Source organism: Cannabis sativa, chromosome 8, assembly GCF_029168945.1.
Source record: "Cannabis sativa cultivar Pink pepper isolate KNU-18-1 chromosome 8, ASM2916894v1, whole genome shotgun sequence".
Lineage (NCBI taxonomy): Eukaryota > Viridiplantae > Streptophyta > Magnoliopsida > Rosales > Cannabaceae > Cannabis > Cannabis sativa.
The window spans coordinates 12,732,593-12,804,681 of record NC_083608.1 but is presented as its reverse complement, the minus strand read 5'-3'; the positions used below and the strand labels follow the sequence as shown (position 1 = coordinate 12,804,681).

At 33.6% G+C, this 72,089-nt stretch overlaps 3 protein-coding genes across 3 annotated transcripts; all 3 read right to left on the bottom strand.

The window, feature by feature from the left end:
* Positions 1 to 27,850: 27,850 nt before the first annotated feature.
* Positions 27,851 to 29,101, bottom strand: LOC133030403 (protein FAR1-RELATED SEQUENCE 5-like). Its single transcript, XM_061103140.1, has one exon. It carries the CDS (start codon positions 29,099 to 29,101, stop codon positions 27,851 to 27,853), a length of 1,251 nt encoding a protein of 416 aa, XP_060959123.1.
* Positions 29,102 to 48,399: 19,298 nt separating this feature from the next.
* On the bottom strand, positions 48,400 to 50,133 carry LOC133030150 (uncharacterized). Its single transcript, XM_061102392.1, has 6 exons — positions 49,631 to 50,133; positions 49,462 to 49,546; positions 49,251 to 49,346; positions 49,038 to 49,136; positions 48,805 to 48,948; positions 48,400 to 48,722 (listed from the first exon to the last, which is right to left on the bottom strand). Exons 1-6 carry the CDS (start codon positions 50,107 to 50,109, stop codon positions 48,537 to 48,539), a joined length of 1,089 nt encoding a protein of 362 aa, XP_060958375.1. The 5' UTR covers positions 50,110 to 50,133; the 3' UTR covers positions 48,400 to 48,536.
* Positions 50,134 to 50,225: 92 nt separating this feature from the next.
* LOC133030402 (uncharacterized) lies at positions 50,226 to 52,624 on the bottom strand. The gene is made up of 3 exons (XM_061103139.1): positions 50,608 to 52,624; positions 50,381 to 50,518; positions 50,226 to 50,297 (listed from the first exon to the last, which is right to left on the bottom strand). The coding sequence occupies exons 1-3, from the start codon at positions 51,133 to 51,135 to the stop codon at positions 50,226 to 50,228; spliced, it is 738 nt and encodes a 245-aa protein (XP_060959122.1). The 5' UTR covers positions 51,136 to 52,624.
* Between the last annotated feature and the right edge of the window lie 19,465 nt (positions 52,625 to 72,089).

Below are 72,089 nucleotides of genomic sequence, written 5' to 3'. Positions count from 1 at the left end.
AGTGCAGAGATGTTACATTTCAGGCAGGGGAACATGTTTTCCTGCGGGTTTCACCCATGAAGGGTATTAGGCGCTTCGGGAAGAAGGGTAAGTTAAGCCCTAGGTTCATTGGGCCATTTCAGATACTCGAGAAGGTCGGGCAGGTAGCGTATCGGCTAGCCTTACCACTGGCATTATCTGCTGTTCATGACGTATTTCACATTTCCATGTTAAGGAAATACGTATCAGACCCGACTCATGTCTTGAGTTATGAAGCCCTTGAACTGCAACCAGACTTAACCTATGAAGAACAACCTGTACAGATTTTGGATAGAAAGGAAAAAGTTCTTCGGAACAAGACTATTGCACTAGTTAAGGTGCTCTGGAGGAACAGTAAGGTGGAATAAGCCACCTGGGAATTGGAGTCGGACATGAGGACTCAACATCCAAAGTTATTCAGCTTAGATTTCGAGGACGAAATCCTATTAACGGGGGGATAATTGTAATGACCGCTTTAGTAATTTGGATTAGTAAGGGCAATTAGCACTAATTTTTATTATTTTATTATTATATGTGACTTTATTTAATTTTGGACCCCAATATTTAGAAATAAATATTAGAGTTATAATTTCTCAATTCCAGAGATTTTATTAAACTCTAGGGGTATTATTCAGCTTATATGTGAAATATGTTATTTTTGTAATTTTTGCTCGGCGACAACGGAAAATGCGATGGATGGCTAGTTTGATCACATGGGTAAGTTTAGAACCTTATTTCTTAGCGGGAAATATTTTAGAGAAAATAAATTATCGGGATTGAGCGGGGTTATGGAATTGACCATTTTACCCCTAGCTTTTGAAAATACCTAAGTTTGATGTAAAGGGCATTTTAGTCTTTTATGGGGGGATGAGGTGGCTGATTGTATGGATGACACCTAGTCATTTTGGGCAGCAAAGGATTTAAGTAAATCCTTTTTCCAAGTTAGGAAAATCAAAAGAAAAGAAATTAGAAGAAAATAACAAATCCTCTTGAACTCTCTCTCTCTTGCTGTCGGCTGGGACAAACCAAGGGCTAAGACCAGATTTTCCTTCTCTTTTCTTTGGGATTAAGCAAGGATTCAAGGCTATTACAAGTGAGGTAAAACCCTAGACCATTGATTATTTGTTTTTAAGCTTTTTATTTAGGTTGAATATGTGATTCTTGGTGTTGGGGGCTGTTAGGTTTTGAAATGATTAGGGTTCCAATTTTATAGTTTATTTGATTTAAATTAAGTTCCTAGCAGCTGGTTTTGATGCTTGGTGTTAGTTCTAAGCAAGTTTGAGTTTTGAAACTCAAGCTTTGAGCTTTAATGGCAAGTTGAGATTTGTTGGTTTGTTCTGTGAAATACTACCTGGATTTTGTTGCTTATGTATTGTATAGGTGCTCTGGAAAGTTTCATGGTAATTGGTGGAAGATTGAGAAATAAATGAGAGGTTTTGGGAAACCTGGTGCAAACCGGCTAGCCGGTTTGCAGTGCCACAAAAACTGGCTAGCCGGTTTTGGCAGGGTTCCCCAAGCCTTTCATTTTCTCAATTTTTGCCATTTCGATGCGTCGGTTGGGTGTTTCCCCATTTCCAGAGTTAGAAGAACCCATTAAGAGCATAGCAGAACCTAGGGTTTTGGTTTTGGGTTTCCCGGGATTAGGTTTTCAATCGTGTGACTTACTCGGTTTCAATATGTGATTAGGGCATCCATCTAGCACGAGAATTCCGTTTAGGTCGGCCAACACACTTGAATTCGGAAAACAGGTAAGAACTGTGTATAATGTATGATGTGATTATCTGAATGTGTGTATATGTGTTTGTATATGCATGCTTAAATTATGTTATGTACTACCAACACTTGTATGAATAAGTTACAGAGTGCATTGGTATAGTGATTATTGTCGTTGTGAGTACGATACAGTGATACCAACACGGGCACGGGAAAATGCTAAGGTGTGTGGTACATCAGTCAGTGTTACTCAGTGTTCGGGGTAAACCCTACCAACACTCGTATAGTGAGGTACGATGTGTATGTGGTATAGTGGTTGTACCCTAATGTTGAACGTTCATACTCATCTGTTAAGCTCTGTAAATAGGTGTATGGGCGCCTATTTACAAGTCAGAAATTATATGATATGTTATATGCATTTCTTACTGAGTCTGTTGACTCACAGTTTCTGCTTCCATGTGTAGGTAAAGGAAAGGCTAAGGCTGAATAGGAGTGAATCTGAGCTCGGGTGAGATTGTACATGTCAAGCAGCGCGACCTGGAGTGTTCGGTCTCGGGACATCTGGGAGTTGTATTTTGAAAGTCGCTGTGCGACCTGTAATTTTGTGTATTTTGGAATGTATATTTTGAAAAGTAAATTTTACAAAGTTTGAAAACGGGATCCCGGAATTTGTAAATATTCTATTATATTACAAAGTTTAATATTTAATGTAAAAGTTTTAATTTGACACGTTTTTCGAGAAACTTCTTTGATTAGCAAAGATTGCACAATAATTGAAAAAGCACTGTAGCGTGCCTTAGCATTAGGGCGTTACATATTTTTTTTCTTTATTTTATTAATCAAATTTCGAAATTGCATTTCTTAAATGCTGGAATTTCGAATTTTATTTGAAAAATAGATTAAAGTTGTAAATTATTTATTTTAATTTTGGACCAACTTAAATCATTGATTTTTTCATTTAATGATTAATTAAAATAAATGAAGTAAAATATATTTCATTAGAAATTTAATTAATTAGTCAAAGGAAAATCTAGATAGGTGATATTTTTGTTTGAAGTATTTTTCTAGTGTATTTAATTAAATAGAAAATTAATATTTAAGTTGATTTTCATCATCATACTTAAATATTTGAAATTTTTCTTATATATATTTAATTAAATAGGAAAATTATATTTTTTTTGTTGTAAATTAATTTTATTAATTTATTTTGGGCCAACATTAAATTAGAATAATTTTTCCAGGATTTATTTTTTCTTTTAACATGCATTTTCGAAAATTGTATCCTTGAATACTTTAATTTTTCGAAATGCAATATATATTTATAGAAAATTAAATTTGAGTTGTAAATTAATTTAAATTAATTTTGTAACAAATTAAATTGAATATTTTTCTAAATATTTATTGGAAATAATTACTAAGATGGAAATAATTCATGTTATTTTCATATTCATCTAAGTAAAATTTATAAATATTAAATTAAAATTTATATTTAGAATTTTTCATTCTAAATTGGAAATTTTAATTAAATAAATATATATTTAAAATAAATAGATTAAATAAAGAGAATGAAAGAAAATACAACTCTCTTTAAATAATGAGCTTTATTATTAAGATATTCGATCTCCATTGTTAATTTTACATCGCGTTTGTTTTAGTGAGTAATCTTCCCTAATGGAGGAACGTTCATTAGCAATTTCACACCGTTTAATTTCGAAAGATAAGTAGTTTGTAAGTATTTTATATGGTATGGATCACCCGAATGGTGGCGACCATATTTGACTTGCAAATTATGAAACAATGGTGGAAGCTCATAAGATAGAATTGCCTTGACTCTCGCCTAAACAGGACAATGCTGAATTCCCATCTTAATCGAATAAAAGGTTGCTAGAATGTGTAACATTTTAGATGAGCTGACAACTCTATACAATGGATGGTAGCTTTGACTCTCGCCTAAACGGGACACTGATATCAGTTTGTTGAAAACCTTTGAAATTATTTAGGATTGTATGTTTTAGTATTTTCACTTGTCATTCCTACTTGCTATATGTTTAATAATTTTTGAATTGTGTATGAATTTATATTGAACCATGTTATTTTCTGTTATTAAATTGTAGTTTAATTTCGAATCTTCATTGTTGGTCTAACTTGGTTTGTTTATCTAATGAGATAAATCCCTAGTGGATTTTCACCATTAGACATACATAATAGTGTTAGATCTCGAAAGATAAATATTGTATATGCAACATCTAGCTGTTCATCAATTGATGACACCTTAGACTAGTATTTTTACGATATGAAACAAGAAGATTATATAAATAAGATTACTTGACTTTCGCTAATCGAAGCATCGTTGGATTCTTATTTAAACAACGAAATTATCCTAATTCCTCTTAGCTTATTCATTTCAAATTAGCTCAATAACATATGATTGGATGAATGGTCTATATATCATTTAATGTCATTATATTTTCTCTTAAGAAATTAAATGACGCATATGATTATAATCCCGAAATTCTATTCCCAATTGATATAAATCCTCAATCTTAGAAATCTCCTACTTGAATGGGCAAATCTGACTTAGAGTTTATATTAGTAGTGGTGGTCCAAGATAGAATTACTCATTATATTTGGTTGAATTTAAGTCTTTGACTTTAATTTTAGAATCCAAACAGAAATTTTCTTATATTTCTATTTCCAGGAAGCAATACAATTACACTTTCCAAGTGTTCAATATCCATCTTCTATTAATGGATTCAAACTGTATGGAATATTAGTTTGGTATTCTGTGACCAGGATCCACTTGCACTATTCTAAGAACTATTTGATGTAACTAAACCTAAGTCATCAAAACAACACAACCACATTTTTATTAATCTATGGCATTTGTATCTTGTTCATAGTGGATTTGACAAGATCAATCTCTGCAAAGAGTTAATATGCCTATATCCACTGAAAGTAGTTCATCTCATTCGCAGATGGATGTACATTCAGGGGTGGATATGAGTTTTTCGTTGTATTCTTAAAATGATCACTCTAGATTATACCTTATGCAAAGAAATTTAAAATTTCATTAATTTCTAGCAATGGTTAAAACCATTAAGGTAAGTGGTTAAAGATCTTGTGAACTGATAGGGGTGGAGAAATAGTTAGTAGATATGCAGTTCAAAGATTATTAAATTGATTTTTGAATTATATCCAAACCTACCTCCCCAGAAATTTTGAGTTGCATATTGATGATTAGTTACTAGTTGTTGCCTAAATCCTTCTATGGTAATACAATTTCAGAATGATGTAATGGTTGTATACTTAATGTAAATCATTACTAGATTCATGGATGACCTAATCAAAATCTTAAGAAAAGCTAGAGCATTAACCATGGTTTGTTAGCTATTCTAAGTGATTAGGGGTGGACCATCCCATAGTCAATAGATAAGAAAGTGTTTATTTAAACAAATACTACTTTTCTAAGATAATGACTAAGTCTGAAAATAAAGTAGCAAATAAAGGAGATATTTATTTCTTGACTCCAAAAGTGTTCTATCATCTTATTTGACATATGATGATCCCACTGGCTCTGTTGTCTTGCCACAACTGAAGAGATCAATACCATTTAGTTTTCTTAGACATAATTCACGGTACCTTGTTGTAGTGGGAGAGTTTCTAGGAACTCACCTTCTTATGACTTGGGAGACACTAGTGATTAAAATCCATTGTGAGTTTAAACAAGTAATGGATTGTCAAGATAAGAAACTAAGAAGAAAAGCCAATAGAACTATGGTTTAATCCATTCACATGGAGTAACCTAAATTTTTCTATTACAAGGACATAAAAGGAAATTTTCGTTTATAAGTCTATTCAATGGACTTAACAAAACTTCCTGTTCCTAGTATTATAGGTTTGAGTTTATCTAAACCTATGGCTTGTCGTATACCTGGTAATTACTTACTCTAATGCAAAAACCTTACTTTAGTAAGATGCTGAAGCATTTTCTTTCTAATGGCAATCTATAGAAGCTTATCGACTTGTAGGCATAGATTTTATTTCTCTAAGGAAAAGTCTCAACTATTCCTGAAAAGATAAAGCCATGAAAGAATTTCTTATATCAACAGTGAGAGGTCTTAGATATGCTGTTGTATGCCTTAGACTAGACACTTGGTGTTGAGTGGGAGTAATGAGTAGGTATCAGTTTAATCCAGGAGAAGAACATTGGAAGACAATCAAGTAAATCTTAAGATTAAGAAGAGGAACTATATGTTAGTCTATAAGGGTGTGTTTAAAACTCTTAGACTACACCACATCAGATTTCGAAATTTGCCTTTGTGCTAGAAAATCTTTCTGATAAGATGGTGATTACTCTGAGGGTAGAATAGTGATTTTGGAGAAGTGTAAAAACCCATCTGAAGTCTCTAGGTCTACCAGAAAGGGACTGAATGTTAAAGTTGCAGGAAAGGTACTTATTCAGTCTAAGGAAAGTTCTATACATTTTTGGCACCATTCCAAATTGCCTTAACTACTAGTGTTAATTTCCTGATTAACCAAAAGTAGTTGCCAAAGCTATAGAATCCAGTATCCCAAGAGAGTAGACATATAGAGAGGAATTTCACATTATCAATGATTTTGTGATTAAGGAAGAGTAATAGTGGAGAAAAGGTTATGGTTAAATCAACCTGTCAGATCCTATTACGAGGAGTTTACTACTACTACACTTGATTTGTATATCAAGGTGTTGAGGTTATTTGAAATGCACATTTTGTTTTATATTAGTGCAAGTGGGAGTTTGTTGGGTTTTATGCCCTAAATAAAACTCATTTCAATATAATAAGATTTACATATTAATATACATCAGAAATAACATTTAATGTTGCATGGTTCACATGATTTATTTCATGATTATATGTACATAATGTATAAATTCATCTGAAACCCTTTTCACATACTTGATCCTGTTTATTGTGTCGTCAACACATTGGAAAGTAAACATGACTATGTGAATAAAGTTTCCTAGATTTATCACACATAGGGTTTTACCGATATGATAATCTACAACAGAGTTTACTTGCATTTGGAGAAGTGTTATGTTCTTTCAAGAGCATTGGTTAAAGTAAAGCTCAGGTTGGATGCATGGAGTATGCATCGGAAGGGACCGATATTGAACGTTGACTTAGATTTATTAAACTTACCGTAATATCTATTCAAGTCAATATCGCCTAGTTGATCCTAGATCAAATGATCTTAATCCTGTTATGATTAGGCTCGATTTCAAGAGGCTATTCGTGTTCTTTGATTTGTTAGTTAAGCCTACTTTTAGGTCAGGGTGATACGTACATTTTGGGAACACGATAGTGCAATTTAGTGGGAGAGCTAACATAAACATGGAATCAATAGCTTCTATCTGGCGAATAGTAAGTAAAGGATGATCTCCTTCGAGCTTGACCAAACGAAAATAAATGGTGGAGATCTCATTTCACATAAGCTGAAATATCATTTATACGGGGTTAAGTGTTTTAAGGATTAAATACATTGTAGGGTGTAACGGTAATCTAATCCCTTTACAGTGTAGATCATTCATATAGAGGATAATTGATCAAATTAGGATTATAACACTGGATAACTAATGATGTGTCTATATGGTGGAACATATAGAGCATTCTATATACTGAGAGTGCAATTCTAAGTTCTATGCGTGGATTTAACGAAGAATTAATAAGTCAGTGAATTTTAGTAATAAATTCTTGATCTACTTATTGGAAGCTCGGTTATATAGACCCATGGTCCCCGCACTAGTTGAGATAATATTGCTTGTAAGACTCATATAATTAGTTTTGATTAATCAATTATAATTCTTAATTTAGACTATGTCTATCTGTGAAATTTTCACTAAATAAGGGCGAAATTGTAAAGAAAGAGTTTTAGGGGCATATTTGTTAATTATGATACTTTGTATGGTTCAATTAATAAATATGATAAATGACAATATTATTGAATAATTATTTATAGTTATTAAATAGTTAGAATTGGCATTTAAATGGTTGAATTTGAAAATTGGCGTTTTTGGGAAAATCAGATGCAGAAAAGATAAAACTGCAAAATTACAAAAAGTGAGGCCCAAATCCACTTGTATAGGGCCGGCCACTTTTGTAGGGAATTTAAACTGATATTTTTATTATTTTAATGCCAAATAATTCAAACCTAACCCTAGTGGAATGTTATAAATAGATAGTGAAGGCTTCAGGAAAAATACAGTTTTCCTTCTGTCTTTTCATTCAGACAAACTGAGCCTATTGCTCTCCCTATCTTTAGCCGCCACCTTGCTCTCTTCCTTCCCTCTTCAATTTCGAAATTCTTAGTGTTAGAGTAGTGCCCACACACAGCAAGTGATACCTCAATCATAGTGAGGAAGATCGTGAAGAAAGACTTTCAGGAAGAAGGAGTTTCAGCACTAAAGATTTAGAGAAAGAGATCCAGGTTTAGATATTGATAATGCTCTGCTACAGAAAGGAATCAAGGGCTAGATATCTGAATGGAAGGAGTCATATTATTCCGCTGCACCCAAAGTAAGGTTTACTAAACTTTATATGTGTTTATTTCATCGTTTTAGAAAGTTCATATTTAGGGTGTTAATCAACATACTTGTGAGTAGATCTAAGATCTTGGTAAAATAATTTCCAACATCAGCATCAAAGGAAGGAGAGAAAGAGATCCCGGTTCAGATCATGATAATGCTCTTCTAAAGAAAGGAATCAAGGGCTAGAGATCTGAATGGAAGGAGTCATTATATTTCGCTGCACCCAATGTAAGGTTGCTTGAACTTTATATGTGTTTATTTCATTGTTTTAGAATTCATATTAGGATGTTAATGAAACATACTTGGTAGTAAATCTAGATCCTGGTACAATATTTCCAACACCAAAACCTACAGCAACACAAGTATCAAAATCTATGCATAAAACCTAATTTTAGCTAGAGAAAATCAAGGAAAAGAGGATTGAAATGATATACCTTGAATTGGAGTCCTCTATTCTGATAGAATTACACAAGATTAAGCTGAAAACTACAAATTTTAGCTTGGTTCCTTAGAGAATTCGAGAGAGAGAGAGAGAGAGAGAGAGAGAGAGAGAGAGAGAGAGAGAGAGAGTGTGTGTAGGTTTCTTTCTAGGTTTTTCTATAATATTTCTCTAATAAATAAAACTTATTTTATTTAATTAAATCAGATCCTAATGTTCAGCCTATAATGCCCATAAAAGACAAAAGAAAGGGTTTCTAACAAAATGACCATTTTACCCTTAAGTATAATTCAAATATTTAAAACCTTTTAAGGGTAGTTTAGTCATTTACCACTCCCAACAAATCCCTGATATTTTCAATGCCTAACAATGGTACCCCACTATTGATATTCTAAATCATACAAAACGTGACTCTCTAATGGCCCACGTCGCTTTCCACTACTACTGAACATAATCATTATAATACAAGAAATTTACATATATAGCATAATTATGGTAAAATTAAATAAATTTTTACAAATATGCAAATCATAATTAATAATTAAATCTTATAAATAAACCTTAATTATTTGATAATCTAACATATCAACATAGGTGATCTTTACAATTATCCCCTCATTAAAAGGATTTCGTCCTCGAAATCTACATGAATAGCTTTGGATATTGAGTTCTCATGTCAGACTCAAGTTCCCAAGTGGCCTCTTCCACTTTACTGTTCCTCCAGAGTACTTTAACCAACACTATGGTTTTGCTTCAAAGGAGTTTTTCCTTTCTATTCATAATTTTCCTTGGCTACTCATCATAAGACAAATCCGGTTGTAACTCCAACGCTTCATAACCCAAGACATGCATTGTATCTGACATGTATTTCCTCAATATTGAGACATGAAATACGTTATGCACAGCTGACAATGCTGGAGGCAAGGCTAACTGATAAGAAACTTGTCCAACCTTTTTCAAGTATTTCAAATTGTCAAATAAACCTTGGACTTAACTTGCCTTTCTTTCCAAAGCACCTAATACCTTTCATTGGTGACACACGCAGGAAAGCATGATCTCTTGGCTGAAATGTAATGTCGCGACGCTTGGGATCCGCATAACTTTTCTATCTACTCTGCGAAGCAAGCATTCGAGCTTTAATTTTATCTATTGCCTCATTTGTCTTCTAGACTAACTCAGGGCTTAGATACTTTCGTTCTCCTGTTTCATCCCAATAAAATGATGAGCGACATTTTCTGCTATAGAGCAGCTCGTAGGGAGCCACTCCTATTGTCCTTTGATAACTATTATTGTAGGAGAATTCAATCAGAGGAAAATATTTACTCCATGAACCCCCAAAGTCCATGACACAAGCTCCTAACAAATCCTCAAGTGTTTGAATAGTTCATTTGGACTGCCCGTCAATTTGAGGATGAAAGGCCGTGTTGAACTTCAAACTAATACCCATGGCCTTCTGTAGACTTACCCAAAATTTCGATGTAAATTTAGGGTCTCTATTTGAAATAATAGATTTTGGTACCCCATGAAGGCGAACAATCTCTTTCACATATAAGTCAGTGCACTGATCCACCATATATGATATTTTTACAGGCAAGAAATGAGCTAACATTGTAAGGCAATCCACTACCACCCAAACTGAGTCATACATCCCTGTGGTCTTGGGCAAACTGACCAAAAAATCCATTGCAATGTCCTCCCACTTCTATTCATTATGTACCATCAATAATAAGGCTTGAAATCTTGATACATCTTGGTGGTACCTGAATGCAATGAATAAGGGGTGGTGTGTGCCTCATCTACTATTTCCTTTTTAAGTTCAATATTACTTGGTACGCATATGCGAGTCTTAAATAACAACATTCCATTACTCGAAATTGAGAAATCCTTAGCTTTGCCCACTAAGACATCTCCTCGAACCTTAACCAATTCAGGGTCTTCTAATTGTACTATTCTGATCCTTTCCAAGAGTCTGATTGAAGTGTCAGGTTATGCATTTCTCCAATTACAAATTCAATGTTTTCCCTAGACATATCAAAGGCTAACTGGGGAGAAATTATTACCATATTAAACATTTGATCAGGCCCTTTTTGACTCAGAGCCTCTGCAACAACATTTGCTTTCCCGGGATGATACAAAATTTCATAATCATAGTCTTTCACTAACTCCAACCACCGCCTTTGTCTCATGTTTAGATCTTTCTGAGTGAAGAAGTACTTGAGACTTTTGTGATAGTTGTAAATTTCACACCGTTCACCATACAAGTAGTGTCGCCAAATCTTTAAAGCGAACACAACTGCTGCAAGCTCCAAATCATGAGTAAAATAACGTTGCTCATAATCCTTCAGTTTCCGTGAGGCATAAGCTATTACCTTGTCCGTTTGCATGAACACACAGCCCAAACCCTGTCTGGATGCATCACAATACACCACAAACTTCTCTTGATCAGAAGGTAGGGCTAAGACTAGAGCTGTAATCAATCGTTGTTTCAACTCTTGAAAACGTTTCTCACATTTATCTGACCACACAAATCGCTAACTCTTTCTAGTTAACTCAGACAATGGAATTGAAATCTTTGAGAATCCTTCTACGAAACGTCGATAGTAACTCACTAAACTGAGGAAACTTCGTACCTCAATAACTATTCTCGGTATAGGCCAGTTCCTGCTTCAAGTTTGCCTGGGTCTACCATAATGCCGTCTTTCCTGACGATATGTCCCAAAAAAGACACCTATGACAGCCAAAACTCACACTTTTTGAACTTTGCATAAAGTTTGTGATCTCTGAGCCATTGTAAAACCATACGAAGATGTTGCTCATGTTCTGCTTTCGATCGAGAGTACACAAGTATATCATCGATAAATACAATTACAAAGTTATTGAGGAAATCCTTGAATACCCTATTCACGAGATCCATAAAGGCTGTCGGAGCATTTGTCAATCCGAATGACATAATCAGGAACTCATAATGGCCATACTAGTTCGAAAAGCTGTCTTCAGAATATCTTCTTCCCGAATTCTGAATTGATGATAATCAGATCTCAAATCAATCTTAGAGAATACCATCTTACCCTTAAGTTGATCAAACAAATTGTCAATTCTAGGCAATGGGTATTTGTTTTTAATAGTTAACTTGTTCAGCTCCCGGTAGTCAATACACATTCGAAGAGTCTCATCCTTCTTCTTTACAAACAGAACCGGAGCTCCCCAAGGCGACACACTAGGTCAGGTGAACCCTAGATCCAGCATCCCTTGGAGTTGTATCTTCAGCTCTTTTAATTATGCGGGAGCCATACGGTAGGGTGCCTTTGAAACAGGTTATGCCACAGGTATCAAATCAATAATGAAATCTATCTTTCGCTGAGGTGGTAGTCCTGGTAATTCCTCAAGAAACACATCCAGGAATTCCTTTCATAAGGAGAAGACTGACTTTTACTATCTAAGACGCTACTCCAAAAAAGTTGTATGCCTAATTAGCTTCATGAATTATAGACATGACTTTCTAGACTACTAGTTTTACACCTCCGGCTTCCCCTTGAAGAGAGTCCCTACGCTCAGTTTTGACTTCAACATAGCCAGTAAGTATTCCATCCTCTTCCTAGTTTTGTTTCCTATTTTCTCCAATTTTCATATCTTGATGCTTTTATTTTACTTTTTCTAGAATTCCTTCCCCAATTGCCTCTGACTCTTGAGTTGGAGGAAAAAAATAACTTTTTACAATTCCTTATCACCCAAGGAGTTGTTGGTGGCTTAACTTGTGACCACCGAAAACCTCCATGAGTTTGGCCTTATTGCTCCCCACCAAAAGATTGACGCAATTTCAGTGAAGGAGAATGTCTAGGAATTTCTTAGAGGAGATCTTGATGATGTGAAGGAGGTAATTGTAGCCATAACTGTTGAGGAGGCCTTAAAGGCTGTGAAGGCCGAAGAGTAGTGGTTAGCTGACTGGAAAAGAAAGTTTCTAGAAGAAATAATTTAAAATGAGGAGCTCACTATTCATTTCAGAGATGTAATCCAGAACGAGGGTACTCCGAGGGCGAGTACCTTCGAAAGTGGTAAAATACTATTTTGTGTAATTAGAGCTCTATCCTTAGCAGATTTAAGTCATACTGATAAGGGCAGGTTCAACTAATATTTCTTAAATTTAGACAAGGATAAGGGGCATGACCTTGTAGTATTAAAGGCCTTTGTATTTGAAAGCTTGTGTGCTCTTTGTCAACGACGTGCATCTTGATCTGATTGTAATCAGAGTATGGATCCATGAAGCTTAAGAGTTCATACCCTGAAGTTGTGTCGACCATCTGATCAATTTGTGGAAGTGGAAAATAGTCTTTTGGACAAGCTTTGTTCAGATCAATGAAATCTATAAACATTCTCCATGTACCATTATGCATTGGGACCAAAATTAGATTCACTAGCCATATGGGATATAGAGCTTCCCAGAGGAAGTGATGTTACTTAGCTTGTCTACTCCTGTTTTTACTGTTGTTGCTCTCACTAGATCGAAAGGCCTTCACTTTTTTCGGACTGGATCTGCCTTGGGATCTGTGTTTAGTGCATGACAGATTACATGAGGATCGATTCCAGTCATGTTAAAATCACTCCGACCTAATACATCAGTGTTCTTCTTGGCTGTGGAGACTTCCTTTCTATAACAATTGGAGGCAAATTATTTCCCACCTTGATGACTTTAGTGGGATCTTCCTCATTGATGAATACTTCTTCTACCTCTTCCATTGGTTCAATTATTTATTCCATTCCTACCCATGGATCTAGCTCATCCTCTTTGCGGACCACCACCAGTGCTGGCTAAGAAGATGTTCTGGCTTCTACTATGTTTCCTTCTCGAACCATGAGAACGCTCTTGGTTGAAACATTGTAGCAGCTTCTTGCACTTTTTTGTTTCCCTTTGACTGTTCTATTGCTTCCAGTATCACTTGGGAATTTTAGATATAAATGATAGATGGATGTTACTACTCTAAAGTCAACTAGAAAAGGTCATCCTAGAATGGCATTGTAAGTTGTTGGACAATCAACCACTATAAAGGTACAGTACTTAAAGGAGGACACTGTGTTGTTTTTAGAGACTACTCCATTTACTATCAGTGGCAGCTGTATTTTTCCTATTGGGATTAGGGTGTCTCCATTGAAGCCTTGCAGTTGACTGGACAAGGTGACTGATTGGTTTCCACAATACTAGTGGCTTTAAAATCATCCATTATCAACGAGAATTCTAGAAACTCTTTTATTCGCAATCTACGCTTCAATCACCAAAGAAGCGTATGAGGAAAATTAACATGATTTTCATCGTCTTCCGTGAAGTTCATTGGAAGATTCATCATTTGAGGGTGTTTAGCAGATGACTATACCAAATTACAAGTTTCATCTTGATTTAGTTCATTCAGGTACCTTTTTTACATTACGGGTGCTTTCGGCAATATGTGGTCCCTTAGAAATGGTTGCCACGTGGCCATCTATCTCTGGCTGAGCTGCTCCAAGAGGAGGGTATGGATTAGAAGCAACGATAGGTCTTGCTGTTGGAGCATTATGTACCCCTTGAGGGGCCTGTGCATTATGAGCTTGTATTCCAAGAACTTGTGGATGGCCTGCTCCTTAAGGAGGATTAATGGCTCCATGTTTTTCAGGAATGAAAAGCTACCCATGTGCCACCGCCTGTCCAGGATAAATGACCTGTATCCTTACCCAATTGGATAAATGACAATTTCATACTAATTCTTCAATCTAATCTCTAAGATAATCACATTTATTGGTGGTGTGCCTGATATCTCCATGGTATTCGCACCTCTTATTTAGGTCTCTTTTCTGTTTTACACCCTTGTATAATGGCGAAGGATTCTTGTAATGTACAATGTTACATGTTTCTTAATAGACATTCTCTTGAGTATCAACAAGGTTGGTGTACTTGGAGTATCTTGATTCTTGAGTCTTCCCTTTCTTTGTAGAATCACTTTTGCTTACACCCTTGAAACCCCTTTTGCTCTGTGATTGGCTTACATTGGACTCTGGAGCTTCTGCTTTTTGTTTCGTTTGTTTGGAAGAGGCACTTATTCAGTTTGTGCCACTCCAAATTTGGAAAAACTAACATGTGCAATTGGCTGCACAGAAGCTCTTAATCTGTAAGCTGTGGGAGTTGTAAAGGTAGTTTATGAAGGGAATATTGATGGAGTGGTCATTTGTAAAGTGTAGGTAGTTTTTGTGTTAGTAAAAGGTGCTTGAAGTATTCCGTACGCTTGAGCATAGGCATCTTCTAGTTTGATGAACCCTTAAGCTCTCTATAGGAAATCAGTCAAAGTTTTAGCTCTTCTACGTTGGAGTTCTCCCCATAACAAAGATCCAGTGGTAAACCCTGATGTCAAAGCCAACATCTTCATATCATTAGTAACCTTTGTCTATACTGCAACATCCATCATGCATTGAATGTATTTTTTCAGTCTTTCCCCTAGCTGTTATTTGACCCTAGTAAGGGAACTGGCTTTCTATTCAAAGTCCTTCATTACAACAAACTGCTTTTTGAACATTTTTTGTAGGCCCCTCCAGTTGTGGATTAAACCCGACGATAACCTTTTCCACTAGTCCTCTATGGATTTGGTTAGAGTCAGTGAAATGTAAAGACACTTTACATCATCACTAGCCTTAGCCACTTGCATCATGCGATTGTATTTAGACAAGTGGTCCCTGCGGTCCATCCTGACTTCATAAAATTCCATTTGAGGCATTCTGAAGTGCTCCAGTAGCGATGCATCTATAATTCTCTTCAGACATTATTCGGTGTCTTCTTCCTTTTAATTGGACACCATTACGTTCAAAATTTGGGAAATATTCTTCATGAGCTTCATAACTCTTCCAATTTTTATTCCAAATGCTGAGTTTTATCATTTGAAGATTCCTATCCACAAATTCGATCATTGATGTGATTCCTCAAATCGTCCCCATAAGGTCTGACTTTTTCTGTTCTAACTTTCTCTTTCTTTTCATTTAACCTTCTTTGAAGAAGATTTATGGAGAGACTTCTATTGCCACTATCTGAAACTGGATGCAACTCATCAACATCATAACTTTGATTGCTAGAATCATTACAATGACTCTTGCCCTTCTGGGAAGTAGGCTTTTTGATACCAGCATCGGGCTTATCTTTTTGTGCACCTTTGCCTCTAGAATTAGTCTGGTCACCCTGCCGCGAAGCATGGTTTCCTTTCTTTTTCTATTGATTTTGGCTAACAGTTTTAGATTTCTTTTGTTGTTTTGCCAAGAAATTTTGTTTAAAAGTTTCACATATTTTCCCTTTTCCTTTATCCTTATGAGGATTAGAGGTTCTAGGATCTTTAGGATTAGATTTTCTGGTAGCATCATCTATTTGAATCGTTTATTTAGTTTTGTTTCCATTAGTCAATGTTGTCATCACAACTTCCATTCGTTTCATTTTCTCAGGCATTATCACATTGAATGAATCTTCTAGAGACAACTTCTTTTCAGTTAACTCTAACTTCTTAGCCATAATGACCACATGATCTGTCTCTTCAGGATTGTCTTTCTCTCTAGCACCACCGTCAGCAGGCATGTCTTTGTGATCATCTTCTAGTGTATCTTGGGGATCATTGTCACGACCCGAGCCCTAGGTCGTGGCAAATATGTAATATCCATAACTTTGGTGGTCAAAGGTCACACCTTGACCCTTGTAGGAAGATAAAGCTTATAATTGATCCTTATATTTATATCAAAAAATACTAATTTAAAAGATAGGGATTAACTCCTATATGAATAAGAAAATATTAGTAACAAAATCAGGACCACTCATCAATATAAAAGAATAATAATATCCCCACAGTTATGTAATCACCAAATAGTTAGATTAAATAAGTCAATAAAATACCAAAATAATACCTAGCATCCATCATTCCTCATTACTAACTAGTACATAGCTAATTTAAGTCATCCAGACCATCCATTTCAGCTTAAATACAAAATCAGTTTCATTAGATGGTTAAAGAGTAAAATAAGACTAGACTTCCTTTCCCAACGGTACCATCCTCATCAACTAGCATCAAAATGAGTTCCTGGAATGGGAGAAAATAGGGGGTGAGCTTATAAAGCCCAGTAGGAAAAAAACTAACATCAAAGGACCCTTGGTTTAATAAAATTCTTGCATGGTTAGCTTTATAAAAATAAAATATCTCATCACCAGTATCAAATGTATAAACAAAGTAGAGAGACCACAAAGAATCACAAAATCAAGCATCAAATGCATATCACACCGTCCACTAGACTCCTAGCTCTCAATACCAATCATAAAAAATGACATCCCAAACCGGGTAGTCGCATCTGATATCCACCATGAATACCGGGGCTCAGATTTAATTCACTCCCTGTACAGATTCTAGGTCTTTCACCTACAGGTGAGTGCACACCTGATCTACCAATGATGACACAGAGACTAGGTCCTGAAATAACAATATGCACCGAACATGACCAACATGGCTCTCATCAAAATAACCAAAGCATGTAAGTAATAAGAATAACAAAAGAACATATTCCATTTTATTTTCTAAAAAAAATTCGGCAGCATAACAGCTGTATTTTGAATAAACCCAAAAATCATAACCTGCATAAATATTTGTACAAAAATATATTTGGCAATCAGTGCCCCAGAACAGTCCAGAAAAATATGCAGATTAAGTTTTCAATTTTTCAAACAATTTGTAAATCATAAAAATTGGAATATGTGCAATGTTATACAACACATATAAAAATCAAGTCCAATAATCAAGTTGAGTCCCTACCTCTCCCAAGTCGTTAAAATTTTTCCAAAAGATGATCTTAAGCTCTCAAGTCCCGAGCTCCAATTGTTTTAGTCCAATCTTACATATTACTCTCACCTATACCATCAAATGGTTAAATAATTATCATCATCGCATTCTACATTCAAAACCGAGTCCAACGACATATAATATGACTATATTAAAATTTGGGATTTCAAAACCTCCCCTAAGAGGTGCACATTAACAATCAGTGGCGGTAAAAATCGGTGTACCGAAAACGTCGCTGAAAATAGGGGTAGTGTATATGTATATCAAAACGACCACCTCGACGAGTAGATCACACCCATGCCAATCGTTTGTCAAAACGGTACGCGATGTCACCGGAAAGGGGTAAAGCTACAAAAATGTCACCAGAAAAAGTATCGAATTGGGCAAAATGGTTTAGTGTAGGTTGTTCTCCTCAACGAGCTGAGTTTATTGGTAAAAATGTCTCGCCAAACGGACACCAAAGGTGACTGGAAAATCCGTTCAAAGTTTGAATCACACAACTTTGACTTGCGATCCCAAGCTAACGGCAACGAAAGGAGCGGCGCCGCTTGGGTGGTGAGGTCGCCAGCACTAGAAGGTTCGAGTGGTCCAGCGCGTGGGGCTGGTCGGTGGCCAGAGGTGGGTCGCCGAATTGTGGTGGTTGTGGAGTTTGTTGGTTTTTGTTTTGTATTTTGAAGAGAGAGAGGTAGAGAGAGAGAGAGAGAGGGGACGAAGGGGATCAGTTATTTTTTTTTTATACAAACATATATATATTATTATTTAATTATTATTTTATATATATGTTGGGTATTATGCCCTAAATAAAACTCATTTCAATATAATCAGTTTTACTTATAAATAAAGATCAGAAATAACATTTTATAATTCATGGGTCACATGATTTATTTCATGATTATATGTACATAATGTATGAATTCTATTTAAGTCAAGAACATATCAATTTGTTAAAGATTATAGTGTTGTCAACACAGTGGAATATAATCTTAATTATATGTTCGAAAGTTTATTCCCTAATTTGTCAGTTCACTGGATTTAGACTGACATGATAATCAGCGATAGGTATTCTTACACCTTGGATAAGTGTTATGTCCTTTCCAGGGCATTGGCAAAGTTTACCAGCATCAGATGTATGGAGTATACATCGGAAGGGACCGATATTGAACTTTGATTAGATTTGTTAAAATTTACCATAATATCTATTCAATTCAATATCACCTGTTGATCCTAGATCAAATGATCTTAATCCTGATATGTTTAGGTTCGATCTCAAGAGTATTATACATGTTCTTTGATTTGTTAGTTAAGCCTACTTTTGGGTCAGGGTGATACGTACATTTTGGGAACATGATAGTATAATTGAGTGGGAGCGCTAACATAAATATAGAATCTATAACTTCTATAGGAATTTAGAAGTGAAACGATGATATCCTTCGAGTTTGGCTAAACAGAGATAAATGGTGGAGATCTCATTTCACTTTGCTGAAATATCATTTATACGGAGCTAAGTATTTTAAGGATAAAATACATTGAAGGTGTAACGGTAACTTAGTGCCTTTTTAATGTAGATCATCTATTAGAGGGTCATTGATCAAATTAGGATTATAACAATGGATAACTAATGACGTATCTATATCGTGGAACATATAGAGTGTTCTATATACTGAGAGTGCAATTCTAAGTTCTATGCGTGGATTCAACGAAGAATTAATAAGTCAGTGAATTTAAGATATAAATTCTTGATCTGCTTATTGGAAGCTCGGATATATAGACCCATGGTCCCCATACTAGTTGAGACCATACTGCTTGTAAGACTCAGTTAATTGATTTTGATTAATCAATTATAATTCTAAAGTTAGACTATGTCTACTTTATGAATTTTCACTAAGCAAGGGAGAAATTGTAAAGAAAAGAGATTCTAGGTTTATTTATGAATTAAGAGACTTTATATGTCTAATTAATAAATATATTAAATGACAATATTATTTAATAATTAATTTTTAGTTATTAAATAATTAGAATTAGCATTTAAATCGTTGAATTTGAAAATTGGCGTTTTTGAGAAAAGGAGATGCAGAAATGATAAAACAGCAAAATTGCATAAGTGAGGCCCATTATCCAAAGCCCAGGCCGACCACTATTGTAGGCTTTTATCATTTACTTTTTCATTATTTTAATGCCAAATAATTCTAACTTAAACCTAGATGGTTACCTATAAATAGGTAGTGATGGCTTCAGGAAAAGATGATACATCTCATTCCTTCACAGAAAATTTCTAGCCGCCATCTTCTCTCTTCTTTTCTTCTCTAAATTTCGAAATCCTTGAGTGATAGAGTAGTGCCCACACACATCAAGTGGTATCTCAATCATAGTGTGTAAGACTGTGGAAAATCAACCAACAAGAAGGAGAATCAGCATCAAAGGAAGGAGAGAAAGAGATCCAAGTTCACATATTGATAATGCTCTGCTACAGAAAGGAATCAATGGCTAGATATCTGAACGGAAGGAGTCATTATATTCCGCTGCACCCAATGTAAGGTTTCCTAAACTTTATATGTGTTTATTTCATTGTTTTAGAATTCATATTAGGATGTTAATGAAACATACTTGTTAGTAAATCTAGATCCTGGTAAAATATATCCAACATTTACTTGGTAAATTCGGTTCGACTTATTGGAAGCTCAGAAATATAGGTCCATGGTCCCCATACTAGTTGAGATCATATTGCTTGTAAGACTCAGTTAATTGATTTTAATTAATCAATTATAATTCTAAAGTTAGACTATGTCTACTTTGTGAATTTTCACTAAGCAAGGGCAAAATTGTAAAGAAAAGAGATTCTAGGTTTATTTATTAATTAAGAGACTTTATATGTCTAATTAATAAATATATTAAATGATAATATTGTTTAATAATTAATTTTTAGTTATTAAATAATTAGAATTGGCATTTAAATGGTTGAATTTGAAAATTGGCATTTTTGAGAAAATGAGATGCAAAAATGATAAAACAGCAAAATTGCATAAGTGAGGCCCATTATCCAAAGCCCATGGCCGACCACTCTTATAGGCTTTTATCATTTTTTTTCATTATTTTAATGCCAAATAATTCTAATTAAACCTAGGTGGTTACCTATAAATAGATAGTGATGGCTCTCATTCACACTTAACTTTGTCAGATGAAATTTGAGCCTCCTATTCTTTTCTCTATAGCCGAACCACTTTCCCTCTTCTTTTCTTCTTCAATTTTGAAATCCTTGAGTGATAGAGTAGTGCCCACACACATCAAGTGGTATCTCAATCATAGTGTGTAAGACTGTAGGAGATTCCAAACAACAAGAAGGAGATTCAGCATCAAAGGCAGGAGAGAAAGAGATCCAGGTTGAGATCTTGATTATGTTCTGCTACATAAAGGAATCAAGGGCTAGAGATCTGAACGGAAGGAGTCACTATATTCCGCTGCAACCAACGTAAGGATTCCTTAAACCCCTATGTGTTTATTTCATTATTTTAGAATTCATATTAGGATGTTAATGAAACATACACGGTAGTAAATCTAGATCTTGGTAAAATATTTCCAACAAAATCTAGGTAAACAATTCCCACATAATGTTGTGTACAAGATCGAGGCCATTTAATGATGACATTTGCCTTGGAAATCCTACTAACATAAACCAGTCGTCATCTTGCGTCCCTAGAATGCATGCTCTTTCTCAAGGCATGTAATAGGCACAGACTAAGGGACTCATGCCACGTGTACCCTACTCTAGGAAGATGGAAAGATCGCGACCCTCCACCACTTACTCCTTTGAAATTCTTAAAGGTTGCCCCTATTCACGGTTTTGCATTCAACAATGAATTTGGAAATAAGCTGCAAGCCTCCACGACTCTCGAGCCCCGATGGCTTAGGGGTAAATGTTATCCTTCTTTCTGGATTAATGACACGGGTACTTCCAAGGCGCAATATCAGCCAAAGCACGCCCATTCCTAGGCCAATCAAGTTAGTAAACTAACCCACAAGTGGAGTTAGGCTACGACTCTAGATTTGGATATAAGTCTAGCTTATAAATGCGACAAGGTCGGACCCCTTTGTTGGTAAAGACTATTATGGCTGGAAGCCGAAAGGTTAATCAGGACAAACCTGGATACCCTCATAGGGTAATCCGGAATGGACAACTGAAGAGACATCCACAAACCTCCAGATATCATCCTACGTGAAATCCTCTAAAGACAGGGTCCCACCATGTACGGGTTTGTCCCCTATGTCAAAATAAGGGAGTGCACGCATGCACCATCAAAAGGAAACCAACTTTTTGTCCAGCACCATATTCTCTGACATTCTTGATACCAACATGGTTGTGCATGACATCTTACATCACCATATGAATTCCACTCGTACTGTTGACTATTATCTCGTCAATTGGGCCTGATCTAATTGGCCCGAAGTCAATATATATTGTATTTTACCCAATCAGTGGGCCTCATCTGAACACTACCGGGTCCGGGTTCACCCATACCCAACTCTAGCCTATAAACAAAATATTATCCTTGTGGACTAAGGCCAAAACACTTATGTAAGATTACTTTGAAGTTTTTCTAGCTTAATAATATTTACTCGTAGACTAAGGTTCCTTAATGACCTAATCACTAAAAATCCTTGTTTCTTCTTATTTAATTTATTTTTTTTTTCTTAAGCTTAGTTATTTTATAATCAATTTTTAAAACTCTTGATAAAAAAAAAAAGTGAAAAAATATTCTTGAAAAGTATTGGCAATATTTTCAGCCTCTTCAACATGATTCCCATTAGCATCCGAGACACAATTTGTTTTAAGATTCCAATCACACATAACAATTATCCAATTATCAAAATTTTATCGTAGGGTTTATGATTTAGTAGCTATAAGTACTAACAATGTGTGACACAACACACACAGGTTTCTTTTTCTTCTTCTGTTTTTACAGATTTCAGTCACACAATAACATGTAAGTCAACATAAATTTTAGTGTTGTTCAATCATGCATTCTATTTTCAATACATTGGTGATTTGGACCTCAAACGCTACCCTTTAATTATCGTTTAACAATTCTAGATTTTAAATTTTTATCACTTTTTGGTCAAAAAAAAAATACAAGTTTTCTTTAAAAAAAAAAAACCAATTTATTTTTTAGAAATATTATATTTCATATTTAATAAGAAAAAAGATCCAATTATTTTTTGTAAGTACCACATAATAAATTAAGTTAATTGTTCACAGCGAAATTATAGTAAATGACCTCAAATCATAGCACTATGTTAGTAAATATCTTCATTTTAAAATTTGTAGCAAAATGACCTTTTTAGATTATTTATTATTTATATTATCTTTTGTCACATAAAAAAATCAATTATTTTTTTTCATATTTTTTTAGAATTAGAAGCAAATTACTTAAAAATTATTGTATATCTATATTAGTTTTGTTAAATCTTTATGATTTGATAGTAATATCGATTTTTTTTTTAATTTTTTAAGAGTTGTTGTGTGTTGTTCGTATATAGATTTTGTTGTACAGTATAATTTTATTTTGTTGTATATTATATTATTAATCTTAGATGATTTTATTTTTATTTTGCTATGCATAATAGTGGTATATAATTTTATTAGCATAATATAAATATTTTAATGTATGTATATAATTTTATTGGCATGCTACATATATTTAATTATTAATTTTATGTATTTTAACAGTATGATATATATTTAATTTACATAATATTTAATTCATTTATATTTTATTATATACAATGGTGGTATATAATTTTGTTATCATGATATATATATTTCAATTATTGTATATAATTTAGTTAGTATAGTACACATATATATATATTTGTATTATTATTATTGTTAGTATATATATTTTGGTAAATGATATATGTATTTTTTGTTATACAGTATATTATTGTTTTTAAAATAATACTAAAGTTATATTTTCTATTGTACTTTTGTTGACATGATATATAATTTTATTAGCATCCCATATATTTTTATTTTTATTTGTTATTATTATATATATATATTTTGATTGCAAGGTATATATTTTCTGTTATATAGTACATAAGTTTTATTGTATAGTATATCATTTTATTTTAGATCATGCATGTTTAATTTTTATTTTATATATATAAAGGTGATATATAATTTTATAAGTATGGTATAATTATTTAATGGTTGTATATAATTTTGTTAATATGGTACGTACAATTTTTTTTAATAATATTATATTATTTTATTTTATTTTTTATTGTAGGTATATATGTTTTATTGTATAGTATATGGTTTTTATTGTTTATAGTATATCATTTATTTAAGATGATATTTAGTTTTTATTTTATGTAATTTTTTTTATATATACATATTTTAATAGTGGTATATATAATTTTGTTAGTATGATATGTATATTTTTTAAGTATTAATTTAGTATTGTTATAATTTTTTTGTGATAAATTTTATTAGTACGTATATTAATTTTCAGTGATACGATATATCACATACTGTTATATATATTTAATGTTCAAAAAATAATATCTAGTAAATATATTTTTTATAATTTTTATTAACTAATTTATTATAATATTCAGTCATTTTCTTAATTTTTTGAAAATAAAATATTTACTAAAACTTAGTTTTCAAATTTAAAATTGTTTTGCATCTCATTAAAATAAAACCCAATTAAAGTTTTTGGTCCAAGATTATCATTTGGCTTGGGACAGCCTTGCATACATTCAATTATTTGAGGTAATCCCAAGTGGCTTACCAAAGACCTTTAGGATTATCTCATTATAAATTTATAATTAATTAATTTAGTGACTAAAGACGCCCCTCTTTTTTTGTTTGTTTTTTTTTTCTTCTGGAAACTAAAGACACCACTTGTTTAATTATCTAATTTCAATGCCAAAAACGTTAAAAACTACGTGATTTAATAGATAAATTAATTATAAGACCTAATCATTGATTACACATGGTCATAAATAAAACATATATTATATATGCCATCGTCATGCTATCATTTCAGCCAGACTTATCAAATAGGAATAACTAATATTCAATTTGGTGCTGATGAATTGGTAATATCTTAATCACATATTTTAATTTTAAGGATAAACGAAAAGTCAATCATTAATTATCTCATCCATAACAATCAACAAAACTAAACACCAATATCAATCAATCTATCTATATATATACAAAATAAATATATCAGGCACGTCACGCTCTATAATATTTTTTAATAAGTATTATTTGTTCTTTTTTTAATTCTTTCTTTTCTTTAATTTTTTTAATACCTTCATAAATATTATTTAATTGATAAATTTATATAAAATATATTTATTTTCTCCCAATTAGTTTATTTTATTTATTTTATTTTTTTAAAAAAATAATAACTCAAAAAAAATATTTTATTTATTAGCTTTTTTTCTAATCTTTTGGTCACGTTTGGCTTATCAAAAACTAATAAACATCCCGCGCTTCGAGGCGAATATATAAAATATTTTAAATTATATATAAAAAATAAATTGTTTATTTTAATTAATAATAATTACTTAGTAAAATTATATTGAAATTTTTATTTTACTATTAAAAAATTTGAGACATAAATACTTAAAATATTAAATTTGTTGCTAATAAATATCGGAATTCGAAAAATAGTAGCAGAAATCTTCATTTATGGTTTAATTTTTATTTTGATGTGTGTTTTAAATTCCGGGTTTGAATTTTATTATATTTGTTTTTAATGTTTGAGTTTTATTGTTTTACTGGGGTTCTAATGTTTGAGTTTGTGTTTATGAGATACGTTTTTTTATTATTTATTTATTTTTATAGATTTTGAGAACTTGAAATTTGATGTTGTTTCTACTGATTATTGAGATTGAAAGTTTGATTTTTCGTACGGGATTTAGAGTTTTCCTTTTCGTTTCATCAATTGAAAAATATTAGTAGAAAGTTTATGGAATACTTGACATTAAAGTTATCATTATAAAAAAAGATGCAAAGTAGGCTTTTGTTAAAAATTAATTAATATTCTTTAATAAAAAATTTAAACATAGTAAAAAGTAATTAAAATATTATTTAAAGTATCACGTACACCTCATTCTTTTATTATTATTGTTATTATTATTGTATCTTATGTTTTTTTCAAAAAAAAAAAAAAAAACCAAAAACTTACACATCAGAGTCATAATTTTTATATTATTATTATTATAATATGTTTTTTAAAAAAAAACCAAAAACGTTAAGGTATATAATGTTGATTGATATTTTATGTATATAAATAAAATTTACGATTCATTATATTTGATGTTTTATTATTTTTTTTAGAATTTATTTTTTATTTTCTAATTTTTTTCTAAAATAATTTGTATTTTTATAGAAAAATATATAAAAAAAATAGTAAAAATTAATTTGTAGATTTATGCTTTTTTTGTGCCCATATATGCAAAACACGGATTGGAATCCGTTGTACGGCAGGGGGGCCCCACCGTACTTTTAAATGTTTTTTAATTTTCGAAATGTAAGTGGTAACCGGTTGTTGTAGGAGTGGTTACCGGCTGGGAGTTTATTTTTTTAATTATAAAATAATTAGGTACGGAAAAAGTACAAAATGGTACTGTTTGTGTTAGTTAGAGTACAAAAAGGTACATCAGTCTTCACTGTTCCTGGCAGTTGATGGTACGAAAACACTGTAGGCAGTGGGTCCATGTTGTCGGATTAAGGCTATTTTGGTATTTTCCTTCATTCATAAGATCATATGTATTTGTGGGATGGTAATTAAGTACATTATATAGAGTACCGTGTACATTACTTATTTCTGCGTGATGTTTAGTAAAATTAGTGTACATAATATCACGTACCGAGTACAAAATTTCACGTACCGAGTACGTTCATTTACGTTTCGTAGTATATTGTTTAGAATTTTTTTTTTAGTGATGAAATTATTTGTTGTTATACATTGAGTTTTTAGTTGGTGTAATTTTGTAATTGTAAATATTTCGTATATTAAAAATTACCAGAAAAATATATTTTTTCACCTTATAAGATTCAGTTTTTTTTCCTAGGCATAATTTAGTTGTTCGTCAATAATAATTTTGAGGTTTGGTGAAGATGAGAGAATTACCTTAAACACAGCAAACATAACAAGAAGTATATAAATGTAGAATTTTTGAAGCAATAAGTAGAGTCATAAACGTTAAAACAACAATGGCTAAAAGTAGCTAGTTATAAGAATGACCATAGTAAGACTCTTGTGTGGAGGAAGGCGGTTCCGGGAAATACGCGTTGGAGTGGTCATTGAATGAGTCAGATGCTGGTTGATTGATTGGAGGTGGTTGCCCCTGAGATCCGGTGTTATGTTGACGATTTGGGCACCGTCGATAATCATTGTACGATGAGCGACAAATGCGACAATGTCTTGAGTTTCTTGGGATTCGCTCCCGTTTGGTCCTTCCCTGGTATTTCCCGTACCCTTTGTTCTCACAACTTCGGGGTCTTTAATAATGTTGGGGTTGCTACGATATCTTCCGGGTTGTGGCGTCTCTCCTTCCGGATTGGAATTCAAGTCAAATTCTTCCTTGAACATTAGAGTTAGCCGTTCAAGCTCTTCCTTTGCTCGGTTGTACGAGTCCTGTGATTTCGCCGCATAGAAAGTGAAGTTATAAGTCGGTGAACCGAGAGATCCAAACCTAGCCATCTCGTAAATTCTTTCGTTGTGGTTGTCTTTGGCGGGTTAAAATGTAGGTGGAGATTTGTCTTCGCGGATTTGCTCCATCGCTTCATGAGAAGAGAATTGGGTATTCTTCTCATGTTTAATCGTTTCATTGTAGCCCATAAATGTCTACAAGGGTACCACCTGACTTTCATAGAGCATGCAACTATAGTGTAGTGCTCGTCGGCCTTCACAGTAATGAACTCGGCATTGGACTTCTTGATGCTGAAACTTTCCAATGGTGAATATCTGCCACTCTCCTTCTTGCTCCTGACTTATGACAAAATAGTTATTCTCTAAATCAAGCCGCTCAAAGCAACCTTGTGGTACATAGTTCTTGTGTAGAATTCAGCACATTGGTTGTAGTAAGTGGTCAAGCATGTAGGATTAGGTGGGTGAGGTCGAGTGCATCTACTTTTGAAGTCATTTGCAGTCTCGTTGTGTCTGAGCTTTGAGACTGTCATATCTATGGTTGTTACAAATTCACGCAAGCAATAATTCTTCTCTAAAAAATTTTTTAGAGCGGAGTTGATGGATTCGCAACGTTGTGTGGTTCTCATTCACACGCAACGAATGAACCCCTTAAATACGTTTCTGCCCATTGTTGTCTTGACTCGAATGTTGTTTGACACCATTCATTATCTGTTAGTTGTTGGGTTTGGATGACGTCTAACCATCTTGCTTCAAATTCTTCCTCCTCGTAGTAGTTGTACATGAGATCCTTAAATGTTTTTAAGAAGATCGGATCTTTAACCTTTTTCGAAGCATTTGTATTGAGATGCCAAGCGCAGAGACGGTGCGTAACATCAGGCATGTGTTCAACGATAGCCTGTTTCATGGCCGCATCTTGGTCAGTAACTACAACATTTGGCTTCTTATCTCCATGGCATTCTAGAAATTTTTGAAGTAGCCAAGAATATGATGGAAGCTTCTCGTGGAGGAGGAGAGCAAATCCGAAGATGCATGTGTTGAAATGGTGGTTGACGCCAATGAGAACAGTGAGGGGCTTATTGTACTCATTCGTCATGTAGGTTGTGTCAAATCCTAGTACATCCCCAAAAGCTACATAGTCCACGCGTGAGTTTCCATCTGCCCAGAATAAGTTAGCCAAGCGATTCTCGTCGTCAACCTGATAGACAACGAAGAAATTAGGATCCTTCTCTGCGAGACAATCAAGAAATCCCAGAGCCCCTTCTGAGTCCGTCTCTATCTTCTCTTCTCGCTTCGCACCAGCAACCCTGTTGTACACATCTCGAAGTTGACATGGCATTTTCTCGTAACCTCCACTTTGCAAAGCAACATGAGACATTATGTTGGCAGTTTTAATTCCTACGGAGTTCATCGACCTAACTTGGGCAAGCAACCCATTGGAGACAACTCTATATGATCTCAAAAATTGTACCTCACTTGATGAAGCCAGCTCGTGATTGTGCATTGTGCTGAACTCTTTGCATTTCCAAGTGTTACACGGTTGTGTGAGTAAAATACGCAATGCTGCCTGACATCCGGTTCTAGTGACATCATGAGGTCTTTTTTTTCTTGGTGTGTCCGGTGATGCGATTTTTTTCGAACCCTCTGAACAACAAACCCACCTCCGCATTACAATGACCCCATGAGAACGTCGTACATCGTCTTTCCTTGTGCCGAAACCCATTCGTTTCGCATACATTTCGTAGAATGCTTCCCATTTTTCCAGTTTGTCGAGACTCTTGCCTAGCACGTCCTGTATCTCAATCTCATTCACTGGTTTTATGATGTTTAGCTCTGCTGTGATGGTTTCCCATTCATAAGTGTGTTCGTCATTCATGTTGGCTTGTTATTGATTTGTAAGAATTGTAGATGAGGAGTAAGGTGTAGAGGGTGCTGAGGGGATTGAAATTAGATTTTGTGAGTTTAAAAGGCTGAGATAATAGGGTTGTGTGGAGTTGGTGATCACATTTAAAGCTGTTGGGCTGATATTAATGGGCCTCTTCAATATTACAATATGAACTCCTCTCGTACGTCATAACAGTATAATAGTACAAATTGTTTTAATTTCATTCCACATGTAATTTTGAAATAAGGTTATTTGACGAAAAATTTGAAGGGTTGATGTTATTGAGTTGAAAGGTTTGGTGGTGGGATTTAAATAGATTGGGGTTATGTTAATGGGCCTTCACCTAAGTTTTTCAATGAGTTGAACCATATTCGTACGTCCGAAATAAAACATTGTACTTTTATTGTTTTTGAAAAAAAATATGTTAAGAAAAGAAGAAAATTTTAATAAATGGTTAGTTGTTCACATTTAAATCCATTGGGCTTATATTAATGGGCCTATACCAACATCTTTTAATGAATTCAACCATTCCTGTACTTTACAAAGATAACGCAGTACTATTATGAAAACCCCATGCGTGTACACGTGTATTAAAGTGATGACTTTTTTTAGTAGAATGGGTAGTTTTACTGATTTATATATGTTGGGGATTTATTTATGTTGGGCTGATATTAATGGGCCCTTCACCTACATCTTCTTATAAGTTAAACCATCGTCGTACGTTAGAACAGTACCGTAGGACATTAGGTTTTTTGGAAAAACGGGATTGATGAATAATGTTGACATTTGACCATACTACGTACGCCTACACGTGTATTTAATTGTGTAATTCAGAGATTTAAGCACCCCTCTTTTGACACATCACATTTGCCCAATGGAGTACATCCCAATGGAGTACATCTAACTAAAAAACGTACTATAGGGTTATTCTCCACGACTTATATAAGACACTTGAGACGTTTTCCAATCCAGCATCAAGTTTATAGAGAAATTAATTTGTAACTTAGTTATTAGCATTACAATATATCAAGTATGAGTTCAGGTCCACACTGGGTTATTTTCAATGGACCAAATGAAGGTATCTATAGTACGTACGAAGATGCTGTAAGCAAAAACACTACTTCTGATGCGTCCATAAAAATAATTCGTTATGAATCTTTCATAGAAGCTTTTTCTGCTTTATGTCTACATGGAGAGACGGGAGAATGCTTCACTGGGCAGAAAGTTAGAGAACTTTGCTGTGTTAATGAGTTTCCCTGCATGTGGGATTCTGATGATGATAATGATGAAGAGGCTATCCTTAATTCTGTTTGCTCACTGTTTGATGAGGGTGAATGTTCTGGTGCAATTAAATCACCCGAACAGGACAATGTGAAAGATTCGACTGAGAAAGGTGAGGACCGAAATGGAGATGATATAGAAGTTGGGGACAAAGGAGGAGTGGATACTTCTCCCAAAAACAGTAAATGATGCACTGTGTTAGTGTCCAAGTTATGTTATTTTATATTTTAAGCTATAATGTTGTACGATCAGTATTTGTTATGAAATATGTACTTTGGTTTATTTTGGAGTATTAATGTCACTTTCCTCATTAATTAATTGTGGAAGTAAAAGTGAAGTGAATCATTGTGAAATCACAACTGCAAACAGAAAGCAAAAAAACTTAAAATAATATAGTAAAGTTACAAACAAGTAGATATATAATAGAAGTGCTTCAATCTCATTAAATGGCCTAACAAAAAGTTGATTCAACGGCCATATGAGATGAGTTGTAACAAAAGTACAGTATATATATATGAAAAATACCACGACTGAAACCGAACGGATGTTCAATCAAGTTCTATAACTTGAGGGAACTTCCTTTGAGACGGAGGGCTATTGTCTCTGAACGGGGACTTTGGTCGTGAAGGGCTTTCTCTTGGAGTAGTGCTTGGTGATTCTTGTTTCACATGAAGTGGGTAGTGGGGAATGGACACCTCGGTGTAGTCGAGAATGTCATCCATGATACCCTCTAATTTTTCTCTTGAAGTGTTGGCTTCTTGCATGGCGTGGGCTGAATGGTACAGATGTTCCGCGAGTTTGTATGACTCTTGCTTGGCCTCCGTGGCTCGTAAATGAGCCTTCTTTATAATTTTTTCGTGTTCGTGGAGAACAGACTCGAGCCTTGCACAGTTAGGACATCCTGACATGGACGCTGAACGGAGTCTTGGACTCCGTGACGGTGTACCTACGGGTCTTGTGGAAGAAAAAGGATGCGGTGGGGATTTTTGAGGACTTGTTTCAAAAGGGTTGAAGTTTTGGTAAGGGTCCATTTGATGTAGGTAACAGTAAAACGGGGTTTGATAAAAATGCTTAGTAAATAGACATAACCTTTACTTATATAGTGGGTTGGTGGGTTGATGTACACGTGATTGGGTTGATGTAATAATATTGGTTTTCTTTTTCCGAATTTAACCATTTAATAGTTAATAAATTTTGACAATGGTAATATTTACCCATTTATTAGTTAACCAATTTTAATAGAAGGAGAAGGTGAATCAAATCCCACAAACAAAATCTAAGCAATATCGGGAAAGTACTAAGTGATGTGACATGTTTATATTAAACACAAATTTACGTACGGTTTTATGATTTAAATAATAATTTCCAGAATTAAAGTAAAAATAAAATGCTTTTAAGTATTAGTACAGATGGAAGACATAATGAATGATGTGAATTGATTTATTACAGTATAAAAATGTCACATCACCATCTTTAAATAATAAGTACATGGTTTGAAACATAAAAAATAGTGTTTTTATTTTTCAATCTAAAATTCAAAATAATACCCAGATTTTGTTTTTGAAAATATTTAACTAAATCAAGAATTTTTATGTAGACCCACCTTTTGAGTTTATAAAAACATAAAATTGTTTTCAAATCTTAAATAATAAGAGGAGTCACTCTGAATTTTTCTGGTTTTGTTTTTATTTTTTTTAAAATTGTTTAAAATAATGATAATATAAAACATACTTTGAAGTTTTCAAAAATTAAAAAATATTTGCTTGATGTAATTTTCTAAAAACAGAAATTATTTATTTATTCTTTCTTTTTTTCTTAGAAAATAAACTTCAATAAAAAAATTAATAAATATATTCATAAAAAAGAAATGCATTTTAAAATTTTTTTCAATAATAATGAGATAAAGTAATTTGGAAAAAAAAATTGATGAAATTAAACTCCGACAAATAACTTTTTGGTGTTCTCAAAATTTTATATTTTTTTTATTTTTATTTTTAAAAAAAAATTCTTCTGAAAATATTGTCAAACACTTATAATTGTATTATTAAAAAAAAAATTTCAGTTGTTAAGAATAAAATTTATTTTTTAATTATAGTGCCAAAACACCATCTAAATAATTTGTCAAAATGAGTGTTTGCCTTCTTTTTTGTTAAATGTTGTATTAATTTAAATTTACTAGCCTAAATTTAAATAAGAACACAAAATGTTTCTAAATAAAATAATATATATATAAAAAAAATCAATATTAATTGAACATAAATATCAAATGTGAGGTCCCATGCACCATATGCATTAAAATTTAGAATTATAAAATTAATTTTGAGAAAAAGAAAAAAAAAATGAAACTGTATTATATGTATTAACATAAAATGTTATAATATATTGATATCAAATCATGGTGCTCTTAATTGTATTAATCCTAATTATTTTATTAGAAATAAAGTAACTATATGTAGGATGTTTGTCTATTTATAGAGATCAAAATATAAGGTACATAGAATAGAACATTCCCTACAATTATAATAAATAATAAAAACAAGTTTTTTTTTTATAATATTTGGCACAATACTCGAAGAATTCACGTGACATGTATGACTTTTTTTTTTAATATTTTGGTCGGATCCCACAGAAGGAGTAATTATTTAATGAATACTTTGTCACCTAAATATTTAAATGTTATGGTAATAATAAGTACATGGTTTAAATGGTGAAATTTAAAAAGGTGATGTGACATCTACTCATTTCAGTAGTGAATAATTTATTAAAATTTGACATCATAATCGTTGTTGGTACTACTATCATAATTTATTAAATCTGACCTAATTGATTTGTCCAAATTTTAATAAGAAAAATGTCATATTAGTATATTAGAGCCCAACAAATATTAAATCTCCTTAAGTAATTACTGGTAGGTTTCGTGTTTTGAAATAGTATATTAATTAACTCAAATCAGGGAATCCCATGAGATCTGCATGTCAGAATGTAGTCAGTTTGATTTGATGTTACACTGTGAAATCGCTGACGTACGTTATTTAAAGTGTAGGAAATACTCCATTTAACGTCAGTGAGTACACTGTGGGACGTACACAGAAAATTAAATATTGATAAGACAACTATTGATTTTTTTAGTTAGTATCTACAAATTAAAGAGGAAATAGTCCATACTTGGTTAAGAAGATTACAATATTTGGACAATTTTTAAATAATTCCCAACAACTTAAAAACGTGGTCCTAAATAGGAAATGGTTCAAAATGTATTAAAATAAGTAATGTACGAATAAATATGTTCGAAATTATAGTTTACATTTGAAAAAAAATCTTATTATCTCATTAAATTCAAATATTGAGTAAACATAATTGCACCGTACTGTATTCAAACTTGAACTTATTGAGATATGGGAGATCCAGCTTCTGACGTACATTGAAATACGTTCCAAACATATTTTCATATAATTTATTTCTGTGACTGTTGAAAATTGATTTTAGGGTTGGAAAGACATACGTAGAAATACGTTATTAGAATAAAGAAATCTTTTATATATGCTAATTAATTTGTAGTAACCACATTACAATTTCTCACTTCTTGATTACAATAAAGTATTCAATATTACAATTTTCAAATAATAAAAGTGAACAACCAACTAATGGATTAACATTTGGATTAACCCAACAAAATTGATTAATTTTTGTCTTTTGTTAATAAAAACTCCTACAGTACATATGATGTGACATATATATTTAAAACTCACCCAAGTACGGTTTTATAATAAAATAATAATTTTACCTAAAAATGTAAAAACGCTGACATTTGCCTCCCGCGTATCATTTTGTTCGAGAGTATGGCGCACCGTTGTGTCAAATATGATAGATAACACTCATCCCTCGGTGGCCTTATTGGAGGTTTAGGTTCGGTTGGATGGCATATTTGGGTGCCCGTATTGGAAGTTGTTCGGGCCACCCTACTCCACCCATCCGAAACCTTCGTCAACGTTTCCTGAATATACATATACCACATACATAAAATTTTTAAGAAACAATTCGTAATAATATAATTTTTTAAAAAATAGACGTAAATAGTTGAGTTATTACCGAAATTTCTAATGAGATGATTGATTGAATTTCTGAAATTCCCTTGATGCACCTACAACACACGGTTGTAGTGCATACCAATCCTTTTGTTTACACATCTTCACTTCGGTGCAACAACAATACATAATTTACTTTTTTTTTTATATATTATCCCTATACATACGTCTACAGATAGGGAGTGAGTTTTCTAGGAAAGAAAACAATACTAAATTGAGAGGTGAAGGAGTAAGGAGAGGTAGAGGGGTATATATAGTACTTGTGGATGTGATTGTTGAGTGTAGTCTTGTCAAATATTACAAAATAATAATTAATATAACCCTAGGTACGGCTAAAGGTGGTATAACCCCAAGACAAATTTGATTTTGTCAATCCCTTGAAAAACGTAATTTGAACAAACCCAACCCCCTATTAACTTTTCCTTGGAAGACGTAATTCCAACCAACGAAATTATCGATTTTGTTGTGGTTTGGTTGATTGTGGTTAGAAAAAATTTCTCTTTTATTATTATTATTATTAAAAAACTGAAATAATGAGCTATTCACATATTCTCACTTTAATAATTTTAAAATATATTAATTGAGTGCTTGTACGTTTTTTTTTTTTTGCCAATTACTTTTTTATTTATTATTTGTATATGACTCATGACATATATAGTAAAAATATATTTTTTTTAATAATAATAATAAACTTGTCAAACATTATCTTTTTTTTTTTTAATTTTTTTTTTAAAATATTTTAGTCTTTTTCTTTTTTTTTTATATATTTTGTTAATAAATAAAGAATATTTAAATTTAAATAAAATTTAATGTATGAAAACAAGTTACCACTTTTAAATTTTTTATATTTGAAATTAGAAAATTAAATAAAAAATAAACTTATTTTTTTAAAACTATTTTAATAAGTTACATTTAAAACATTATATGAGTTACATTTAAAAAAAAAAAAAAGTAACTTCAGGGTATCTTAAATAATATAATAACATAATATAGCTTAAAAATATAAAAAAGTAACAAAAAAATACTTTTAATATTATTCTTCATTTTATGTTTCTCACATATTAAAATGAGTACATAATGTTACGAATACAATAGTAGTTTGAGAGAACAAGTGACTGTAGTAATAAAGTCTGGAGAATAGTGACTCTGGTACGCTTCATGATGAAATGAGTACATACTGTGCCACAACGGGCCCGTAAACACCGCAAGTCACATTGTGAGTCGTACGAATGGTTGAGTGTCACTCAGTACAACCCGAGGTCGAACTGGATTCGGTGAGTTCGTTGGGAGAGTAGTGATTCCGGTACCCCAAAGCGAACTGGAGTACATACTGTGCCACAACGGGCCCGTAAACACCGCAAGTCACGTTGTGAGTCGTACGAATGGTTGAGTGTCACTCAGTACAACCCGAGGTCGAACTGGATTCGGTGAGTTCGTTGGGAGAGTAGTGATTCCGGTACCCCAAAGCAAACTGGACTACATACTGTGCCACACCGGGCCCGTAAACACCGCAAGTCACATTGTGAGTCGTACGAATGGTTGAGTGTCACTCAGTACAACCCGAGGTCGAACTGGATTCGGTGAGTTCGTTGGGAGAGTAGTGATTCCGGTACCCCAAAGCGAACTGGACTACATACTGTGCCACAACGGGCCCGTAAACACCGCAAGTCACATTGTGAGTCGTACGAATGGTTGAGTGTCACTCAGTACAACCCGAGGTCGAACTGGATTCGGTGAGTTTGTTGGGAGAGTAGTGATTCCGGTACCCCAAAGCTAACTTCAGTACATATTGTGTGTCAACGGGTCCGTAAACACCGCAAGTCACATTGTGAGTCGTACCAATGGTTGAGTGTCACTCAGTACAACCCCAGGTCGAACTGGATTCGGTGAGTTCGTTGGGAGAGTAGTGATTCCGGTACCCCAACACTTGACCCCGTATAAATGATATTTCAGCTTATGTTCGTTTGGAGAGTATGGACTCCGGTATGGTCAACATTTATAATAATTAACATACATGTTGTCATATGATTAAAAGAAATAAACATACAAATTGCAAACTCAATTAATACAGAAAAAGTATTGCATAGTCTGTTTATTAATTTTGGCCAACATGTGTATTTGGACATAACATAAAATATAAGAAAGTTCATATAATTCCATTAAACCAAACTAAACCGGCTGTATATGTGGTTTATTCATGTGGGGAGAAATATTTATGTGTTGTACTTTTAACTGTTCATAGAGTTAACATAAAATATTATTTTAATTTGATTGGACTGCTTGTGATTGATTGACACTACTTTTTTGTATATAAGTATAGTGCACCAAAGACTTTGAAGCAAATATTTGAGAGGCAGCACGAAATATGCTCCCCAATTCTAATATACTTTCTAACATTTTCAAAGAAATTCGGTTTCCCCCCTAAATTTATTTTCACAACCTATTTCCACCATAAGGTCGACGGAAACACTCCTTTTCAAGCCTCAATAACACCCTAATTTGGTTTGTTAAAAAAAAAAACATGGTGGCTGGTTCTGGAGAGGACCCCTACGGGTTCGAGAGGGATTTCCCTTCATGGAAAAATTCACTTGGGGGACACCCCCATTGCTACTGTGGTGATCTAGCTTATGTATGGACTTCTAGCAGTAGAGCAAATCCGGGTCGTCGCTTCTGTAAAGCCCGCTTAGTTAATTTGGAAATTATCAGTTGGTTATGATTAATTAAGAAATTATTTATAGCTATTTAAATAATTTATTACTGTTATTTATGGAATTCAGTAGTTGCATATTTTGCATTTCCGGTGCCCGGTATTTTGGAACTCGGCGTTTGGCTCAGTAGAAATCACAACTTAGTATGTTAGTAGTTTGGGGACGGGTTTTAGACATTGGGAATGTCGGGAATGGCCGGGAATTTAGAATGTCCCAAAAATACCCCTTTAGTATGAATTATGTGATTTTATGGTGGAGGGGCAAAATGGTCTTTTTGCCCCATTAGTGTTTTGTCTTATGTGAATTTGTTAAATGAAAATTAAATATTTATTTATGTTTACTTGGCTGAAATGAATAGTGTATGTGGTATATTTCATTTCTCTTTTTATCAAAAAATCACTAAGTAAAGAAAAAGGAAAGAAAATTTCAAAGAAAAGCTTTCAAAACCTCTCTCTTTTCCTTCTCATTTTCGGCTGGGTTTTGGGATTCAAAGGCTGGGTTTTTCAAGCTTGATTCAACCTATATTGTGAATTCTTGTTGTGGTATGTAATCTCTAACTTGCTCTCTTTAATTTGTTGGAAAAAAAATGATGAAAATGGTGATGCATGCATGATTAATTGAAGTTGTTGCTGCTGTGTTTTGTTGATGTTTTCTGTAGTTTAAAGCATGATTTTTAGTTGGTAATTAAGCTCTTGTGAAGTATGATTCCTAGGTTGAGCATGCTAGAGGTTTATTATGCAAAAGTTTGATTTTCAACATGAATATTGTGTAATCTGTTTCTGTGATGTTGCTGTTGTTTTTAATTGTTTCCAGAGGCTTAGATAAGCTTGATTAAGTAGAATTAAGCTAGTGGAATGCTTGATTAGGTGGTTTTGCTCAAGTTTGAGTTTAGAACTCAAAGCTTGAGCTCCAATGGCATTTTTCATGTTTGAGGTTTCTGGGTTGTTTTGATGCCTTGGATATGTTCTAGGGAAGGTATAGAACAGGTCTGGAAAGTTTGAGGTGATTTGGGGTTGAATTGTGCAAGTTATGAGAATTTGGGTTTGTCGCTCGCGAGGAACCGGAATTAGGTTGTACATCCGGAATTCGGATGGGGGTTCTGAATTTTCCGGAACCGGAATTCCGGTTGGCAACCTGGGTCTCACGGTTGGGAAAATTCAGGGACCCTAGTTTTCCTCGTTTTTATGTTTTTATGGGTATTGCCATGCTTTTTATCGATAGGGAAACTTTTAGTTTCAAGTGTTAGTCCCCGGGAAGTGATTTAGCGTGTCACGTATAGCGTTGTGATTTTTATGGTTTAGGAGCCGATGTCCGCCGCTCGGCTTCGGTTCCGGTCGGGTTGACGGCACACCCGAATTCGAATCCGGGTAAGATTAGTATAACGGTATGCATATGTAGATTACATGTTTAGCGTGCATGTAGGAAGCCTATTAGATTACATTAGTTGTATGTTGGCTTCGAACCATCCAACCATGTCACGTCGGTACAGCCGGAGTATGACCGTAAGCCGGAGTATGACCGGGCTTGACCGATCAGCCGACACTTGGTTGGTGGTTCCGTGCTATTGACGTATCCGTCGGTACACAGCCGAGTATGACCAGCGGCGGAGTATGACCGGTTCGACCGATCGGGAGGATATAGTAACACGTCGGTACAGCCGGAGTATGACCGGCGGGACCGGAGTATGACCGGTTCGGCCGATCAGGTTGTTACGTGTCAATAGTACGCGTCCCTATGAACGTTCGTAACTCGCACCATGTTGGACATGGCGATGGTGGCTCGGTACCATGTTGGACATGGCGGTAGCGGGACTCGGTATCTTGTTGGACACGGCGAGTTAGTTTTATGTATGATATTATTATGCTTTTCTTGCGAGTCCGTCGACTCACGCTTTATGTTCATGTGTAGGTAAAGGCAAGGCTATAGCCGATGGACCGTGAGCGAGCTTATGAGATTGTACATGTCGGGGCGGTTAGGCTGGAGCGTACGATCTCGGGACAAGAAGGCCGAATTTTTGTAACTGGTCGTTAGACGACTTTTATTTTTGTAACTATTAATCAGTTAAATCTTTTTGTAAATGATTTTTATAATCGGGATCCCGAGTCTTTTGTAATATTGTTTATAAGTTTAATTAAAAAAGCAAAATTTTAATTAATCACGTTTTTCCATAAACCTCGTTGATTAGCAACGAGCTGCACAGTATGTTTAAAACTCACGTAATACGCCTATGGTAGTTAGGGTGTTACAATTTGGTATCGTAGCCGCTGTGTTGTCTTCCGAAGATCGTCACGACATGTACAATCATCATGAGCTTAGCTCGGTTCACGGTTCAGTAAGCCTTTATTGCTTTAGTAGTTTATTTTATTCAGTTATAAAAAAAGAAAAGCCTGTTAGGAAGCATGTTAGTAGCCTGATAGTAGAATAGGCGCATGTTTCGTTTTTAATTTCCAAATTAAGCGGCATTAGTAAGCTCTCGATGATCGTGACCTGAGTGCCAACTCGGGATTTCGAGGCGGTTCAGACTAGATGGACGCCAGACGAAATATTAGGAGTCAGGGCATCTCAGTCGGGTCAGATCAAGGTCGAGGAGCTCAGTTCCCCTCAAGTGTTATGGGCCGAGGTAGAGGTCCCAGGGGCAGGGTTCGCGGTTGGAGTGATGTTAACTCGCCGCAGGCTGCCCAAGTCAATCAGGAAGCCCAGAATTGGGAAGTTACGGTTTGCGAAAATGCAAGCCCGGATAGAAGAGCAAGATCTCGAGATTCAGAGGTTGAGACAGCAGGGTGCTCTTGCAGTTCCAGTGCCCGTAGTTCCAGTGGCACCTGCCCCTGCTGCCCAGGCCGAGATAGTGGTGGCGGCCATTAGATTGGAACCTTTGTTCGAGCGGTTCCGGAAGCAGGCACCTCCGGTTTTCCTGGGAGGTCCGGACGTGATGAAAGCCGAGCAGTGGCTGACGGTGATCACTAAGATCTTGAACTTTATGGGTGTCACCGGGAACGACAGAGTGGTGAGTGCCACTTTTCAGTTTTTAGAAGACGCTCTGGTCTGGTGGGACATGGTGTCTTAGATCCATGACGTTATCACTATGACCTGGGAAAGGTTTTAGGAACTCTTCAGCGTTAAATGTTATAACGAGGCGGTCAGAAACGCCAAGAGGAAAGGGTTCGCCCACCTGACCCAGCGAGAGAATATGAGCATGACGGAATATATTACTCAGTTCAGCCGGTTGGCGAGGTTAGCCTCGGGATTTGCGCCAACCGATTTCAGTAAGAAAGAAAATATCTCGATGGACTTAAGGTGAAGATCAAGTATGACTTTATGATCACTACCGACGATAAGACCATCTAAGTTGAGATGGCGAAGAAAGTATGGTGAGCTGAGGGCGCAACTAGATGTATGTGGAATCAGTTAGGACTTCGGAATGTGGCGGGGCTCCTACCCTTTCTGCGTCAGGTTTCAGCAGGGGAGGTAGTGGTTCGGCCATGGACTGGAGGAGGAAATCATCCACTGCATCCGGTGGCTCGAGGCAGAACAAGAGGTTCCGAGGGAACCAGAATCAAGACAGTCGTCAGGCTAGTGTTGAGACCCGTTATTCCTAATGGAGTGTCTCATTAGTAAGAGGCATCCTCCGGGTGAGTGTTTAGGTCAAGAATGTCTTATGTGGCAACCAAAGTCTTTAGAAAATTGGAAAGACTGTATGATAGATATGAATCACGGTTTGGAACCCTATTACCTGGCGGAGGATTGGTTGTCTCCAATAGGTGGATTAGGCCTTGGCCAATCAGGATAGATGGTAGAGAGTTAAGTGCTGATCTGGTAGAGATGAGTTTAGTCGAATTTGATATTATTTTAGGAATGGATTTCCTATCTAAATATTCGGCGAGCGTTGACTGTAAAAGGAAGATGGTGGTCTTCCAACCGGAAAGTGAAGAACCATTTGTATTTGTTGGTTCGGTTCAGGGATCTCGGATCCCGGTGATCTCGGCTATGTCAGCGAGAGAATTGTTGCACGGCGGGTGCTTAGGGTTTCTGGCCGTGGTGGTGGACACCACTCGGCCAGACACCATTCGGCCAGAGGACATCAGAGTGGTTCGGGAATTTTTTTGGACGTTTTTCCCGAAGAACTTCCAGGGTTACCACCTCAGCGGGAGATTGATTTCGTGATTGACTTGGCACCAGGGGTGGAACCGGTTTCCAAAGCCCCATATAGAATGGCTCCAGCTGAACTTAAGGAATTAAAGATTCAGCTCCAAGGGTTGCTTGACATAGGGTTCATTCGGCCCAGTGTGTCACCCTGGGGAGCCCCGGTTTTGTTCGTCATGAAGAAGGATGGATCTATGAGGATGTGCATCGACTACAGGGAGTTGAACAAGCTAACAGTGAAGAATAAATATCCATTACCTAGGATCGATGACTTGTTCGATCAGCTTCAGGGGAAGACAGTCTTTTCTAAGATTGATCTCCGTTTGGGTTATCATCAGTTGAGAATCCGAGAGGAGGACATTCCAAAGATGGCTTTCCGCACTAGGTATGGACATTACGAGTTTCTGGTTATGTCATTCGGACTAACCAATGCTCCTGCAGCATTCATGGACCTGATGATTAGAGTATTCAAGGATTTCCTCGATATCTGTGTGATTGTGTTTATCGACGACATCCTCGTGTACTCTCAATCAGAAGAGGAGCATGAGTTACATCTTCAGATGGTACTGCAACGGCTTCGAGAACATAGACTTTATGCCAAGTTCAAGAAATGTGAGTTCTGGCTATCTCAGGTGTCCTTCCTAAGGCACATTGTGAGTAAAGATGGGATCAAGGTGGATTCCGGAAAGATTGAATCCGTCAGAGATTGGCCGAGACCGAAGACAGTGACAGAGATCAGAAGCTTCTTGGGATTAACTGGGTACTACCGTAGGTTCGTGGAGGGGTTCTCCAAGATATCAATGCCCCTAACCGAGCTTACAAAGAAGAATCGGCGGTTTATTTGGTCAGATAAGTGCGAAGCTAGCTTTCAGGAACTGAAGCAGAGGTTGATTACTGCTCCGGTGCTAGCTTTGCCTTCGGACAAGGAAAAGTTCGTAGTCTACTGTGACGCATCCAAACAGGGTTTGGGGTGCGTATTGATGCAAGCCGATCGGGTTATCGCTTATGCCTCCCGTCAGTTAAAGGATTATGAACAGCGATACCCGACTCATGATTTAGAATTGGCTGCAGTGGTTTTTGCACTGAAGATTTGGCGGCATTACCTTTATGGGGAGAAGTGCGAGATCTATACCGACCATAAAAGTCTCAAGTATTTCTTTACTCAGAAAGATTTGAATATGAGACAAAGGCGTTGGTTGGAATTAGTGAAGGATTACGATTGCGAGATCCTCTATCATCCCGGAAAAGCCAATGTAGTGGCTGATGCCCTGAGTAGAAAGGGTCCCGGGCAAGTAGCTAGCATGGTTCAGATCTCACCTCAGCTAGCAGAGGATATGGTTAGATCCAGCATTGAGTTTTTGGTAGGTCAGCTTCACAACTTGACGCAGCAATCTGATCTATTAGAAAGAATAAAAGTCGCTCAGATGACAGATCCGGAGTTAGTGAAGATCCGAGATGAGGTATTGGCTGGTCAAGCCAAAGACTTTTCGATGTCAGATAGTGGGATGCTTTTGTATAAAGCCAGGGTTTGTGTTCCGAACAGTGTGGAATTGAGAAACGAGATCTTTGAGGAGGCTCATTCTACCCCGTATTCTCTGCATCCCGGCACCACCAAGATGTACCAAGATTTGAAACCGTACTTCTGGTGGAACGGTATGAAGAAGAATTTGGTAGAATTCGTATCGAGATGCCTCACTTGTCAGCAGATCAAGGCTGAACATCAGAGACCAGCAGGGTTGTTGCAGCCTCTAACCCTACCAGAATGGAAATGGGAGGATATTACGATGGATTTTGTGGTCGGGTTACCTAGGACCACGGGTTTGCATGATTCCATCTGGGTAGTGGTGGACCGATTTACGAAATCTGCTCATTTTCTGCCGGTTAGAACAACATTTACAGTGGATCAGTTGGCAGAGTTATATGTTAGAGAAATAGTGAGACTTCACGGGGTACCGAAGTCTATAGTTTCGGACAGGGATCCGAAATTCACCTCCAAATTTTGGCAAAGTTTGCAACAGGCAATGGGTACAAAGCTGAAATTCAGTACAGCATTCCATCCTCAGACAGATGGTCAGTCCGAAAGGACAATTCAGATATTGGAGGACATGCTGAGAGCCTGTGTTATGGACTTTGAAGGCTCATGGAGTAAGTATCTACCGTTGATAGAATTTTCTTACAACAACAGTTATCAGAGTACGATAGGGATGGCTCCCTATGAACTGTTGTACGGTAGGAAATGTAGATCCCCTATCCACTGGGATGAGACGGGGGAGAGGAAATACCTAGGTCCAGAGTCAGTTCAGCGGACCAATGAGGCGATGGAGAAGATAAAAGCTAGAATGCTTGCCTCACAGAGCAGACAGAAGAGTTACGCGGATCCGAAACGCAGGGATGTTGAGTTCCAAGTAGGGGAACATGTGTTTTTACGGGTATCTCCGATGAAGGGGATTAAACGTTTCGGGAAAAGAGGCAAGTTATGCCCTAGGTTTACAGGACCTTTCGAGATTCTCGAGAAGATAGGTCAAGTGGCATATCGGTTAGCATTGCCTCTCCAAATTATCAAGAAGTAGTACGCCGTATTCCATGTCTCAATGTTGAGAAAATACGTTTCAGACCCCTCTCATATACTCAGTTATGAGAGTCTTCAGCTTCAGCCAGACATGTCATATGAGGAGCAACCAGTGCAGATCCTGGATAGAAAGGATAAAGTCCTTCGGAATAAGACCATAGCATTGGTCAAGGTTCTCTGGAGAAACAGTAAGGTGGAAGAAGCCACCTGGGAGCTAGAGTCAGATATGAGAGCTCAATATCCAGAGTTATTCAGGTTAGATTTCGGGGACGAAATCCTTTTAAGGGGGGGATAGTTGTAAAGCCCGCTTAGTTAATTTGGAAATTATCAGTTGGTTATGATTAATTAAGAAATTATTTATAGCTATTTAAATAATTTATTACTGTTATTTATGGAATTCAGTAGTTGCATATTTTGCATTTCCGGTGCCCGGTATTTTGGAACTCGGCGTTTGGCTCAGTAGAAATCACAACTTAGTATGTTAGTAGTTTGGGGACGGGTTTTAGACATTGGGAATGTCGGGAATGGCCGGGAATTTAGAATGTCCCAAAAATACCCCTTTAGTATGAATTATGTGATTTTATGGTGGAGGGGCAAAATGGTCTTTTTGCCCCATTAGTGTTTTGTCTTATGTGAATTTGTTAAATGAAAATTAAATATTTATTTATGTTTACTTGGCTGAAATGAATAGTGTATGTGGTATATTTCATTTCTCTTTTTATCAAAAAATAACTAAGTAAAGAAAAAGGAAAGAAAATTTCAAAGAAAAGCTTTCAAAACCTCTCTCTTTTCCTTCTCATTTTCGGCTGGGTTTTGGGATTCAAAGGCTGGGTTTTTCAAGCTTGATTCAACCTATATTGTGAATTCTTGTTGTGGTATGTAATCTCTAACTTGCTCTCTTTAATTTGTTGGAAAAAAATGATGAAAATGGTGATGCATGCATGATTAATTGAAGTTGTTGCTGCTGTGTTTTGTTGATGTTTTCTGTAGTTTAAAGCATGATTTTTAGTTGGTAATTAAGCTCTTGTGAAGTATGATTCCTAGGTTGAGCATGCTAGAGGTTTATTATGCAAAAGTTTGATTTTCAACATGAATATTGTGTAATCTGTTTCTGTGATGTTGCTGATGTTTTTAATTGTTTCCAGAGGCTTAGATAAACTTGATTAAGTAGAATTAAGCTAGTGGAATGCTTGATTAGGTGGTTTTGCTCAAGTTTGAGTTTAGAACTCAAAGCTTGAGCTCCAATGGCATTTTTCATGTTTGAGGTTTCTGGGTTGTTTTGATGCCTTGGATATGTTCTAGGGAAGGTATAGAACAGGTCTGGAAAGTTTGAGGTGATTTGGGGTTGAATTGTGCAAGTTATGAGAATTTGGGTTTCTTTGCGAGGAACCGGAATTCGGTTGTACATCCGGAATTCCGGATGGGGGTTCTGAATTTTCCAGAACCGGAATTCCGGTTGGGCAACCGGTCTACCGGTTGGGGAAAATTCAGGGACCCTAGTTTTCCTCGTTTTTATGTTTTTAGGGGTATTGCCATGCTTTTTATCGATAGGGAAACTTTTAGTTTCAAGTTTTAGTCCCCGGGAAGTGATTTAGCGTGTCACGTATAGCGTTGTGATTTTTATGGTTTAGGAGCCGATGTCCGTAGCTCGGCTTCAGTTCCAGTCAGGTTGACCGGCACACCTGAATTCGGAATCCAGGTAAGATTAGTATAACAGTATGCATATGTAGATTACATGTTTAGCGTGCATGTAGGAAGCCTATTAGATTACATTAGTTGTATGTTGGCTTCGAACCATCCAACCATGTCACGTCGGTACAGGCTGGAGTATGACCAGCAGCCGGAGTATGACCGGTTTGACCGATCAGTCGACACTTGGTTGGTGGTTCCGTGCTATTGACGTATCCCGTCGGTACAGGGCTGGAGTATGACCAGCGGCGGAGTATGACCGGTTCGACCGATCAGGAGGATATAGTAACACGTCGGTACAGGCTGGAGTATGACCAGCAGCCGGAGTATGACCGGTTCGACCGATCAGGTTTTTACGTGTCAATAGTACCGTCCCTATGAACGTTCAGAACTCAGTACCATGTTGGACATGGCAGTAGTGGCTCAGTACCATGTTGGACATGGCAGTAGCGGGACTCAGTATCGTGTTGGACACGGCAGTTAGTTTTATGTATGATATTATTATGCTTTTCTTACTGAGTCTGTCGACTCACAGTTTATGTTCATGTGTAGGTAAAGGCAAGGCTATAGCTGATGGACCGTGAGCGAGCTTATGAGATTTTACATGTCGGGGCGGTTAGGCCTGGAGCGTACGATCCTCGGGAAAGCAAGGCTGAATTTTTGTAACTGGTCGTTAGACGACTTTTATTTTTGTAACAGTTAATCAGTTAAATCTTTTTGTAAATGATTTTTATAATCGGGATCCCGAGTCTTTTGTAATGTTGTTTATAAGTTTAATTAAAAAAGCAAAATTTTAATTAATCACGTTTTTCCATAAACCTCGTTGATTAGCAACGAGCTGCACAGTATGTTTAAAACTCACGTAATACGCCTATGGTAGTTAGGGTGTTACAGCTTCTTTGGATGTCCGCACTATGTAAGACTTCGAACGCCTTAATAATATTTTAAACTAGGCTTTGTAAATATGGTGATGTACTTATTTTAAATTCAGGAGAACAACGAAAGTCGAGGATGTGATTACTTTTGTTGGATCGATCAAGCTCATCCTAAAAAACCTGCAGACACTACTCTCGGTTTGCGAAACCAAGTAAGGAGTTTGGAGAAAGAGAAGATGCACCATGAAAACATTATTAAAAAATTATATTTCATTATATTTATTTGCCTCTTCATCATTTGCCAACTTTTATTTCGTTAGAGATATTGTATGTGGTATGATGTTTATTTTATGTTTTTTAAAGACGTAATTCAAAGGAAAGGTAGGCATTTAAGTTGGTTCTATTAAAAATTTCTTAATTACTATTTCGTCATTGATTGTGAATGTCAATATGTGCGTAGTACAGTAATTAGTCTAGTGTGAAATACTAGGATTTAAAGATAAATATCGGTAATTTTCACAATATAATCCAAAAAGTGTCATAATAACTTAGTCAATATTGTTGTGTTTCACTAATTTGCATTTTAAAAATACTTCAACTTTTTTTTTCAAAGTTTAATGTTTAATAGATTGCTACCATTTTCAAACGTTGATGTTCAATACATTGCATTTTTGAAAAACAGTAACCTTTATTTATTTTGGTAGCTTTTAATTGCATTATTTAGAAATGGTGAAATTGTGTGAACGCCAGAGTTATTATGTCTCATTACTGTACAGTACTTTAACTATGTGTTTAATGTTGAATAGATTGGTACCATTGTTTATAATTTTTAATATGTTGGAGGTATCCATATAATTGTTGTAAAGGTTGATGTTCTATACACTGCATTTTTGGAAAACAGTTTTTTTTTATAGCCTTTAATTACATTATTTAGAAGTGGTAAAATTGTTACAAAGGAAATTGTGTGACAGAGTTATTATTTCTCATAATTGTACTGTACTTACTCTTTTTGATCCAAATTTATGTCCAAGGCCAGAATTAATGCCTTCGTACATAAGTGTAGGTATTTTTATTATTTTGGACATAATTGGAGTAAAATTGGTCAATTTCATTTTGAAAATAATGTACTTCACTATCCAAAACCTAATAGTACTGGCAAAATATAACAACAGTAATAATATTCACAATAATAATGGGAAAGTACATAAGTATAAGTATTTTTATTATTTTGGCTATGGACATCATTGGACTAAAACAGATAGTGCGAAAAAGAATGTAAAATTGGTTAGTTTCATTTTCAGAATAATGTACTTCACATATTGTTATGGTAAAAAAAAATCCAAAACCTAATAGTAATGGAAAAGTGTAACAACCGAAATAATATTCACAATAATAGTAATAATGACCATACAATAATAATAATCAGTTCCACCAAATTCTAAAAACTACCACAAGTCTTACCCTATAGTAAATTATAAAATCACCAACATTAGTGCAATTCCAAATCACCTAACAGTAGTATGATGCAAGTATATAACATGACTGACTAAATATAATTTACGACCTAAAACCTAACTTTTGTAACCATTGTACTGAACATAGTAAATATATAAATAAAGTAACTTTTGTAACCATTGTAATATACTACTTGTTACTTATGGCCAGCCTTTTAGAATGACGTGTTTTCGGGGACTTGCTCTTGCCAGTCCACATGTTTTCGGACCTGGCCTTCGCTGTGCTGAATCGGGGGTCTCGAGGAGACCTTGATGGACTACGTAATGGTATAGTTGTAGATGTTGATGGAAGAACTTTGGTTTTGCTCAATCCAAATTGCTTCTTAACTCCCTCCATCACAGCATGTTTAGCCTTGTTACTCTCGTGGGTGACAATTTTCCCAACACAATCCAGTCGGCTTCAATAGGATCAAAGCTTGCATTGTACATTAGGAAACCAATTCAGTAATACACATGACAACCAAATCCATAGAAACAAATCCATCAAAAAATAGATTGACAACTCAATTTTCACAATATAAACAGTTAGTTAACTGGATGAAAACTTAAACTAAAGAAATCAACATTACATTACCTCTTCCAATATTTCATTTTCCTCGAACAGTGATTCCATGTACTTCATTACAAACATTCCACAATCGTGGCCATTTTGTTGTTGTGGGTAGTCCTTGCTTGAAGAAATAATTACAAACTCGCTGAAATTCAGGTCTCCTGGCTTGACAGGGGCAAACAATTGGTCCAAAGTCTGGAGCTGCAAAAAAATTAAAACAATCACAGTTGAGATTAGTGCAATTACACTAATAAAACGGCAAACCGTGTACACACGTGCATACCATCTCTACGCAGGTGCTCCGACGTGACCTCTTATGCATTGCAGAAGACAACGAGTCCCTTATTTCCACTGTTGTATTAACCATGCTCACATTCGCCGCAAACCAGTGCGGAGCACTATCGGTATCCAGTAGGGGTACCACCATCTGCGACAAAGTAAAACAAACAACGTCATTAGAAAATTGAACTACACACATTTGATTCAACACAAAAGTTTCAAGAAAATGCAAATTACAGTGTGACATAAACTCAAATCTGCATCGTAATAAAGAGTGGACCACTCTTGCTCCTTCGCCATCCTCTCCACAGTCATCGTTCTTCCAAGTAACTTGCTCTGCACAATAAGCACACATAATAGATTACATTTTAAATAAAAACATAGATTTAACAGAGTTTACAGCACAAATACAAAAGATTCATGTCCACTTTTAAATATCAAATTTCATACCGAAATTCTGGTGGGCATAAACCAAGTTCTCTTACTTCCAATGCCGTTGCGCTTCTTCTCTCGAAAATTCATGATTTGAGCAAAGCAATCAATGACCTGACATTTACACAAACAATATCCGTTATGTTGTCATTCATACAATTTGTAAATGGCATTAACTAAAATAATGAACTACAAATTTCAAAGCACCCAAATGCCAACTTCTACGTACACTGTTTGATATATCGGTCTCCGGTTTCATGCATTTGAAATACCTCCGCTCGACCTCAACCTTCCCAAAATGGGCTAACACTTCACTGAAATACCAAACAAATAATCAACAACGAAACGAATGTACTAATATCAACTACGTACACAGTAATCATGACACATGAGATTACCTCGGATCATTGGCGCTAGAGAAAATGTAACGGAACAACTCGTACTGTTGATTTGAGTAACCCTTCTTCACAGTGAACGGACCAATCACCTTCCCTCCAGATTCTTTGAATCTTTCGAACGCAGCATCATCAAAATCATCCTTCACTGTCTGCTCAACTTCCTCTTTTACAATAGCGGGGAGATCTTCTCCCCAAAAGTTCATAACCTCAAACGAATCATCAGAAACAACCACCTTAGTTGTAACAACGACCTTCTCTTCTGATAGATTAAGTGAAGGGACACTCTCTACATCATCAACATCCTCTTCCAATTGATCCTTCGTCCCTTCACCATCCTTTTCCTCGACACCCACGTCATCCTTCGTCCCTTCACCATCCTTTTCCTCGACACCCACGTCATCCTTCTTCTCGGTCTCCCCGTTGAACGAAAGCGAGCGCTGAACTTTGCTCGTCTCAGGTATCTCCAACACTTCTTTCATAGTCCCCTTCCCAAGGTAAGTGGAGAGTACCTTCGCAACGGCTCTTTTGCGCTTCTCACCTTCAAATCAAGCGGAAGACCTCATCTTTCAACTCACACACGGCTTTGTATATTGCGTCATTTGTGGGTTGCCCAACTACGGACGGATTCAAAACTTGGCAGTAACACATACGTGTTAGTCAACTTCACCTGCTTAGTACACCAAAAAAACTAGTTAGCATATCTCTCAAATAAAATTCTAACGCATTAGAAAATTGAAGTACTAAATGTACCTTTCCACTTGTGTGACCACCCTGGTCTCGAATCCACTTGTACACTGACTTGCAGTGTTTTGTGGTCCAAAAGTCAATTGGAGCCACAGTTCGGTCCACGTGAGTAGCAGTCCAGTCTACGTGCGTCAAATATACAAGCTGCCACCAAACAAAAGTGCATACATATATTACCACACCAGTATACGAGAGAATAAAATTACTACCATCACAATAATTCGAAAACTTACCTGTAAAAATATCGTGCAACCGGAGACATTTTTGGTGTTCTTCGTCTTGTACCGGTGTAGAGAGCTCATTAGATATCGATATCCGGCAGTCGCCCAATTCTTCTTCTTAATTGACCTTATGTCAACTAAAGAATGCATGTAGCTAGTGCTGACCTCGGTACCATTCTTCGGCAGCAACACAGTTCCAATACAGACAAGGAGAAACTTAATGAGAAACAGGTAGTCACTGTCGCTGGTTTCCCTGAGCTCATTCTCCAGCAAAGTCAGGGAATACCTATAGTCCTTGGCCTTGAAGAGGACGTCAAACTCAACCAGGTCACGCTCACTTTCGGTTGCCACGGGTTCTCCGCCATCCCGGATTCCCATGACATCCTCAAACAGCTTGGAGGATAGTTGGATTGTTCTTCCAAATATCTCCAGCCGAGAAGTGGTTGGATCCACGTGATCGATCAGCCAACTAACTATCTTAGCGTCTATGTACGGGGCATCCTCCCTTAAAAATGTTGAGAAACCGGCATTTCTCACCATTTCTTTTTGAGCCTCGTTGAGCAGTGGGACTATTCTCCCCAAACGCTCGAATGAGCAACGACCAGAAACTTGAACGTCCCCCACACCTTCGTTGTTGTCAATCCCTGGCTCAGCAGATAATGTCTCCTTCACCTTCTTCCCTTTCCCTCTACCACCAACCTTGGCGGGGGAAGCCTCGACTTCGTATGCAGCCCAATTGTCAATCTCTTCATCGCTAAGAAGCTTGAATTGCTCCTTAAAACTACGAAGCACCTGCAATATTAAGACTCGATTATTAACAAAAGTACGCTAAATCAAAGATAAAAAATAAAAGATCCATAACACAGTCCAAGTCACTCACATCTGCTTTAGGTTTCTCTTTGTGTGCATCAGCATAAGCATAGAAATTGGCTTGGCTGCATCAATTAAATAAAGGAATGGAATTATAAATATTATTTTCAAAACCAAAAAATATTACCACTAAAATAACTGCCACAAATAACTCACTAGTACTTCGGCCAAGCTTCCTTCGGATCCTTCTTCTTTATCTCTGCTGCATCCTTTTTGTCTGCAGCAGCCCCCCTCTTCCGTTTAAATACCATTTTATAAACCTATTACACAAGACAAAATAACTTAAATTAACAAACATTCAAAACACTAAAATATTGGAAGACAAAGACTTTGAATAATTCATGCAATTGTCTAACATTTCAGTGTATTCATGACATCCCGACACTTAATTTTCTATATGTGTACAATAACAGGTAAGCATCTCTTCCCATATAACATAATTTCATAATATGTATTACATGGAAACTGTTAAGTACAATGTACCAATATGCCTAAATAATGGATTCTGTAAATTGTTAGTTTTGTTATAATTCTAATTTCCCAAAAGGAAAATTCAAATAAGATTAAAATTCAATTAAAAGCAATGTCAATTTCCCAAAATCGAGTGGGTTGTACCAAACCAACAACTCCAGTTACTGATTGGAACAAAAAAACCGCAAAGTACAGCAGTTCACAAACAATTAATAAAATAAACAAGTAATAATAACAATAAAAATCACTCATCTTGTTGCAAAATAGTCTCCCTTTGCTTCCAAGTTATCATATTTTCCTAAGATAATTTACTATTACAATACCATCCCAGCAAAGTCAGTTATACAGTATTCACTTTTAACATACAATGATGCCAACATATGTAATATAAAATATAGAAACAATTATATTAAGATTTTATTGTAGGCATCTCAGTGTAGATGCAGAAGGAACATGAAAATATACACTGAGAAGAATAAATAATAAGGATCTACCACAATTTTTTAAACTTATTTTCTATCCCTTCCACATTTTTTCCCTATACCTAACATAGTCAAAAACTCCATAATTCTTCAAAGGAGAATGCAACTAATGTTTTACTTGCTAACTAGAGTACTTACTAATGTCTTATTACACTTCCTCAAGTATGAACATTAAGCTTTGATGGGGTTGCAAAATGGGACTTCTAAACCTTGTCCACTTCTATATTACTTTACAAAATAGTTTTCTTTTGATACTATTTTATAAGATGAATTCTATCTGCATAAGTGAAAAAATTTCGAAAGGGTTTTAATTTCATAAGGTCTCAAAAATGTATGAAAATTTTATTTTCTATAGTACAAATATCTTTACAAAATTTAAAACATATATTTTTTTTAAATTATTCTTATCCGAATTTTTAATAGTACTCCTAATTTATCTGTGTTAAGTTTTTAATTCAATACACAACTTGTTTGGTTTGATAATATCTCCTATTTCTATTAGGATATTTAAATTGTATGACATTATGCTCAGTACCAATAAGTTTAGTGCCTCTAAAATTGGTACCATACTTACAAATACTTGATGTTTTCATATTTTATCCCAAAAACAAGAAAGAAAGCAAAATCAGTTACATAATGATAAGATCACTAAAACAATATCCAACCTAATATTATAGAACTTGTGAATTATATTTTTGGGGTGTTGCTCAAAAACATATGATACATTTATATCTTTAGTCTTCACCGTACACATAACTGAAAAAGATAACATCTTTTTCTCTAATACCTATACATAAGGCCATAATAATAATAACAATACAACTATTTTTGTTTTATTGGGTTCAGATTTTTAAATTGAAATGAGTTTTGTCATATTGCTCAAAAAATCTCCATTTATCCAATCCCCAAATATTCAAAATCCAAACAAGTCAACTAACACATTTCACAAATACCGAAATCAAAATACCTAAATCAAAACCCCTAAATTACAGTGCATTCCACTTTAAATAGAAATACCGAATCATATATTCATAAAAAACTAAAACGAAAAACTCAAAACAATTTACAGTACATTCCACACTAACAACCAAGCACATGCACGGGGGGAGACAGAGAGAAAGAAATACAAACTCCATTCAACACAAAACCAGAGAGAAAGAGATAGAGAGAGATAGAGAAAGTAATACCTCCACACAGAAATGCACAATCCTTGCCACACCTCACCCTCCACACCTGAGACAAAATGGAAGATATTAAGTACACGAAAATGCAAAAACACCACGTTCGCTTGAAAAATGTATTTTTTTTTCTGTGAAAAGTATGTAAAGTAGAACGGACAAAGTGTAAAACCCACCGTTGACACTCCCTGTAACAACTCCAACAATGGCAGACTTCGAGTAATGTACACCACAGTGAACAAAATGTACAGTATGGGTTTCACCAACTCAAATGAAAATGGAAAATGGAAAAACAAAATGGAAAATGAAAAAGAAAATGGATATGAAAGAACTTTGCTTTTTCCCTAGCAGAGATGAAAATGGAAATGAAAGAACTTTGCAAAATAAACAACAAAATAAAAATAACAATGAAATGGTATAGTGGAGAGGGACGACGGTTGATAGGTTGATAGGACTTGATTGATGGATGTAACTGTTCACTTTTCCATTTTTTAATAAATTTAAATTTCAAAAAAGTAGCCGGTACCCATTTATTTAACCCTACATACCCCTACATCAACCCCTACATGAACCCCAACCTTTGGATCAAAGTAACTGCCCATCCGACGGTTACAGTACATCACGGATTGCAATCCGTGTTCGTACAGTAACGGGACAAAATCCGGTCCCTATAAACTTAATAGTATATATAATTCTTTTTTTAAAAAAATAATAACTACACGTCTGTAGTTTTTTTTTTAATTTAAATTTTATTTTTAATTAATTAATAGCATATTATGATAAACTTACTAATATATATATATATTGATTTTTAAAAAAAATATCCTTTTAAACAGAAAAAAAAAAAACAAAACATGAGAATTGATTTAAATTTTTAGAGTTATGATATATATAAAAATATATTTTAGATTAATTGATATTTATAAATTAATAAAAAATTAAAAAATGAGAGAATTAAGGAGAGAAGAGATAGTGCTATTTGAAGTGATTTTGAATCGTCATGTCATCGCCTCATACTTCTCCTTTATATACCTATTCTATATAAAGTGTGCCTATATAACTGAATTCTTGGTTTATGAGAAATTCATGGGTGACTTTTTATTTTTATTTAATAAAATAATAAAATATTATTTATATATAATAAAATAATAATAAAATAAATCCCATTAATATTTAAATTGATATTTTCTTTTTATAAAACACGAGATAATCGATTCTTCTCTCCCATGCACTAAAATTCCTGTCTTAGTCCTCTGCTTTAGTAGCTCGTTCTTGGTATGTTTCAACTCAATTTTAAGATTTGAAGTGGTATTAGTAGCTTGACTATATTTTTATTTTTATTTAAAAGAAGTTGCATAACACAAGTTGCACATATTATATATTCGAGATGATATTGAGCTTAAAACTGAATCATTGGTTATCTAATTTTCCTTTTTAGTAAACAATATAATTTCAAAATGAAAAAATATGAGTATTTATTGTTTATTATAGGAAAGGCTAAACGAAGTATTTAATGAGAAAAGTTATCATATATAAATATTTATATTAAATGAGAAAAGGAAGCATTTAAGTCCAGCATGGAGATAATGAAATTGCTTCAGATATATAGAATATTTCAGTACTTGTTTTACGACTTAATTTCATATCACAAGATCTACAATTATGCTCTTGGTTTTCAACTGCGGTTCCGTGTATTAATAATTGAAGATAAGAAGGTATTATGCCAATTTTTTAATCACTTTATATTCAACTTATAAAGAAATTGTGAAGTTTTTATTGAACGTTTTTGTAAAACTATCTGGTATTTCAAAAGCAGATTTAGAAGGAGTATCTTGAATCTCTGAGAGAGATTACCAATATTGTGGGTTCAAAATAAAAAATTGTCACTGCTAAAGGAAGGAAGCCTTACGAGGAGAAGTACAAAGCTAAGATAGCTATGGAGTTGCTTGAACGGTGCCTTTTGTTCAAACCGAAAGTTGAAAAGGTTGAGAAGGAAAACAAAAAGACTAAGAAAATCTCCTCTATATATATATATATATATATATGTATGATCATGGAACATTAGTGTTTTAGTTTAATTGACATTTTACAGAAATAAAAGGATCTATTGAAGTCGAATAATGATTCTTCAATATTTTTAAAATTCTTATGCTTACCTCTTTGTGTTTCAATTATTTGCAATCTTTTATTTCTTTTAATCTCAATAAATATTTAATATTGAGATTAATATTTTGATTGTTTAGAAACTCTAAACATTGGTGGATTATGATAAATGATTCAGTTTAATGTTTCAAGATTTGAGTCTTTTGAGAGAAATATTTATGTAGGTAATCTATGTGTGTTTTATAGGAATGGTTCTGGAACATTGACATTCCAATATGGCTATTGGGTTTTAATGAATAAAAGAACAATTGTGATCATTATTGTAGTCATTGACTCATTGTCAAAGAAGGTTCTGATTGTAGTACATTATCATGTTCTTTTTTAGTCAACAATACAATACAACAGTTGTATTTATGTTTTATATATCTGTATAAATTCTGTTTGGTGTTTTTTGTTGCTAAATGTAGAACAACTTTGTGAAAGTGTTTATTCTGTTGGTTAAAGATCAACTAGCTTCGTATCTTCATTTTATTTTCTTGAAAAATCCTATATTTTGTGAAGTATTGATTATTGATTTCTTCACTTTGTGGCACCAATATCAATTAGAAGCAATGGTACTTACGAGTGAGATGTGTTAGTGGTCTCAATCAACAACGAAAAGTTTATTAGCTTGTTCTGATTAGATTTTAATTTTAAGCTTAAGATTAAAAGGTTGTTTTATTATATCGTATTTATATATATAATATTTTTATTATTTTTTTAATTACAATTATTTAATTCATGTTGTGTGAAAATGTTTTAAATTTCTTAAAAGTACGATATTTTTTAATTAATATTTTGAATATTAATTTTTAGTTTATTTTTGGATTAATTTGAGAACAATTTGCAATTAGATAATCAAGATTTCTTAAAACTAATATATTGCATTCAGTATACTTTTAATTTGTAATACCATTATTTACATTAATTAATGTGAAATGTATTATTTATTTATTGTATACATTAAAAATAATTTCAAACAATAACTAATAATATTTTTTCTTCAATTATTTATTATATTATTTGTAAATAAAGTAGAAAACACCTAACATTAAACCAAATATACGTGCCTCGCACGTACCTTTCTTCTAGTATATATATAGATTAATTTTCAATCATTTTATTTTTTTTTAAAAAAAATCTTCTATCAAACTCTTAAATAAATTCGATAACAATTATCTATATATACATTAATTCTGAATCATAAATCACATTACTTTTCTTAATATATATATATATATATGGGTGCACTCTTAATGGGTATTACACATGAATGGGTAGAATTAGAAAATTTTGAGTTTTTATGCTTAATTTTTCTATCTAATTAAAAAGATCTCTCATTTTTGTATCATATGGGCTGAGATTGTTCCATCGGTAAACAAAAAATTAAAAAAAAAAATTAGCAAGAAAAATTTGAAAAGAAAAAGTGATTAATTAAGAAAGAGATAAACTCATATATATATATATTAAGAAAAGTAAAATATTAATAAAATTAATATAATTGGTATTTATATTAATTAAAATATTTATATTAATATATAAATATCACTATATGGGCTGATATTTTATATATCATATTTACTTTACATTACTTTTCTATGCTTAATTTTATTTTATATAATATGCTTAATTGTTGGAAATTATTTTACCAGGATCTTAGATCTACTCACAAGTATATTGATTAACACCCTAAATATGAACTTTCTAAAACGATGAAATAAACACATATAAAGTTTAGGAAACCTTACATTGGGTGCAGCGGAATAATATGACTCCTTCCGTTCAGATATCTAGCCCTGGATTCCTTTCTGTAGCAGAGCATTATCAATATCTGAACCTAGATCTCTTTCTCTGAATCTTTGATGCTGAAACTCCTTCTTGCTGAAAGTCTTTCTTCACGATCTTCCTCACTATGGTTGAGGTATCACTTGCTGTGTGTGGGCACTACTCTTACACTAAGAATTTCGAAATTCAAAAGGGAAGAAAGAGAGACGGAGTGGTCAGCCAGATAGGGAGAGAGAAGGCTCAGGTTTTTCTGAATCAGAAGTGTAGAAAATTTTGTGTAATTTTCCTGAAGCCTTCACTATCTATTTATAGCATTCCACTAGGGTTAGGTTTGAATTATTTGGCATTAAAATAATGAAAATATCAGTTTAAATTGCCTACAAAAGTGGCCGGCCATGCATAGTGGATTTGGGCCTCACTTTTTGCAATTTTGCAGTTTTATCTTTTTTGCATCTGATTTTCTCAAAAACGCATATTTTCTAATTCAACCATTTAAATGCCAATTCTAACTATTTAATAACTATAAATAATTATTAAGTAATATTGTCATTTATCATATTTATTAATTGAACCATACAAAGTATCATAATTAACAAATATGCCCCTAAAACTCTTTCTTTACAATTTCGCCCTTACTTAGTGAAAATTTCACAAATAGAAATAGTCTAAATTGAGAATTATAATTGATTAATTAAAACCAATTATATGAGTCTTACAAGCAATACTATCTCAACTAGTGCGGGGACCATGGGTCTATATAACCGAGCTTCCAATAAGTAGATCAAGAATTTAGCACTAAACCAATGATCCTCTATATGAATGATCTACACTGTAAAGGGATTAGATTACCGTTACACCCTACAATGTATTTTATCCTTAAAACACTTGACCCCGTATAAATGATATTTCAGCTTATGTGAAATGAGTACTCCACCATTTATGTTCGTTTGGTCAAGCTCGAAGGAGATCATCCTTTGCTTACTATTCGCCAGATAGAAGCTATAGATTCCATGTTTATGCTAGCGCTCCCACTCAATTGCACTACCGTGTTCCCAAAATGTACGTATCACCCTGACCTAAAAGTAGGCTTAACTAACAAATCAAAGAACACGAATAGCCTTTCAAGATTGAGCCTAATCATAACAGGATTAAGAACATTTGATCTAGGATCAACTAGGCGATATTGACTTGAATAGATATTACGATAAGTTCAATAAATCAAAGTCAAAGTTCAATATCGGTCCCTTCCGATGCATACTCCATGCATCCAACCTGAGCATTACTTTAACCAATGCTCTGGAAAGAACATAACACTTCTCCAAATGCAAGTAAACTCTGTTGTACATTATCATATCAGTAAAACCCTATGTCTGATAAATCTAGGAAACTTTATTCACATAGTCATGTTTACTTTCCAATGTGTTCACGACACAATAAACAGGATCAACTATGTGAAAAGGGTTTCAGATGAATTTATACATTATGTACATATAATCATGAAATAAATCATGTGAACCATGCAACATTAAATGTTATTTCTGATCTATATTAATAAGTAAATCTGATTATATTGAAATGAGTTTTATTTAGGGCATAAAACCCAACAAACTCCCACTTGCACTAATATAAAACAAAAAGTGCGTTTCAAATAATCTCAACACCTCGATATATAAATCAAGTGTAGTAGTAGTAAACTCCTCGTAATAGGATCTGAAAGGTTGAATTAACCACAACCTTTTCTCTACCATTACTCTTCCTTAATCACAAAATTATTGATAATGTGAAATTCCTCTCTACATGTCTACTCTCTTAGGATACTGGATTCTATACATACCTTTGGCAACTACTTTTGGTTAATCAGGAAATTAACACTAGTAGTTTAGGAAATTTGGAATGGTGCCAAAAATGTATAGAACTTTCCTTAGACTGAATAAGTACCTTTCCTGCAACTTTAACATTCAGTCCCTTTCTGGTAGACCTAAAGACTTCAGATAGGTTTTTACACTTCTCCAAAATCACTATTCCACCCCAGAGTAATCACCATCTTATTAGAAAGATTTTCTAGCACAAAGGAAAATTTCGAAATCTGATGTGGTGTAGTCTAAGAGTTTTAAACACACCCTTGTAGACTAACATATAGTTCCTCTTCTTTATCTTAAGATTTACTTGATTGTCTTCCAATTTTCTTCTCCTGGATTAATCTGATACCTACTCATTACTCCCACTCAACAGCAGGTGTCTGGTCTAAGGCATACAAAAGCATATCTAAGACCTCTCACTGTTGATTTAAGAAATTCTTTCATGGCTTTATCTTTTCTGGAATAGTTGAAACTTTTCCTTAGATAAATAAAATCTATGTTTAAGAAGTTGTAAAGCTTCTATAGCTTGCCATTAGAAAGAAAATGCTTCAGCATCTCACTAAAGTAAGTTGCTTGCATTAGAGTAAGTAATTACCAGGTATACCACAAGCCATAGGTTTAGATAAACTCAAACCTATAATACTAGAAACAGGAAGTTTTTTTAAGTCCATTGAATGGACTTATAAACGAAAATTTCCTTTTATGTCCTTGTAATAGAAAACTTTACGTTATTCCATGTGAATGGATTAAACCATAGTTCTTTTGGCTTTCTTCTTAGTTTCTTATCTTGACAATCCATTACTTGTTTAAACTCACAATGGATTTTAATCACTAGTGTCTCCCAAGTCATAAGAAGGTGAGTTCCTAGAAACTCTCCCACTACGACAAGGTACCGTGAATTATGTCTAAGAAAATTAAATGGTATTAACCTCTTTGGTTGTGACAAGACAACAGAGGCAGTGGGATCATCATATGTCAAATAAGATGATAGAACACTTTTGGAATCAAGAATTAAATATCTCCTTTATTTGCTACTTTATTTTCAGACTTAGTCATTATCTTAGAAAAGTAGTATTTGTTTGAACAAACACTTTCTTATCTATTGACTATGGGATGGTCCACCCCTAATCACTTAGAATAGCTAACAAACCATGGTTAATAGTTCTAGCTTTTCTTAAAATTTTGATTAGGTCATCCATGAATCTAGTAATGATTTACATTAAGTATACAACCATTACATCATTCTGAAATTGTATTACCATAGAAGGAATTAGCAACGACTAGTAACTAATCATCAACATGCAACTCGAAATTTCTGGGGAGGTAAGTTTGGATATAATTCAACAATCAATTTAATGATCTTTGAACTGCATGTCTACTAACTATTTCTCCACCCCTATCAGTTCGCAAGATCTTTAACCACTTACCTTAATGGTTTTAACCATTGCTAGAAATTAATGAAAATTTTCAAACATTTCAAATTTCTTGCTAAAAGGTATAATCTAGAGTTATCGTTTTAAGATTACAACGAAAAACTCATATCCACCCCTGAATGTACATCCATCTGCGAATGAGATGAACTACTTTCAGTGGATATAGGCATATTAACTCTTTGCAGAGATTGATCTTGTCAAATCCACTATGAACAAGATACAAATGCCATAGATTAAAAAAAATGTGGTAGTGTCTTTTGATGACTTAGGTTTAGTTACATCAAAGAATTCTTAGAATAGTGCAAGTGGATTCTGGTCACAGAATACCTAACTCATATTCCATACAGTTTGAATCCATTAATAGAAGATGGATATTAAACCCTTGTGAAGGTGTAACTGCATCCTGAAATTAGAAATATAAGAAAATTTCCGTTTGGAATCTAAAATTAAAGTCAAAGACTTAAATTTATACCAAATATAATGAGTAATTCTATCTTGGACCACCACTACTAATTTAACTCTAAGTCTGATTTACCCATACAAGTAGGAGATTTCTAAGATTGAGGATTTATATCAATTGGGAATAGAATTTCGGGATTATAATCATATGCGTCATTTAATTTCTTAAGAGAAAATATAATGACATTAAATGATATATAGACCATTCATCCAATGATATGTTATTGAGCTAATTCGAAATGAATAGGCTAAGAGGAATTAGGATAATTTCGTTGTTTAAATAAGAATCCAACGATGCTTCGATTAGCGAAAGTCAAAGTAATCTTATTTATATAATCTTCTTGTTTCATATCGTAAAAATACTAGTCTAAGGTGTCATCTATTGATGATCAGCTAGATGTCGCATATACACTATTTATCTTTCGAGATCTAACACTATTATGTATGTCTAATGGTGAAAATCCACTAGGGATTTATCTCATTAGATAAACAAGCCAAGTTAGACCAACAATGAAGATTCGAAATTAAACTACAACTTAATAACAGAAAATAACATGGTTCAATATAAATTCATACACAATTCAGAAATTATAAACATATAGAAAGTAGGAATGACTAGTGAAAATACTAAAACATTCAATCCTAAATATCAGTGTCCTGTATAGGCGAGAGTCAAAGCTACCATCCATTGAATAGAGTTGTCAGCTCATCTAAAATGTTACACAGTCTAGCAACCTTTTATTCGATCAAGATTGGAATTCAGCGTTGTCCCGTTTAGGTGAGATTCAAGGTAATTATATCTTATGAGCTTCCACCATTGTTTCGCAATTTGCAAGTCAAATATGGTCGCCACCATTAGGGTGATCCATACCATATAAAACACTTACAAACTACTTATCTTTCGAGATTAAACGGTGCGAAATTGCTAATGAACGTTCCTCCATTAGGGAGGATTACTCACTAAAACAAACGCGATGCAAAACCAACAATGGAGATCGAATACCTTAATAATAAAGCTCATTATTTAAAGAGAGTTGTATTTGTTAGAATTATTTTACCAGGATCTTAGATCTACTCACAATTATGTTTATTAACACCCTAAATATGAACTTTCTAAAACGATAAATTAAACACATATAAAGTTTAAGAAACCTTACATTGGGTGCAGCGGAATTAAATGACTCATTCCGTTCAGATATGTAGCCCTTAATTCCTTTCTGTAGCAGAGCATTCTCAATATCTGAACCTAGATCTCATTCTCTGAATCTTTGATGCTGAAACTCCTTTTGCTGAATGTCTTTCTTCACGATCTTCCTCACTATGATTGAGGTATCACTTGCTTTGTGTGGGCACTACTCATACTCTAAGAATTTCGAAATTTGAGAGGGAAGAAAGAGAGAGGGAGTGGTCGGCCAGATAGGGAGAGAGAAGGCTCAGGTTTTTCTGAATCAGAAGTGTCAGAAAAAAGTGTAATTTTCCTGAAGCCTTCATTATCTATTTATAGCATTCCACTAGGGTTAGGTTTGAATTATTTGGCATTAAAATAATAAAAATATCAATTTAAATTTCCTACAAAAGTGGCCGGCCCTATACTAGTGGATTTGGGCCTCACTTTTGCAATTTTGCAGTTTTATCTTTTCTGCATCTGACTTTCTCAAAAACGCCAATTTTCTAATTCAACCATTTAAATGCCAATTCTAACTATTTAATAACTATAAATAATTATTAAATAATATTGTCATTTATCATATTTATTAATTGAACCATACAAAGTATCATAATTGACAAATATGCCCCTATAAACTCTTTCTTTACCATTTCGCCCTTACTTAGTGAAAATTTCACAAATAGACATAGTCTAATTTGAGAATTATAATTGATTAATCAAAACCAAAATACATGATTCTTACAAGCAATATTATCTCAACTAGTGTGGGGACCATGGGTCTATATAACCGAGCTTCCAATAAGTAGATCAAGTATTTAACACTAAAATTCACTAACTTATTAATTCTTCGTTGAATCCACGCATAGAACTTAGCATTGCATTCTCAGTATATAGAATGCTCTATATGTTCCACCATATAGACACATAATTAGTTATCCATTGTTATAACCCTAATTTGATCACTGATCCTCTATATGAATGATCTACACTATGAAGGGATTAAATTACCGTTACACCCTACAATGTATTTATTCCTTAAAACACTTGACCCCGTATAAATGATATTTCAGCTTATGTGAAATGAGTACTCCACCATTTATGTTCTTTTGGTCAAGCTCGAAGGAGATCATCCTTTGCTTACTATTCGCCAGATAGAAGCTATAGATTCCATGTTTATGCTAGCGCTCCCACTCAATTGCACTATCGTGTTCCCAAAATGTACGTATCACCCTGACCTAAAAGTAGGCTTAACTAACAAGTCAAAGAACACGAATAGCCTTTCAAGATTGAGCCTAATCATAACAGGATTAAGAACATTTGATCTAGGATCAACTAGGCGATATTAACTTGAATAGATATTACGATAAGTTCAATAAATCAAAGTCAAAGTTCAAAATCGGTCCCTTCCGATGCATACTCCATGCATCCAACCTGAGCTTTACTTTAACCAATGCTCTAGAAAGAACATAGCACTTCTCCAAATGCAAGTAAACTCTGTTGTAGATTATCATATCAGTAAAACCCTATGTCTGATAAATCTAGGAAACTTTATTCACATAGTCACGTTTACTTTCCAATGTGTTGACGGCACAATAAACAGGATCAAGTATGTGAAAAGGGTTTTAGATGAATTTATACATTATGTACATATAATCATGAAATAAATCATGTGAACCATGCAACATTAAATGTTATTTATGATCTATATTAATAAGTAAATCTGATTATATTGAAATGAGTTTTATTTAGGGCATAAAACCCAACAAACTCCCACTTGCTCTAATATAAAACAAAAAGAGTGTTTCAAATAATCTCAACACCTTGATATACAAATCAAGTGTAGTAGTAGTAAACTCCTCGTAATAGGATCTGAAAGGTTGAATTAACCACAACCTTTTCTCCACCATTACTCTTCCTTTAATCACAAAATCATTGATAATGTGAAATTCCTCTCTATATGTGTACTCTTCTTGGGATACTGGATTCTATACATTTGGCAACTACTTTTGGTTAATCAAGAAATTAACACTAGTAGTTTAAGGCAATTTGGAATGGTGCCAAAGATGTATAGAACTTTCCTTAGACTGAATAAGTACCTTTCCTGCAGCTTCAACATTCAGTCCCTTTCTGGTAGACCTAGAGACTTCAGATAGGTTTTTACACTTCTCCAAAATCACTATTTCACCCCAGAGTAACCACCATCTTATCAGAAAGATTTACTAGCACAGAGGAAAATTTTGAAATCTGATATGGTGTAGTCTAAGAGTTTTAAACACTCCCTTATAGACTAACATATAGTTCCTCTTCTTAATCTTAAGATTTACTTGATTGTCTTCCAATGTTTTTCTCCTGGATTAATCTGATACCTACTCATTACTCGCACTCAACAGCAGGTGTCTGGTCTAAGGCATACAAAAGCATATCTAAGACCTCTCACTGTTGATATAAGAAATTCTTTCATGGCTTTATCTTTTCTAGAATAGTTGAGACTTTTCCTTAGATAAATAAAATCTATGTCTAAGAAGTTGTGAAGCTTCTATAGATTGCCATTAGAAAGAAAATGCTTCAGCATCTTACTAAAGTAAGTTGCTTGCATTAGAGTAAGTAATTACCAGGTATACCATAAGCCATAGGTTTAGATAAACTCAAACCTATAATACTAGGAACATGAAGTTTTGTTAAGTCCATTGAATGGACTTAAAAACAAAAAAATTCCTTTTATGTCCTTGTAATAGAAAACTTTAGGTTATTCCATGTGACTGGATTAAAGCATAGTTCTTTTGGCTTTCTTCTTAGTTTCTTATCTTGACAATCCATTACTTGTTTAAACTCACAATGGATTTTAATCACTAGTGTCTCCCAAGTCATAAGAAGGTGAGTTCCTAGAAACTCTCCCACTACGACAAGGTACCGTGAATTATGTCTAAGAAAACTAAATGGTATTAACCTCTTTGGTTGTGACAAGACAACAGAGGCAGTGGGATCATCATATGTTAAATAAGATGATAGAACACTTTTCGAATCAAGAAAAATATCTCCTTTATTTACTACTTGTTTTCAGACTTAGTCATTATCTTAGAAAAGTAGTATTTGTTTGAACAAACACTTTCTTATCTATTGACAATGGGATGGTCTACCCCTAATCACTTAGAATAGCTAACAAACCATGGTTAACAGTTCTAGCTTTTCTTAAGATTTTGATTAGGTCATCCATGAATCTAGTAATGATTTACATTAAGTATACAACCATTACATCATTCTGAAATTGTATTACCATAGAAGGATTTAGGCAACGACTAGTAACTAATCATCAATATGCAACTCGAAATTTACGGGAGGTAAGTTTGGATATAATTCAAAAATCAATTTAATGATCTTTGAACTGCATATCTACTAACTATTTCTCCACCCCTATCAGTTCGCAAGATCTTTAACCACTTACCTTAATGGTTTTAACCATTGCTAGAAATTAATGAAATTTTTCAAACATTTCAAATTTCTTTGCATAAGGTATAATCTAGAGTGATCGTTTTAAGTATACAACGAAAAACTCATATCCACCCCTGAATGTACATCCATCTGAGAATGAGATGAACTACTTTCAATGGATATAGGCATATTAACTCTTTGCAGAGAATTATCTTGTCAAATCCACTATGAACAAGATACAAATGCCATAGATTAAAAAAAATGTGGTAGTGTCTTTTGATGACTTAGGTTTATAAAAGAATTCTTAGAATAGTGCAAGTGGATCCTGGTCACAGAATACCTAACTCATATTCCATGCAGTTTGAATCCATTAATAAAAGATGGATATTAAACACTTGAGAAAGTGTAACTGTATTGTATTCTGGAATTAGAAATATAAGAAAATTTCTATTTGGAATCTAAAATTAAAGTCAAAGACTTAAATTTATACCAAATATAATGAGTAATTCTTTCTTGGACCACCACTACTAATTTAATTCTAAGTCTGATTTGCCCATACAAGTAGGAGATTTCTAAGATTGAGGATTTATATCAATTGGGAATAGAATTTCGGGATTATAATCATATGCGTCATTTAATTTCTTAAGAGAAAATATAGAATGACATGAAATGATTTATAGACCATTCATCCAATGATATGTTTTGAAGCTAATTCGAAATGAATAAGCTAAGAGGAATTAGGATAATTTCGTTTATAAATAAGAATCCAATGATGCTTCGATTAGCGAATGTCAAAGTAATCTTATTTATACAATCTTCTTGTTTCATATCGTAAAAATACTAGTCTAAGGTGTCATCAATTGATGAACAGCTAGATGTCGCATATACAATATTTATCTTTCGAGATCTAACACTATTATGTATGTCTAATGGTGAAAATCCACTAGGGCTTTATCTCATTAGATAAACAAGCCAAGTTAGACCAACAATGAAAATTCGAAAGTAAACTACAACTTAATAACAGAAAATAACATGGTTCAATATAAATTCATACACAATTCAGAAATTATAAGCATATGACAAGTAGGAATAACAAGTGAAAATACTAAAACTTACAATCCTAAATAATTTCCAAGGTTTTTCAACAAACTTATACAGTGTCCCGTTTAGGCGAGAGTCAAAGCATCATCCATTGAATAGAGTTGTCAGCTCATCTAAAATGATAACCATTCTAGCAACCTTTTATTCGATCAGGATTGGAATTCAGCGTTGTCCCGTTTAGGCAAGAGTCAAGGCAATTCTATCTTATGAGCTTCCACCATTGTTTCATAATTTGCAAGTCAAGTATGGTCGCCACCATTAGGGTGATCTATACCATACAAAACACTTACAAACTACTTATCATTCGAGATGAAACGGTGCGAAATTGCTAATGAACGTTCCTCCATTAGGGAGGATTACTCACTAAAACAAACGCGGTGTAAAACCCACAATGGAGATCGAATGTCTTTTAATTAAAAGATCATTATTTAAAAAGAGTTGTATTTTCTTTTATTCTCTTTATTTATTCTATTTATTTTAAATATATATTTATTTAATTAAAATTTTCAATTTAGAATGAAAAATTCTAAATATAAATTTTAATTTAATATTTATAAATTTTACTTAGATGGATATGAAAATAACATGACTTATTTCCATCTTAGTAATAATTTTCAATAAATATTTAGAAAAATATTCAATTTAAGTTGTTACAAAATTAATTTAAATTAATTTACAACTCAAATTTTATTTTCTATAAATATATGTTGCATTTCGAAAAATTAAACTATTTAAGAATACAATTTTCGAAAAATGCATGTTAAAATAAAAAATAAATCCTGGAAAAATTATTCTAATTTAATCTTGGCCCAAAATTAATTAATAAAATTAATTTACAACAAAAAATATAATTTTCCTATTTAATTAAATATATATAAGAAAAATTTTAAATATTTAAGTATGATGATGAAAATCAACTTAAATATTAATTTTCTATTTAATTAAATACACTAGAAAAATACTTCAAGCAAAAATATCACCTATCTAGATTTTCCTTTGACTAATTAATTCAATTTCTAATAATATATTTTAATTCAATTTATTTTAAATTAATCAATAAATGAAAAAGTCATTGATTTAAGTTGATCCAAGAATTAATTAAAATAAATAATTAATTTAAAACTTAATCTATTTTTCAAGATAAATTCAAAATCATCTTGCATTATGAAATACAATTTCGAAAATTGATTAATAAAATAAAGAAAAATATATTTTACTTCATTTATTTTAATTAATCATTAAATGAAAAAATCATTGATTTTAAGTTGGTCCAAAATTAAAATAATTTACAACTTTAATCTATTTTTCAAATAAAATTCGAAATTCCAGCATTTAAGAAATGCAATTTCGAAATTTGATTAATAAAATAAAGAAAAAATATATTTTGAAAATTATTTAAATTTAGTTGAAAAAATAAATTTCAACTAAAAATAATTTTCTATTTAATTAAGTATCATGAAAAAAAAATATTTAAGTATCATGATGAAAATCAACTTAGATATTTAATTTTCAAATTAATTAAATGTATTAAATTCAAGAAATAAATAATTAAGTGTAGAGAAGGCTTAATTATTAATCTCTAGTTTAATACTAGGAAAAAATATACTTAAAATAAATTGTACCAAAATTAATTATTTAAATAATTAATTTCACAATGTATAATATTTTCCTATTTAATATTAGAAATAATAAGTAGTCTAGAAATAACTATCTACAAAATATCTTATTTGACTAAGTATCTTTTCCACAAAATTTGAAAAAATATCTAATTTAAGTTGTATTAGAAAAAATCTAGAACTTAAATATTTTCAAATTTAAATTTAATTAAATATCAAAAATTAAGTTGTAACCACTTAATTTAAAAATATTCTATTTTAAGTTAATATTCGAAAAGATATTAACTTAAAAAATATCTAAAATATTCCATTTTAAGTTAATATTCGAAAAGATATTAACTTAAAAAAATATCTAAAGAATCTTAATAAGCAATGCTTAAAATTCCTCAACTTAATTTTGAAATTTGAAATTCAAAAGATATTCAGATTTAAGTTGGTTAGTTGTAGAGAACTAAATATCAACTTAAATAGGAATATTTAATGAAAAATTTAAATTAAGCTCCAGAAAGAATCTAGATGATTATAATTCTATATTTAATTAAATACAAGAAAATACATATAGTTTAGCTTATAATAAAGAATTCTTTAAACTATAATTTTCTTAAATTAATTTCAAAATAAATGAAATTAATTATGTTGCTAATCAATTTTATTAGGTTAAACTAGTTTAATTAACCTAGTATAGTTATTCAAATCAGGCAAATGGGCCTTCACAATTGGGGTGGTTCATGTGAGGGGGTGCTAGGTTCAGTATGTCGTACCCACTACTATTGCTCCCAACTCTCACACAAGGCCCAAAAGAGAGGAATTTAACCTTAATAAGAACAACTGTTATTAATTGAATAGCCCAAAAACTAAATGGGTCTAAACAAATTCTATCAAGAACTATGATAATTTATTTTAGCAACAACAACCTATATGCATCTATAATAAAATTAAACACATTGGCTGACACAGGCACACTTTGGATGGGTCCTATCATGTTGCTAGGTCATACACAGATGAAAGAAGTTTGTAAATATACCTGTTACAAATTATTATCTTGACCAAGGGAGCCATCAGATCATTAGATCTGGCAAAAAGTAACCATGACTATTTGCAATCAAGTAATAATAGGTTTTGAAAACTTACAAACAAGCTAAAATACATACTCCTGCAACAAGGTTAGCTGGATAGTTGGATGTAGGATTTATTTAATTTTAAATATATAATTTCGAAAAATAATTAATTAAATAAATAAAAATTTATTTTCGTAAAAAAAATTTAAAAAATTTTCGAAATTAAAAAAAAAATTAAAATTAAACCTACAATTTTGAAAAATTAGGTTTCAACCAACCTAAATATCATTTCAAAATTTGCTAACTACTTTTAAAATTTAAATGTTATTTTATAAATAAAAATTAAATAAAAAATTAAAAAAGATAAATGAATATCTTTTTGAAATTTAAATGTAATTTAAATAAATAAAATAACAAAATTTAAAAGTTAGCAAAATATCTTATATCTATTTAAAATTACATGATTAAAGTTATCTTATTTTAAATTTAAATAAGGTCAAATTATTTAAAAAAAGATTTAATTTAAAAATTTAAAATCTGACCTTAAATTTAAAAATAAGATAAGATATAATCAAATTTTAAAAAAAAGAAAAAAAAAAAAAGATAGATTATTAAGCAAATAAGATAGATACTAACTATTTTAAATTCAAATTACACTAATATTTTGAATTAAATTTAAAAAATATTAAATTAATTCATAATGATAATTAGAATTGAATTAGGAATAGTAATAGTATAAATATAAAACTACACCAAAAATCGGAAGTTAATTCCATGAAAAACCATGAAAAATCGAAGAAAAACGAAAAAATTGTGAGTTGTACGGACAGTTTTCGCGATCGCAGGAAAATTTCAACACAACTCTGATTTTTCCGAATTTCAAAAAATCATAAGTAATTCAAATTAAATCGAAATTGAGTTCTGTAAAAAAGTAACTTGCTTAGTTTTTTCCATACTATCCAATAAAAATAATTTCAGAAACAAATATTCAATTATTTTTAACGAAAATTCACAAACACCAATCAATCATCAAATAACACTCAATACAACATGATACCATCCAACAACAAACAAACAATCGTTTTGAAGTCCAAATTTCTTGCAAGTAAATTAGATACCATGGCTCTGAGGCCAGTTGTTGGAATTATTTTCCCAGGATCTTAGATCTACTCACAAGTATGTTTATTAACACCCTAAATATGAACTTTCTAAAACGATAAATTAAACACATATAATGTTTAAGAAACCTTACATTGGGTGCAGCGGAATTAAATGACTCCTTCCGTTCAGATATCTAGCCCTTGATTCTTTTCTGTAGCAGAGCATTATCAATATCTGAACCTGGATCTCTTTCTCTGAATCTTTGATGCTAAAACTCCTTTTGCTGAATGTCTTTCTTCACGATCTTCCTCACTATGATTGAGGTATCACTTGCTGTGTATGGGCACTACTCATACACTAAGAATTTCGAAATTTGAGAGGGAAGAAAGAGAAAGGGAGTGGTCGGCCTGATAGGGAGAGAGAAGGCTCAGGTTTTTCTGAATCAGAAGTGTCAGAAAAAAGTGTAATTTTCCTGAAGCCTTCACTATCTATTTATAGCATTCCACTAGGGTTAGGTTTGAATTATTTGGCATTAAAATAATAAAAATATCAATTTAAATTTCCTACAAAAGTGGCCGGCCCTATACTAGTGGATTTGGGCCTCACTTTTGCAATTTTGCAGTTTTATCTTTTCTGCATCTGATTTTCTCAAAAACGCCAATTTTCTAATTCAACCATTTAAATGTCAATTCTAACTATTTAATAACTATAAATAATTATTAAATAATATTGTCATTTATCATATTTATTAATTGAACCATACAAAGTATCATAATTAACAAATATGCCCCTATAAACTCTTTCTTTACCATTTTGCCCTTACTTAGTGAAAATTTCACGAATAGACATATTCTAATTTGAGAATTATAATTGATTAATCAAAACCAAATACATGAGTCTTACAAGCAAAATTATCTCAACTAGTGTGGGGACCATGGGTCTATATAACCGAGCTTCCAATAAGTAGATCAAGTATTTAACACTAAAATTCACTAACTTATTAATTCTTCGTTGAATCCACGCATAGAACTTAGAATTGCACTCTTAGTATATAGAATGCTCTATATGTTCCACCATATAGACACATCATTAGTTATCCATTGTTATAACCCTAATTTGATCACTGATCCTCTATATGAATGATCTACACTGTAAAGGGATTAAATTACCGTTACACCCTACAATGTATTTATTCCTTAAAACACTTGACCCCGTATAAATGATATTTCAGCTTATGTGAAATGAGTACTCCACCATTTATGTTCGTTTGGTCAAGCTCGAAGGAGATCATCCTTTCCTTACTATTCGCCAGATAGAAGCTATAGATTCCATGTTTATGCTA

Excerpts from the sequence above, each read along its gene's own strand:
- LOC133030403 (XM_061103140.1), bottom strand. The coding sequence starts at position 29,101 with ATGAATGACGAACACACTTATGAATGGGAAACCATCACAGCAGAGCTA.
- LOC133030150 (XM_061102392.1), bottom strand. The coding sequence starts at position 50,109 with ATGAAAGAAGTGTTGGAGATACCTGAGACGAGCAAAGTTCAGCGCTCG. Across the intron at positions 49,347-49,461 it reads AGACCGATATATCAAACAGT|GTCATTGATTGCTTTGCTCA; the intron begins GTACGTAGAAGT and ends TGTAAATGTCAG. Across the intron at positions 48,723-48,804 it reads GGAGCACCTGCGTAGAGATG|CTCCAGACTTTGGACCAATT; the intron begins GTATGCACGTGT and ends ATTTTTTTGCAG.
- LOC133030402 (XM_061103139.1), bottom strand. The coding sequence starts at position 51,135 with ATGGTGAGAAATGCCGGTTTCTCAACATTTTTAAGGGAGGATGCCCCG. Across the intron at positions 50,519-50,607 it reads GTTGCACGATATTTTTACAG|CTTGTATATTTGACGCACGT; the intron begins GTAAGTTTTCGA and ends GTTTGGTGGCAG. Across the intron at positions 50,298-50,380 it reads GTGGTCACACAAGTGGAAAG|GTGAAGTTGACTAACACGTA; the intron begins GTACATTTAGTA and ends TGTACTAAGCAG.